This window comes from Nansenia antarctica (assembly GCF_963989245.1).
Source record: "Nansenia antarctica genome assembly, chromosome: 14".
NCBI lineage: Eukaryota > Metazoa > Chordata > Actinopteri > Argentiniformes > Microstomatidae > Nansenia > Nansenia antarctica.
In genome coordinates, this window is record NC_137684.1 from 18,801,167 (window position 1) to 18,862,294 (window position 61,128).

Genomic DNA, 61,128 nt, shown 5'->3' on the forward strand with positions numbered 1-61,128 from the left:
GTTCTATGCAAAGCAGAGAAGGATAGGTAGGGCGGGTGGTTTAGATACCATCAGAGCTATACGTGAACCCCCGTGCTAGGAGTAGAAGCGCTTAACGCTTGTTTATTGTTTTCGTTTGTTATTTTTGGTGTGTTGAACGCGGGGGCGCCACCAGGCATTTGCTTGGTGGAAGAGTTGCATGTGAACGCACTGAAGACTAGCTGAGTGGTTAGTCAGTCATTACTGAGTTAGATGCGGGGCAGCTCTTACGAAGTATGTTAGTTACTTTTCTGTTTTGTATGTGTGCACAGTTACTCGCTTTAAATGGGCTGAAGATTATGGCTGATATGGGAGTAGTTTATAGGAGGAGTTTGTAATAGGAGGGGAGATTCCCGTTTGTTAGGGTTGGTTAATATTGGTTATTTGATTATATTGAGTTATGGATGTTTTTGAGGAGTTTGTGGCAGCTCCGTCGGTCGATGGATTGTTACAGTTAACGAAGGAACAACTGTGGAAGGTTGTGGAACATTATGAGGTTAAGCTTGAGGTGGTGAAAGGCCGAGCAAAGAAACAGGACGTAGTGGAGGCTTTACAGAATACATTAATTCAAAGGGGCATACTAAAGGGTAAAATGTCTGTCCCTAAAATATCCGTTGGGGTTGCATCTGGGTCCACTGAGTTAACATTTGATCAACAGAAAGAATTGTTAGCATTACAGATGGAATTTCAGATGCAAGAGCGTGAATTTCAGACGCGAGAGCAGACGCGAGAGCGTGAGTTTCAGGCACAAGAGCGTGCGAGGGACAGGGAATTGGAGTTGGATAAATTAGCTCTTGAACGGGAGCGCCTTAGGTTGATTGCTGAGGGAAAGTTATCTGACGGTGGAGGTGGCGATTCGAGTAATTCAAAGAGGGATAATATGTCTGTCATGGTTAGACTGTTGCCAAAGTTTAATGAAAAAGATCCTGATGTATTCTTTTCACTGTTTGAGAGTGTTGCCGACGATAGGGACTGGTCTACTTCAGACCGCACCGCATTACTACAGAGTGTGCTTATTGGCCGAGCTCAGGAAGCTTATATTGCTCTTAATGGTAGAGAGAGGAAAGATTATGATACAGTTAAGGCCGCTATCCTTAGGGCTTATGAACTTGTTCCTGAAGCTTACAGACAGCGGTTTAGACAATGGAAGAAACATGACAAACAAACTCATGTTGAGGTTGTAAGAGAACTAACCAGCCATTTCAATCGTTGGTGCGTGGCGGTAGAGGTGAATACTCTGGAGGATCTGTCAAATTTGATTATTTTGGAACAGTTTAAAACCATTGTCCCTGATCGCATTGCCACTTACGTTAACGAACACAAGGTGAAAACAGCAGGTCAAGCCGCGGTGTTGGCAGATGAATTTGTACTGACTAATAAGAGTCAGTTTGGTGAACATCGTTTTCGTAGCGAGGGGAGCCGTAGACATAATCCGAATGTGACTGACCTATTAGTAAATCGTACACAATTCCCTAACGAAGGTCCTGATTATTCTGTCCCCTTTTCAAAGTCGGAGCATGGCAGTCAGAGTAGAGTAGATCCTAACTCGACATGCAATTATTGCCTTGAGAAGGGTCACTGGAAACAGGAGTGTCCTGTCCTAAAAGGAAAGAAAACCTACAGTGGGAAGGGGGGCTCTGTTAGACCGTTGGCACTTGCAGTGCATGCTTGTGGGGCAGCAGTAAGAGTGTCTGGGGTTGCCGAGAGGTCTCCCTTTAAACCAGGGGTGATGGCATCCTCAGTATCCAGCCCACCCGCGGCTACTGAGTTGGCGGGGGCACTACAGGGCTCTGCCTCCATACAGATTAGCGAGGAGGATCCTGATTTTGGTCCGTTTATTACTACAGGTTTCGTTTCTCTGGTGGGTAGCCCACAGAAAGTGCCTGTCCAGATACTTCGTGATACGGGGGCTTCAGAATCTTTTATATTGGAATCGGTTTTAACATTCTCTCAGGAGTCAAGTGTGGGGACCAGCGTTTTGATTAGAGGGATGGGGATGCAGACTTTGTCTGTCCCCTTGCATGAAATTGAGCTTTGCTCTGATCTGGTCCAGGGGGTAGTAACTATTGGTGTTCGACCCTCTCTGCCTGTGGTGGGTGTGGCCGTCATCTTGGGAAATAACCTGGCTGGAGGAAGAGTGTGGAGTGATGTGCCCCCACCTCTGGTAGTTAGTTCTGGGTTTACACGACCAACAGGACCCGACCTTAGTGTGAAGGAGTTTCCTGAGGTTTTTACTGCCTGCGCCATGACTCGTACTATGAGTTGCATGGACCCTAAAATTGATGATGGTAAAGAGTCTGATAAGTTCACTCCTGACAATTCTGTTTTTCAGTTACCAGATCTGCCGCCGTCTTTGTCTCGGAGTGAGTTGATTTTAGCCCAACAGGAGGATCCTGAGCTGAAGCTGCTGCTCAGTGGGATTCAGCCTAAGGATGAGCTGGAGAGCTCTGAAAGTGGTTGTTTTCTCTTGGAGGATGTGTTGGTTCGTCAATGGCTTCCTCATAATGATTGTTCTGTGAGTGACCCAGTTTTCCAAGCAAAATTTACTGGTCCCTACTCTGTTGTACGACAGGTGTCCGAACGGAATTATTTGATCGATACTCCTAACCGTAGAAAGTCTACACAACTTTGTCACCTGAGCTTATCAAAATGTTATTATTCTCGTTCACCTAGGTCCGGAGTAGATACGGTCTTGGAGGTGAAGCCGGTTGTGTTGACCACAGTGAACGAGGGGTCTCCATCTCCATCCACTCCTGTGGTGGCAGCAGGGTGGGAGGAGGATGTGAGTGGGCCTGGAGTTTGGTTATGGTTTGGTTATGGTTTGGTTATGGTTTGGTTACTGTTTGGGTTCTGTTTGGCACTGGTTTGGGCTCTGCAGCACTTTGATGTTATGTGGGAGGGGGGTCCCATCCAGTGGTCGTTTGTTAAGATCATAACCCCCTGACCTTTTTGCATTCTTTGCAGAGTCCGAGCCAGCGCCTTTCCAGGTGAATCAATGCTGCCGGTCTGAAACTCTTGTCTCTAATCTCTCTTTCTCTTGCTCCTCCCTCCTTAAATAGAGCTTTTCCAGGTACCAGGAATTGCTGGAGGGTGGGCAGGTTGTAGGGGAGGTTGGGATTTGACGTTTAGGCTGTGTGGCAGAGATCACCGTTTTTTGTTGCCATAAACTATTGTTATTATTTGTATTATTTGTAATCTGGGAAACAAATTAGCAGAGACCTTTTTAGTAGGCCTCTGTTTTAAGGGGGGGGATGTGACGATCCACACTGGTACCACCAGTGGGCACCAAAACATCTATTGTCTTGTTGACCCTCTCTCTTGGTTCCTGATGGGCACAGGTGAAGGTGATCATCCTGATTGTCCCAGGAACTTTAAGAGGGGGTCAAAATTGATGGACTCGCTCTCTTCCTTGTCGACCAGCAGCCATTTTTGGGTTGTTGTTACTATTTACGTTATCATTATTTCAATTCAATATTATATACTTTAATAAATCTCCTATTATTGTTATCCATGTGTCGTCTCCCTTTTTGTCACCTTGTCCTGAGCCAGGCAAGCGTAACACTCACTCACACACTCACACACACACACACACACACACACACACACACACACACACACACACCCACACACACACACACACACACACACACACACACAGAGCTTGACATCTCACATTTACCCTGTTCCTCAGGTCACTACATAAGTGACGTCCGTGAGGCTCATGGCGACGGGTGGCTCTCTCTCAACGATGCCAAGGTGAAGAGAGTGGATGAGGCCACCGTCCTAAAGAAGAGGGCTCACACAGCCTACATCCTGTTCTATGAGTTCAGGTAAGGTTTAGGCACGGACCCTCATGTCTCTATGTGGATCCTTGAGCAAAGAAATCTCAAATATGTTTAAAAATGGACCAAAAGTTTGTAAAAGATGTATCAGCCACACTCTGAGAGATACATGATCAATCTAAGCTAGTAAACCTGAATGTGTTGCTATGCATGTATGTATCTAAGTGCTCTTGTCATTGTCCCACTCTAGTGGAGCAGGTGAAGGGGACCAGACCAGGAGTCCCCAGCTCTCTAGGCCCACATAGAGGCTCAGGGCTGGGGGCCAAACACCAGCAAAGAGAGGCTCAGGGCTGGGGGCCAAACACCAGCAAAGAGAGGCTCAGGGATGGGGGCCAAACACCAGCAAAGAGAGGCCCAGGGCTGGGGGCCAAACACCAGCAAAGAGAGGCTCAGGGCTGGGGGCCAAACACCAGCAAAGAGAGGCTCAGGGCTGGGGGCCAAACACCAGCAAAGAGAGGCTCAGGGCTGGGGGCCAAACACCAGCAAAGAGAGGCCCAGGGCTGGGGGCCAAACACCAGCAAAGAGAGGCTCAGGGCTGGGGGCCAAACACCAGCAAAGAGAGGCCCAGGGCTGGGGGCCAAACACCAGCAAAGAGAGGCTCAGGGCTGGGGGCCAAACACCAGCAAAGAGAGGCCCAGGGCTGGGGGCCAAACACCAGCAAAGAGAGGCTCAGGGCTGGGGGCCAAACACCAGCAAAGAGAGGCTCAGGGCTGGGGGCCAAACACCAGCAAAGAGAGGCCCAGGGCTGGGGGCCAAACACCAGCAAAGAGAGGCCCAGGGCTGGGGGCCAAACACCACGTTGGTGGTCTGCCCAGGATGACCGCTTGACACCTGACGATCATCATGCCAAGTTGAAAAAGAAGACAACGCACACCACAGAAAACTTGGTCGAGGTGCTGGCGACGGAGCAGAATACTATAGAATGAAGTAGAAGCCGCACACTCTAGTTCCAGTGAAGATTTTAATTGACAATGGTTTCGGCCGTAGCCTTTGTCATGTCTTGCCAAGACCACCATGTGAGCCCACCTCCATGTGAAGATGTTCCTGGCTGCTGATAAGCAAATAATATATGACTGAATATCCCATTATGTCAAAAAACTAAGAAACATTTTGTGCATTTTGGGGGGATACTTTAGGCAATAAAAAAACATGTCAAACACAATATACAATTATCCATATCATTAATTCAAAAGTTTAAACACTTAAATATGTACTGTTCACATAAAAGTAACATTTAATAAAAGCAACATACATATTAACATGTAATGCAATTTGGTACATTAATACCAATCAATAATTTCTTTAATGCCACAGTGTGAGTATTGTTGCTGACCGTGTCCATCTGTTCATGGCCACAATGTACTGATCCAGGGGCCGGTTCTAGGCATAGGCGAAATAAGCGGTCGCCTACGGCGCCAAATGCCTGGCCAAGGAACACCCCCCCCCCCACACACACACACACACACTCACACACACAAAATCAATTATTTCATTTCGTAATAGACACCCCATCAACAACAACAAGCACAACTCTACAGCCTGCAGACACCCCATCAACATCAACTGGAACATGTCCTGAGGTACGTGAGTCTATCAAGGCAGCACCTACAGATCCTGCTGCTACAGACCCTGTCATTTTAATTCATAAAAATACATATTTTTGTCTTGAAACCATTGTTGTCCATATTTTTACTGTTGAATGTGTGGGTGGTGATGAGGCAGTACTGGTGGGTTAATGTGGTGGTGGTGGTGGTACTCTCGCCTAGGGCACCTAATTGTCTAGAGCCGGCCCTGTACTGATCTTTTAATGGCTACTTCCAGCAAGATAATGCACCACGTCACCAAGTCGTCTCAACCTGGTTTCATGAACATGGCAATGAGTTCAGTGTTCTTCAGTGGCCTTCCCAGTCACTGGATATGAATCCAATAGAACACCTTTGGGATGTGGTAGAATGGGAGATTCACAGCTTGAAAGTGCACATGACAAATCTGCAGGAATCTCAAAAGAATGTTGTGGACATCATGTGATGTGGAATCAATGCCACAAAGAATTTAGGCTGTTTCGAGAGCAAAGGGAGGCCTCTACCGTAGATTCAGATGAAAAACAAACAAGTGAATGCAATGCATTTCTGCTCAAAACCAGTAGTCAAGAAAATGAATGACAGCCAGAGTATAATTCTTAGAAAACCTAGTTTATTTTCTTTAAGTGGTAGTGTCTCTTACAGATTGAGAAACTGAGGAGTGTCCGTTGATGGGGGATGGTGAGTAATATTATATGGGTCCAAGGGAAAGGATGGGGAACTGTATGTCTGGAGTCCATTAATACAGGTGATTGGCCAGTCTGGGGTCTCGTCTCAGTGTCTCATCCAGAGCCAGGTATTGCTGAGGGGCTCGGTCCTTATGCCTGGAATACAACCACACCAACACCATGAACATCAACACAACCACTGTCTAATCAGGCATTTTAGTAGCCTGGTCCCAACGAGGATTGGCTTTAGTAAACTGCTATGACTATCGTTACCATGTTTCCTATGACCATTGTTGTCATGTTTGTAGCTACATTACAATAATCGTCATCATAGGAGTTGGCTAAAAAAGCACATACAGATCTGGAACCAGGCTATAGCTTCTCATTGCTTACCTGCTGAGGCGCAGTTTGAGGACGTGGATCCTGAACATGGCGTCAGAGCTGTAAGCCAGGTACTCGTCTTCGTCCTCCTTGGTCATGGTGAGCTGGTTCTTCTGGTACCACTGCTGTCTTTCCTGCAGCTCCTGGGTCTCCTGCACATATTAATAACATTACTGTAGGCCTACTTTACAGCCACATGGAGAGATCTTCAAAAAGATACAGAGAGAAGCCCCCCAAAAAACAGATGAACTGAGCATTTCCCTACCCTTGAACTAACTGCCCTTAAGTCTTTGTCAAATGTTTCGGACCTACCCTCTCAAAGCGAGCCTGTATGAGGTTGGCCTTGTCTATGAGGCGCTGCTTGAGGTCAGCCAGACAGTCAGTCCTCAGCTGTAGAGCCATCTGTCTGGTCAGGTTCTCTGGGTCACCTAGCCGAACCAAGAACAGAGCCAGGAAGTCCAGCTCCTTCTCCTCCTTCCGGAGACACTCCTCCTGGGCCATCCGCTCCTGGACATGAGGGAGAAGGGAGTCAGGGTGAGGAGGCTCCGTGGGGAGCAGGTAATCACGTGATGGCCATGCTACAAAGGACCCATAGAATGAATGAGCTATTTGTTCTTGATTTAGTGTTATCTTTGGGGGTAAGGGTTCGTGCTAAAGTGGTGAAATCATCATTTCGGAAAGCACTGTAGTTCTGTAATTTGGGGCATGGTAGCATTGTAGGTAGTATGACCCACTGAGGTTGAGCATCAGGTGCATGTAATTCTCACCCGTGCCTCTCGGTGGCAGCGTGCCCTTTCATTCCTGGCTGTGTTGTAGATGGAGATGTGAAGCTCAATACCGCTCTCTTCCTGTTCCCTCAAACGCAGTATGGCCCTCACCTGGAAAAAAATACAAATACAAATATGTATTAGCAGTTTTGAAACTTGAAACATAACACACTGTGCAAATATAGCTCTGAATTTGAGGATATACTGTATAGGTAAAAGTGTAATAATGTAATGTCAAAGTGCACACACACACACACACACACACACACACACACACACACACACATAAATATACACCTCTTTCTCTTCCTCTTTGATTCTGAATGCAACGTTCTCTTCCTCCTTCAGCATGAACATGAACGTCTCATACAGAAAGAGGTTCTTACTGGGCTTCTCAAACGGATCCACCTGGATGCACATACACAAACACAATATGAACAGGTCAGCTATGAGACTACACTAAAACCCATAAACAAAAGAACATTTCATCTCAAATTACTGAGGACACCAAACAGATTGATTTGGCAAACATGTATGTAACATTGTTGGCAGTGGCAAAATCACATTCCTACCAAACCATTGTACGAACAGAAGTGAATTGAACTGAACAGCTGACCCAGATGATGTCTGACCTGAAAAGTGGAGGCCATCTCAGGGTTGAAGGAGTGTGGTTTCAGGGAATCCCCTGAGTCTCTAGGCTTGATGAAGTTCCTCCAGGCAGGGATGATGCGGTCGTCTTCCCGGTGGTAGGTCACCTGGATCCTGTCCTCCGACACCAGGAAGATCCGCTCTGCCACGTCCTCGCTGGCTGGCCGCGACCGGTCCCGATGGAACCGCTCCACCACCTTCTACTCGCACACACACACACACACACACGCATACACACACGCATGCACACACACACACACACACCCACACACACACACACACACACACACACACACACACACACACACACACACACACACACACACCATTGCATTGAATATATTAGATCTACATTATCAAAGCTGCTCTACATTTATAGTGTAACAGTCTCATAAGCTGCGCCATTACACATGTTTTATGCACAACGTAATGATGGTCAGGTGTTAAGGTCTAATCTAATCAAAAAGTTAACGTTATTCATGTAAACATCACCTAAACACACAGTATTACCTGTAAAGGGCGGTGCCCCATGTCAGGGGCCTCTCTGGGAGCAAACACTTTTCCCCGCTTGCCAAAGACGACATGGCGGTGGTACAGGAAGTCTGGTCGGTCCTGGAAGGTCTCGGTCATCTCGCCGGGCATCTCGACCCGTTTGGCCAGGCCGTCAGCCCGGGCATGGCTGTAGAAGTCCATCTCACGCTCTGTCTCTGGGGTCATGGTGATATATCTGTGGGCTGGCAGAGTAAACAACATACATGTAGCTGTCATTCCATTCAGAGTTTCTGCTTCTTCTTTGTGTCTCTCTGTAAAGTATACTGAGGTCCTGACTTGAACTTCATAAGTCATAATATGCAATTAACATTTACATTTACATTTACATTTTGGGCATTTAGAAGATGCCTTATTCCAAAGCAATTTACAATCAATACATTTGACTAATAAAGATAACCATCAATCCACTCGTTGTAGCAGGAAAAGTAATCAAGTTCAGGCCACCGACCATTGGCTATCGTCGTGATAGAAGAAGATTTTTTTCTATTTTTTTGACACTGGAGAAACCCTACATGGGGGTAGTAGAAACAGGAGAAACAGTATGGGGGGGGGGGAGAGAAACAGTATAGGGGGGGGAAGCAGTTGTCTCTGGAGACACAGAGCAGGGGGGTAGTAGATGTCTCAGGAGGAGCAGTTAAGGTGTAGCCTGAAGAGATGGGTATTCAGTTTCTGACAGAATATGGGGAGTGACTCCGATTTAACAACATTCCATTGAGAATTGCCTGACAAGGTCATTAGTGAAAGCTGAATTACTTACAACAGTAAGGTACTTCACTCTCTATTACTCTTTCAGTCACACCATACGCTACGTTCTAACGATTACATTTTAGAGAGTAGCTCCGTCCGGGTCTGAAATGCTCCATGGTGACGTTGCTGGCCTTCTTCAGCTCCCTTTCCACCAGGTGATCATGTCTGTGCTGGTACCACTCCGTCACAATGCTGGCCTTGGTACCTATTGACAACAGAGGGGGCAGGAGAGAAAGAGAGACAGGAAAAGAGGTTGGAGAGTGTGGGAGAGTGTGTATTGATACCAGGGAGGAGACCCCATGCTACATTGAACCAGTGTGGGGGACATGTCTAGTCTATATTAGGGCTTACATTGTCTCATACTTGTTAGGTAATTAAGGCAATTACAGTGAAACTGGCATCCCAAAAGCATGAAGCAACTCACAGTCTAGGTCTGAGAACGTGGTCCGGCGTGTCACAAGACCATCGTTGAGGAGGTAAGGGGCAAACTTCTCCAGTTTGGCCTTGCGGTATTGGATCACCTTCACCCCCCCAGGGCAGCGCATCTCCATGTCTAAACACAGAGTTCCAAAGGTCAGTTAGACGAGACAGGAGAGATATGTAACGTTTAGATAACACGGGATAAGAGACAATGAGACAATGCAGGTCAGAGGGAGTCAGACATTAATGTACATGTAACTGGCTGATTTCAAACCTCGATCTCCAGAACACCCACAAGACCAAGTTCTTAGCCTTTCTTGACAGTAGCCTATAGACATTACCTTGGGGAGCTTAGGACATTCTCCATTACCTATGGTCATGAGGCTGTAGAAAGCAACCACTGAGATGATCTACCTTGTTTTGAGATGTTGATTTGATTCACCCAGGACGGAGGCATCTCAAACACCTTGGGCTCCTCCACCTCTTCCTTCACCGAAAAACAACAATATACAAAGACATGAATAGGTGAATTTATAGCACAGACATAGTGCACATTCACTACCCCTTAGGCTCTCCCACATAGTCTGGTTTTTGTGTGGCAAGGGATGCGGAGGAGGAGAGGAGAGGAGCTAGAGCAGAGCTGAGCAAGAGGGTGATTATGCAAGACTGTGGGGGAGAAAGACATAATAGATATAGGGGGGGGGAGAGAGAGAGAGAGAGAGAGAGAGAGAGAGAGAGAGAGAGAGAGAGAGAGAGAGAGAGAGAGAGAGAAATGGACACATACCTCATCCTCATCCTCTGGCTCTTGCTCTTTCTTCATGTCGGGGATGAGAAGCGGAAACTGGCCTGTTGGGCGATAGAGCAGATACTCCCACCTCACCGCATCTCCAAGGTCATAGTTCATCTCCTGTGAGAACATCCAATTCTCAGTCCAGCATCCAGTTTGTTACTTTTATACAGTAAACATCATGTGAACAAGATATTATACACGCAGAGAAAAACCCAGACTAACCGCACAGCCGAAGCGGCAGTCTTGCGTGTTGACCCAGTAGTTCTGGTGGTTCCAGAGGCTCTCGATACCCAGGAAGGATTCGTTGGTGGTAGAGAAGCTTTTCCCTGTGAGCGGGTCGATGAAGAAGTTCTCAGGCACCTCCCGGTTACCAGACAGTACGAGGACCCAGCAGTGGACCCGCAGGCCCAACAAGTGGTCTGGGGGAGGACGCTCGCGCTCCTATTACACAAAACGGGAGGAGAGTCACATACACGTGCACACATACAATACACACATATACAGCAGCGGGGGAGTAGTGAGGGAGAGATGAGGGTCTTTTTGAATATTTGTTTGCCTATTTGTTCATTTTGGCCTTTTGTTTATTCATTCAGGTTTTGTTAATAAAGTTGTGGATAATAAAGTTAGTGAAGTAAGTGACTGAACAAAGCCAGTTTTTTTTGCCAAGATAGCACTGTCCCCTCACCCGCCTCTTCTATACATGATATATATATATAAGATATAGATGATTACTCATGTAGGGGACAAGATGATGTTTCACATCCTTAACCTCCACACATACAACATGGAGATACGTATGTAAGCATTATGGTGAAATTTCCACCCGGCCTAACAGAAGCATGATGGATCTCCTGAATGCATCCACTCCTCTCAGATCGATAGGAATGCCAAGTAGATAGGGGATAGGGATCATTTTGGAGCTCAGAAATAAACATGGGTTCTTAGCTTCACAAGAAGTGTTGCCTCACCTCTTGTAGTCTCTCTGCCTCCTGTTGTTTCTTGTGGAGGGCAGCCTGTGCGTCCGCCTGTCGTCTCTCCTCCTGGTGCTGTTCAAAGCCACTACGGAGGTCCCTGGGAGGCTTCACGGAGTACTTCTGCACCTGCTGCTTCTGCTCAGCTGCCTTGCCCTGAAAACACACAGTAAAACCATCAAAGTGACGCTGCTATGTACAATATGAAACAATTAAATGATACTCCTCTTCATCCTCTTGGGCGGCTGTGGCGCAGGAGGTAGAGCCGCCGTCTAATGATCGCAAGGTTGGCAGATCGGCGGTTCGAGCCCCGGCTGGCCACATGTCGAAGTGTCCTTGGGCAAGACACTGAACCCCAAATTGCTCCCAGTGAGCAGGCCGGCGCCTTGCATGGTAGCTTGCCGCCATTGGTGTGTGAATGTGTGTGTGAATGGGTGAATGAGAGGCCGTTGTAAAGCGCTTTGGATAAAGGCGTTATATAAGTGCAGTCCATTTACCATTTACCATCCTCCTCGGAACATATTGGGCATGGCCTTAAACGAAATTGTAATAACAGACATCCACAGTGAATCCCTTCAACATGCAGTGAAAACAGACAAAAATAACCAGCAGCACTGGAGTGACATGTTTAGTAGTATGTAGCAAGGCAGTAGGTGTCTCTCTCACCTTGCCTTGTGTGACCAGTATGGGACTTTGCTGGAGAGAATGGTTGAGGAGACACATCACTCACCTTGGCTTGTGTGACCAGTATAGGACACTCCTGGAGAGACTGGTTGAGGAGACACATCTGCTTCACAGCATAGCCACTGACACAGTAGGCATTGTATCCCGCCCCCAGCAACAGACTACATAGCAGTGTGGAAAAATCAAAGCAGCTGCCTCTCTGAGTCTGCAGCATCCACGTCGGAGAGTAGAGGCATCTAGGCTACAGAGATAAAGTGGAAAATCACAAGTGAATCCATTAAACAATGTTATAATCATATGACAAGCGCAACATCTTAAATGAGTATGATGCTGTGTGAGTGTTCAAGACATGAATTGGGCCGGCTGTGGCGCAGGAGGTAGAGCAGGTGTCTAATGATCGCAAGGTTGGCAGATCGGCGGTTCAAACCCGGGCTGGCCACATGTCGAGGTGTCCTTGGGCAAGACACTGAACCCCAAATTGCTCCCAATGAGCGGGCCGGCACCTTGCATTGGTGTGTAAATGTGTGTGTGAATGAGAGGCCATTGTAAAGCGCTTTGGAATAAGCCGCTATAAGTCAGTCCATTTACCATTTGGATGTTTTAATGTGTACTGTAGCCAATACTCTATTAGATGTATTTTGTGTACATCCCTGTGGCCTTGTATCATAAATTCATATTCCTTTGTTCCAATATCCACACTGGAATATCCAAACTTAGAATGAAGAAATGTGAGCATTATTGGCTATGCATTCTAAATGATATGCGAGTGTGGATAACGGAATCTAGCCACAGTCTCATTTCATATCCTGTTAAACTGATGAATTAAGAGAGATACTGTGGTCTCTTACCGGGTCAATGGGGGGTTCCAGTGGTTCCAGTGACAGATAGTTGGACACAAAGCTGGCACATCCCTCCCAGCTGTACAGCTCAGGGTAGGAGAGCAGGGTGGGCCGCAGGGTGGTACTCACAAATTTCTGTTCAGGCAGTAGGAAGGGCAGCGAGAGACACAGAAGCACAATGAGACAGCGTGTGCCCATGGTGGAAGGACATACTGTAGATAATTAGCTGCTTTTCATACAGTGCAGCAAACACGTGTGTCAGGGTGCAGAACATACCGTACACGTCATGACATCAAGAAAACAGGTGATCGTAGGCCACATACGTGAAATACTGTCCTGTTACTCTGTGTGTGTGTGTTTACCTGGACTCCACATTCATTGAGTGGGCACAACAGGAGGGGTTTTCGGTCGGGGTAAAGGTCGGCGTACTGGCAACGGAAGATGTCTGCTATGGCCAGAAGCAGCTTCTCCTGCTGGGAGTTCTCTTTGTAAGAGGCTGGGCATTGAGACAGGTCCACCTCTTGTGCCCGCACTGGCCTGGTAGGATTGGATTGGACAGTGTGTGTTGATGGGGCAACACAGGCATAAATGTAACTGTATGGTGACATTGCATGTGAGCTTTGTTCTGTGGCAGGACAGAGGCAACTTAAATGTTCCATAAAGTACAATGCAAATAGTTGAATGCTCATGAATAACGATTGTATTATGGATGATCTTCTCAGAAACTGGAAAAAGTATGATGTAATGTGCTGTGTTTAAACATGTAAAGTCGTGTATGAATGTGTACAGTATGTTTGCAGAAGATCTATCATGTAGGTAATCATTATATTGAACGTAAACATCCCCCTTTGTTTATCATGTCTGTGTACAAAGCCATATGAAGCAATAACCATATGGCCTACTTAAAACATGGCCAAAAGTGTAACAAAAGTGAATGCTCTCTGGTGACCTGGTGACCTTACATGGAGCACGTTGTTGGGGTTATTTGTATGTTGCGGAGGGTCTCCTCTAGCCCATCCAGGGCTTCATTGGCATCATCACATCCATCCTCTTCATCTCCTTCAACCTCAGATTGAGACTCTATTTCAGACAATGACTCCATCTAGAAAAAGCTGTTTATTCGGGCATTTGTCAAGAGCACGATCCAGTGCACATTTAAAATATATTTAGTTGGGTGATATTATACTGATATTGCTATTATGTTAGCTATGAAGCTAGCTCTATTTTGCAGGATACCACTTGCCTGGCGACCCATTTTATAAGATATGCAAAAATTATACACTGTATATGTAATCTAATATTTATTATATATTATATGTTTACAATATTTAACATTCCATCTAAAAAGATAAACTACTCTCTTTGTTTTGGTTTTTGACCGGTTTACCTTGCGCGGATGGATGTGGGAGACGTTTGTTGTTGTCAGTTGGTCTCCATGGTAACGGGACTAGTTTGATGACGTTTTGTGGTTCCAACGTTCCACACGGGCCGGTGACGTAATCACCTTTAGTTTAGTTTGAAGTTTCCGCAGAACATGAAAAAACTGCCCCAAAACGTTTAGTGTGCTATTAAAAAGTAACTAAATAAGAAGATGTTTCCTTATCCTGACTGTTTTGTTGTTGTTGTTTTTACAAAATATATAGGCTATAATAGAATAGTTAACCTTTAGTAACCTTTTTCCAGAGAGGGAACAGTGCATTGCCATTATTACTGGTAAACGTCAAACAACTATTGAGAGCTCTCTTGGTCCTGAGAGTTTTTTGTTGTTGTTGTTGAGTGACATCTATGTCAAGAAGACAGAACACAAGATTGGTAGATATCTACTGATCATAGCCTACTATAACGAATTACATTTAGTCTTGCATTCTAGAAATAAGTTTGTCAATCATTCACTGTACCATAGTGCAACAGCCCTTGGCGTAGCGAAACTGACTGAAATCAATAGGGCAATGGGTAACGTTTTATTTGTCCTTCTCAGTGTGTGTGTGTGTGTGTGTGTGTGTGTGTGTGTGTGTGTGTGTGTGTGTGTGTGTGTGTGCGTGCGTGCGTGTGCGTGTGTGTGTGTGCGTGCGTGTGTGTGTGTGTGTGTGTGTGCGCGTGTGTGCGTGTGTGAGCGTGTGTGTGTGTGTGTGTGTGTGTGTGTGTGTGTGTGTGTGTGTGTGTGTGTGTGTGCGTGTGTGCGTGTGTGCGTGCGTGTGTGTGTGTGTGTGTGTGTGTGTGTGTGTGTGTGTGTGTGTGTGTGTGTGTGTGTGTCTGATCGAATCCAATAGGCGACAGAAAGCAAAAACCGAGATGCGCCTCTGAAAACCTCTGAGCGGTGAAGTGCGCTTTTGGAAAAGTGCGGACCAACGATGAATAACTGACCTCTCGTTTTCCCTCATTGCCGTCCCACCTCTCTCTCCCTCCTTCACAACACTATTAGCCCAGTTCCTCTCCTGACCTAGAGAGACAAAAGACCATTTCAACTTTGAGAAAGATTTGGCAAAAAAACAGAAATGGGACGCTCACACTCCTACACTGCGATTGTGGTGCTGTTACTCCTGGTCCTGCAGCAATCCGCGGGATTCTGGCTCTTGAACATGGTCTTCCCACCGCCTCCCAAACCTCAGAAAATGGCAAGCAATAGCACTCCACCGGTTATCATAGGTGAGATGGTTTTTATTTAATTAGAGTGCTGTTATGAATGAATGAATGAATGAATGAATGAATGAATGGTCTTTATTGTCATTAATATAGTACAGGTACCATACAACGAAATTTGGGAGGGGGGGCTCCCCTGGTGCTAGGAAAAAAATACTAAAAACAAGAAGGGAAAAGAGCTGGTTTACATAAATAAAGGCTATATACACTATCCACTTGTTATGTTATGTTGAATGGTGAATAGCCCTACCGTTGCTTTTTGTTTATTCCCACTGTGATGTTGTATTCAACAGTTGTCTAATGTTACTAAATGTACACAATCTATATATCTCACATGACATCAGGTGATTTCCCCATTTTGAAAGCCAGTATCAGGCAGTTGGTATAGTGTCTATTTGTCAGAAATTATTCAGAGAATGCTGTTATTAAATGATGTAGGGTTGGTGATGGTTGAGGTTTTACAGGGATTAGGAAACCATTTTTTACTTGACTAAATCAGGATTTGAGGTGGACAATGAGGAAATCTTGAAAGACAGGATGTCCTGGTGTGATGGGGAAAGTTATGTTGACAGACAGGATGTCCTGGTGTGAGGATACATTGGTAGTACTTGGATATGGGTTGGGACTGGGAATAGTTGTGTATGTGCCACCAGTGACGTCGTTAGGCCTGGGCACGGGTCCCGAATGTTTTCTGAATAGCGCCGGATCTCCGGTTCCTGGGGGTGGACAGGTTGATGTCAGTGGCTGACTTATAATGACAATGCACAAGTATTATTGGATAACACAAAGCACTATTTATAGTTTGGTGATGCATTAGCCTTGAAGAGATACAGCATAATGCTTTGTGATGTGTTAGCACTGTATGGTGTAGCAAATCATTATGTTGTATGAAAACATCCTGTATGTTAATGAAAACATGTCCTATACATGACCAAAAGGAGTACCAGATGTTCATGCTCTATACTATAGCAACCTTACAGTTGTAACACTGTACATGTTGTCTGTACATTGCACTCTTCGTTGTACGGTACCATTGTATCCACAGAATGAGTTTCTGCCCATTGTTGATGACCTGCCCTCATAAATCAAGGGTTGAGTTCCAATTCTATACCCTTCTCTCCCTAAGTGTTGTTAGATATTAGTGTATTTCTTCACAATATAATCTAGTACAGGGGTCACGCTGCTCTGCGGTTGTCTGTCATGTTTAGACATGACGAGCCCTTATCTGGCTCCCAGGGGGGACCGACCTTGGGTGTCTTGCGTGAGCTGAGGCGCCAGGGCTGGTCAGAGGGAGATGTGTGATTGTTTCATATATAACAACTGTGATGTAATGAGCATTTAAACCATCCTGGTTAGGTGTGTGATTGTCTAATGCTGATGCTCAGATGAGAGAAGACGTTCATTCTGTATGCAGTCTCTTCTATTGAATAAAGTATGCGCCCCGGGCCGATGTAAAAGTTGGATGGGGGGCGCATTATAAATAAAATTAACATTAACATTAACATTAACATTAACATTAAAGTAATCCTGAGTAAATCTTTACCACCTGTGTTGAATATCCTCATTGTCGCTTCGTGTTTGCTGCACACCTAATCTATTCAAGAGATTACGACTATCCTCTATAGATTGATTCATAACATCAGTATCGACAAGAAGATCCTTCAGTGTACACCATACTGTATGGTGTAAGCATTTAGCCAAAGGGAATTTCCACTAAATCCATTAATCCACTAATTCCAGTCCATTGAAATCCATGTGTGGTAGTGAATGAATCAGTGAACTCTTGAGGAATAAGAGTACATCATTGAATTTGAGATAGGAAATGTTAGGATATTTATAGCATAGCATAGAGTACAGCACAGTGTTTTATTTGTATAGTATAGTAGTATAGTATAGTGGATAGTGTACATAGCCTTTATTTATGTAAACCAGCTCTTTTCCCTTCTTGTTTTTAGTATTTTTTTCCTAGCACCAGGGGAGCCCCCCCTCCTAAATTTCGTTGTATGGTACCTGTACTGTATTAATGACAATAAAGACCATTCATCCATTCATTCATTCATTGACCACTGTGTCCTGTTTATCAATATGGTGTTTAACCTCTCACCGCTTCCTCTGGTACAGTCCCGGGGAACCTGGGAAACCGAATGGAGGCCAAGATTGACAAGCCTTCCCTGGTGCACTGGATGTGCTACAAAAAGACTGATGACTTTTTTACACTTTGGATCGACCTCAATATGTTCATGCCAATTGGGATTGACTGTTGGATTGACAACATCAGGTGAGGGGGAGAATACATTTGGTGGATTTCCGTCATGGATGTCTGTTATTTATTGGAACTCATCATTACACATGTGAAGATTTGCTTCATCCTGGTACATGGTTAAACATGTGAATGTGCCAGAATTAACATCATAGTCATTATAAATGAAGAGAAACATGTTATAATCTCTTAAATACCTCTACACATACATTTGATTGAGTGCTGAACATTTACTTACAGGGATTATTTCCTGGTCTTTATATACAATAAATAACATACTGCATGTTTTCCTGCAACAGAATAGTATACAACAGGACAACTCACAAGACCACCAATGCCCCTGGGGTGACGGTGAGAGTGCCTGGTTTTGGACAGACACATACAATCGAGTTCTTGGACCTCAACAAGCTGTCTGGTGAGAACAACAGTGATGTTCCTTCATCTCTACCCATGGTCATTATTTGATTAAGAAGTCTGTTAATGAGATCTGTCCTTTTCCAGGTTATTTACATACTATGGTTCAACACTTGGTCAACATAGGATATGTCCGCAATGAAACAGTCAGAGGAGCACCATATGATTGGAGAGTAGCACCAAGTAAGTCATGACCATGCATACTGTACAACACATACACATACACACACACACACACACTGCAAAGGTACAAGACCTGCTCAGACGCTTACACATATCTTTGATAAAGTCTCTTTGATCCTCTCCCACTACCAGACGAACAGGAGGAGTATTTTTCACAGCTGAAAAGCCTGGTTGAGGAGATGTATGAGGAGTACCAGCAGCCGGTGTTCCTCCTGGGCCACAGCATGGGAAACAATTACATCCTTGTCTTCCTGAATCAGCAGACCCAGGCGTGGAAAGACTATTACATCAAAGGCTTCATCTCGCTCGGGGCACCCTGGGGTGGGGCGGTCAAACCCCTCAGAGTGATGGCATCAGGTACTGCATGTCACTAAAGTGGACAGGTCGAAACATGCTTCATAGAAAATGTTTTAGGCTATCTGAATTGTGAAGAGTCTAGAGTACTACTCCAGGATAAAACCTTTCTTATTGGTACATAGACCAACATTGAGAGTAATCACTATTACTGTATTAGCAACATTGTAACATGGTCAACTTAGTTATTGCTTTATAAATACATAATAAGTACATAGTAATTACATAGCAATAGCATTGAGCACATATTACACAGCATTGAGCACATATTGGTTACGTGCTGCTACTATTAGAACAAAGTTAGAACAAAGACTACACGTAAACCATACGTTTCCTTTTGTCGCGGCCTGCAGGTGAGAACGATGGTATCCCATTGGTGTCCAACATCAAGATCAGGGAGGAGCAGAGGATGACCACCACCAATCCCTGGATGATCCCATCTGAGGAAGCGTGGCCCGAGGACCACGCCTTCATCCATACGCCCACCTTCAACTACACTAACCGCGACTACCAGCGCTTCTTCAAAGACATTAACTTTGAGGACGGCTGGTACATGTATGAAGACACAAAGAATCTGACAGCGGGTCTACCAACCCCTGGTGTTGAGATATGGTGCTTCTACGGCGTGGGGCTGCCCACACCAGTAACTTACGTCTATGACGACGAGTTCCCAAACGCAGACCCCATAGACATGCTGTATGACGACGGAGACGATACAGTGGACAGCCGTAGCATGAGCCTGTGTAAGCGCTGGATAGGGCAACAGGAGAAGCCCGTCCATGTCACTGAGTTCAGGGGTTTGCCCCACTTGGACATTGTGTTCGATCCCAAGGTGCTCAACTTGATCCAGAGGATCCTGGAGGGCCGTTCAGGAGAACCACTAGAAGAGGATGAGGAGGATTCCTTCTTCAATGTCACGAGTGAATCATCTCCTCCCATTGACTCCTCAGCTACACAACAGCCCCTTTCTGATCAACCTCCAACCTCTACTACACCTTAGTTTGTATACACCAATGCACCTTGGCTGTTGGTGCGACAGTAACAGCGTTTCACTCTCCAAATGTATAGGCCTACGCACAAGAGTTGATGAAGTAGCTGATGGAGTGAACTGATTTCATGTGTGCACACACTTTATCTGTTAGTATCAGGATGTGTGATATAGTGTGATGATATACAGTACCAGTCAAAAGTTTGTAGTGTGTGTAGTAGGCCTATGTATGCCCATATCCCATTATGATGGTCAAATGTACCTTTCAGTATTATAGGGAATTCAGAAACCATTGTGTCGTGAGATCACAAACTGACAGGACTGTGCGCCTTCCTTCCATCAGTTTCCATCATCAACCCTCACCTGATTTATCGTTTAGTCTATATTGCTGAATGTGTTTTGTTTTTACATTTGATTTGTAACAAATCACAAATGCAATATTCCTTTCGCCACACAAAGCAATAAGAAGTGATTATGGCCCTTTAGACCCCAATAATTGGCTTTTTTCATCCAGAAGCCAGAGGCATAACTGGTTTTGATTCCTGGTGGCAAATATGTTTTTGTTAATTGTTTTGAGACAAAACTGCCTCTGAAATAAAGTTGTTTCAGACAGCTGCTGTTGGACATTTATTATTACACTCACCACTTTATTAGGAACAACTGTCCAACTGTCTCATTCATTCAGGTGGCGTAATGGGCTGTGTTCGAAATGGCATAATGGCATACTAGCATACTAGCATACTCAATGAGTATATACTGCATACTTAATTCATAATAAGTATGCCAATACCAGCCGACCGTTCACACTGTAGTATACCCCATCTCAGTATCCCAGAATGCCTTTCGGTGGGGATTTTAAATCCCCCATATTTTCTTTTACCTCCATGGGCTAAAAGCTGTTGTAATTTTCGCTCTACAAGTGTTAACATGTCATTTTATTAAGTTTTAATATGTTTTCAGGCGAGAAAGTAACCATGTATATTCCCAAAATGTGGCCAGTTTATCAAAATAACCCGTTTATATATCTGATCTGACGTTCTACGTTACCATAGATACCTTTACTACTTCGTCAGAAACGTTGGACCGTAATAGCTGAACAAGTTGTAATATGATTTGGGGGGCAATATCTTTAGCTAGCTAAAGTAATTAGCTTACTATATTGTTGTCTTAGCAGTTGGTAAAAGAACAGGATTAAAATAAATATATATGAGCAATAACATTGTGGGCTTGCTACAGGGACTGGGCTACAGGCAGTCAAATACTAGGCGAACGTGTGTGTAAGACACAAATAAACCTGGATTTTATGCATTTCAAGTGGCTTTCAATCTTTGTAATCATGACGACATATTCATGTCTAAGAATGCATTTCACCACGTAAATTCCCCAAATAGTGAAAATACCACCGCTCAACTTAGCTGAGGTGCAAGAAACTATGTTTATTGCGAGCTTTCGGTCTCCAGGCTCTCAGATCATGTAAACAACAGCTGTATGACGAGTTTGTATGACGCAGTTTGAAGAGACTGAAGAGACGCGAAATGCATTTTGGGGAAGTTGAGTAGGAATAGTGTGGTGTCATGGCATACTCAAAGATTTGGGAAAATCTAGTATACATAGATTTCTCGCATACTCAGATTTCACATACTATACAGTGTGAACACACTGCATACTCAACATCTACCACTCCATTTGCCATTCCGAACACAGCCATGGTGTGGGGAATGTTTTCTTGGCACACTTTGGGCCCATTAAAAATAATCAATCATGGCTTGAATGCTACAGCCTATTTTGGGTATTGTTCCTGACCATGTGCATCCCTTCATGACCACAATGTACCATCTTCTAATGGCTACTTCCAGCATGAAAATGCACCATGTCACTAATCTCAACCTGGTTTCATGAACATGACAATGAGTTCAGTGGATCTTTATCCAATATGTGCAACAACACTATGTGCAATATGACAACCCTTGTGTACATAAGGTTCAGAGATAGGAAATGTTAGGATATTTATAGCATAGCATAGAGTACAGCACAGTGTTTTATTGTATAGTATAGTAGTATAGTATAGTAGATAGTGTACATAGCCCTTATTTATGTAAACCATCTCTTTTCCCTTTTTTTATTTTACCCTTGGCTCTCTTGTTTTTAGTCTTTTTCCAAGCACCAGGGGAGCCCCCCCTACTAAATTCCGTTGTATGGTACCTGTACTGTATTAATGACAATAAGGACCATTCATTCATTCATTCATTAGAACACCTTTGGGATGTGGTAGAACTGGAGATTCACAGCTTGAAAGTGCACCTGAAAAACACAGGAATTGCGTGATGCAATCATGTCGTACGTGGACCATAATCTCATCAATGCCACGAAGAATTTAGGTTGTTTTGAGCAAGGAGGGGCCCTACCCAGTAATTAGTATAGAGTGCATGGAAAATGTCTCGTACCCAGAACTGTTCAAAAGCGTGCTGACGCGAGCTGATCGGAGCCGAGCCGGGCCCTGTAGTGGAAAAGCGCCATTAGAATGTTCCTCTAAAAAAAAAAAAACGTCATGCCACTGAGCCACTCCCACCCAACCTGTTCGATTGCATCGGACGTTGTCTACTTCGGACTGATTTGTGAGTTGCGTGTTTAACCATGTGATGTGATGGTCGATCGGTTGGTTGATTCAGTCATCTTTTGCACCCCAGTGCCCTCGGCATCTTCTGAGAATTGTTGTTGTGGAAACGTGTTTTTTTTAGAAACAGCAACTTTTTTTTCACGTCTATGCATGGACTCCCACGTTTCCGAATGACAACAACGTTATGACCTATCGGGAGAAATGGTGTCCTGCCATGGGTTGACTCTCCTCCTGGGTTTGTTGTTGATCTCGGTACCGCGCAACAACGGCGGGACATGTCTCCCCGGCGAACCGTGCCAATCGGACAGACCTCCTGTGATCTTAAGTAGGTACTATGGGTCATTGTTTGGAAAAGAACTAGCTAAACATGATCTGCATGCTTTATGTGGATTGTTGTGCAACTGAATTGGGGTCTGTCTGACTGCGAAAACGCTCCATGAAGTAGTAGGATCAGATAAAAACTCTGGCTTTGCATGCATTTTTTATTTAATTTTTATTTAATTCCATAGCCTACAATGAATATTAATTAGCTAATGTTTTGGTTTGTGTAGTTTTTTTGTGTGTAGTTTTTTCTGATTATCTTTTCTTTTGCACGTTACAATGTACGTCAATCTTTTAGCTCGCGACTTGTATAGGCGAAATGGACAGACACAGATATAGAGATAGAGATATAGATATAGATAGACTGTTTGTCTTCCAGCCTCGCGAGCCTCTGGTCATATGACAGCCACATGGAGCAGAATAATGTGACCTGTTCAGAGTTGGCCAATCTCATTCCCCATGCAATGTTATCCAGTCTTGGAACTTATTCTCCACCCATGTAGCGTTTACAGTGTGTTACATTTCATGAGGATGTTTGTTTGCATCATTTCTAGATCTTTAGGTACTTTAACAGTTGTATTAACTGTGTTTACAGTTTGAATTAATACAGCTAACATTCATAGTCTCTGCTCATGTCTGTTTCAACGAAATTCATTTCACTAAGTACCTTATCTTCCGTTTTGGCCTGTTACATACAACCCCTGGGCCAGTTTGTATGATTGCATGTGTGTTTGTGTGTTTGTGATAGCTCAGTCTGCCCTTCAGGGCTTCTAACATGTGGTTAACTCAGGTCAACTCTCCATTCACTAGACTCCACAATCATGTTGTCCACTTGTCACACACAGTAGCCTACATGGGGGTTTACAAAAGGAAAGGCTAATAGGATATAAAAGGAAGGCAAACACACAAATAGCTGCAAATCAACCGTTTACACAGAGAATTAGGGTATTATACCCTGTATCTCACTGTAAGACCAGGTCCTAACCATGTTCTTCGGCCTTTGTTCAGTCTTTGATTCACTGGCTAGGCTAGCCCATATTTTGATGAACGCCTTCATCATATTGTCTTGTTTATCGCACAGTTCCAGGAGATCTGGGGAATCAGCTGGAGGCTAAGCTAGACAAGCCCAGTGTGGTCCACTACATCTGTTACAAGAAGACGGATGACTACTTCACACTATGGCTCAACCTGGAGCTGCTGGTGCCGGTGGCCATCGACTGCTGGATCGATAACATCAGGTTTATATTTGTTATTAACAAAGAGGGTTGTCAGGGGGATAAAGGGATGAGGAGCAGGAGATGGGTGATTAATCAGAACTTAATCAGAACTTCTCTTCTGGGAAGTCTTTTGATTAGGCCTACCTTAGGACAGTCGCTATATAGAGCGTAGAGAGTAGGCAGAGATTGAGATTACTCCATGTTCATCCATTGGTCAGAAAGGTTATCTTCTGACCATTGTACAAACGGACCTTTGAGCCCTCTACTTTGTAAGCAAAAACAGTAACCAATCCCTCAAACCCCTCTCAAGACCTCATCCTTTGTCCAAATACATTCCTGGGAATGCATGTTTTGGCATCAAAGTATGTGAAAGCAGTTCAACAGTTACATATAGACAGTCTCACAGCAATAGCATTAACTTTGCTATAAGTTTGTGGTTTACTGAACAGTGAAGCCATGTGACTTGTTGGTTGTAGTTTTTCCTAGTTATTTTATGGTTCTTGCATGCCATTCTTAGATGCAGAAATGCTACAGAGAAGGATTCAAACTGTTGTTTAGAGAATTACCAGTGACCACCTGTGGTGGCTTTCCCCTGGAGGAAGTGAAACGTTCCTATTTGATCCTACTTTATAATGAAATGCCGTTGTGATTCACTTTTATGATAATTGTACTCACAATTTTGTGTTTGTGCGTGCCTGCCTTCCTTGTGCATCAGACTGATCTACAACCGTACAACAAGGAGCACAGAGGCACCTCCGGGGGTAGATGTCAGAGTGCCTGGGTTTGGACAGACATACCCTCTGGAATACCTGGACCCCAGCAAGCGCAGTGTTGGTGAGTGGGTCTAGACTGTGTTCCACAGTCTGTCTGTGTTTCAGTCTTAAGCTGTGAGTGGCTTTGACTAATCTATTATTGTGCGCGTTGCAGGTATGTATTTCTTCACCATAGTGCAGGCGTTGGTGGAGTGGGGGTACACGAGAGATGACAATGTTCGAGGGGCTCCCTACGACTGGCGTAAGGCTCCGAGTAAGTACACCCCTCCTTACAATTCCCTTTACTCCCCCAACACACACTCTCACTCACTCACTCCCTGTCTGTTCAACACAGCCATGTGTAGTCTGATGGAAAGAGGCTGTTTTTATATCTGTGGTTGCTACTGATGTTTATCGTCTTGGCAGGAGACTTGTTTTTAGCCTACAATATTTATTCTACTTATATTCTACTTCATCTATTGTCTCAGGTCGTTGCAATTACAGTATGATTGTCATTTAAATGTTGTTTTACCCTAAATTGCTTTTCAGAGTAAAAGCGCAACCGGTTTGGTGTCGTTTTATTTGATTGTGCCATATTTCCTCAGATGAGAACAAGGCCTACTTCATGGGCCTGCAGCGGATGGTTGAGGAGATGGCAGAGAAGTTTGGGGGTCCAGTGGTGCTGATAGCTCACAGCATGGGGAACATGTACACTCTATACTTCTTGAACCAGCAGCCTCAGGCCTGGAAGGACCGCTACATCAAGGCCTTCGTGTCCCTAGGGCCACCGTGGGCGGGCGTGGCTAAAACCCTCAGAGTTGTGACCTCTGGTAAGAGTGGTGTTTGTGTAGTTTCTGTGCATGAAGTACCTAAGGGTATATAATTGTGTGAGTGACTGCGAACACCTGAAAGAACATTGTGTGTGTACACACACGTGAGTGAGTGAGTGAGTGTGTGTGTGTGTGTGTATGAGTGTGAGTGTGAATGATGTTTTTCACTATAGTCTTCTAAAGTAATGCCTCTTTCCCTGTAGGTGATAATAATCGTATCCCCGTCATCAGCCCTCTTAAGATCCGCACCCAGCAACGCACTGCTGTCTCTACCATATGGCTGCTCCCCTACGCTCACTCCTGGCCTGCTGACCAGGTCCTAGTCGAAACCCCCACCGCTAACTACACTGTGAAGGACTACCAGAAATTCTTCACTGACCTCGACCTCGAGGATGGCTGGGCCATGAGGCAGGACACTGAGCCACTGGTGAGGGACTTGAAGCCTCCCGGGGTGGCCGTCCACTGTCTGTACGGGAGCGGCATTCCCACACAGGAGAGGTTCAAGTACGCAACATTCCCCGACGCGGAGCCTACGGTGGAGATGGGGGACGGTGACGGCACAGTGAACCTGGTGAGTGCGACCCAGTGCAAGCGCTGGGTGGGCAAGCAGAAACAGCCTGTCCGTCTACTAGAGCTACCTGGGAACGAACACGTGAACATGCTGCTCAACTTCACAACAGTCGCCTACATCAAGACTGTGATCTTCTCTCCCTGACTGTCCTCACATTCTGAGTACCGAATTGCCCCCTAGTCCTCAGTCCTCTTGCTACTCTTTTAGATCTGAAAGGACCTGGATAGGATTAAGCAACATAGTTATTGCTCCACCTTGCCTTCTGGTGGGCTAGATGGAATTGAGCTGTCTACTAGTCTGTCACCTTCCCTCTCATCCTCAGTGACGGTCACCTAGATGGACTGCTGTAGGAAGGTGATGGTTCTCTGTGTTTGGACAGATCAAGCCCGCAGAACTTGATGGCTACACTCTAAATATCCTCCTAATCTTTGTTTGATTATTAATTGACCCCACTCGAAGACTGACAGTACAGTAGTTTTACTATGTTTAATGGTCTTATTTTAGATTCTAAACATTTTATATGTACGTTTACACATGTTTTTTAATATATTACCAAATTCAGACTCAGACAATATCGGGTTGTTTCGTATATAGGTAAAGTCTGTATTTAACAGGAATCTCATATTTAAAGTTGTGTCTATTTGACCTTTATATAAGGGGAGTCATTAAACTAAAATGTCAGGGATATTTGTGCCATCTAAATCAGCCATCAGAGAAATAATGATCATATTAGGAAATAACCAAAAATGTGTTCCTTTTATTCTATATTCTATTATGTTTTTCTGTTTGCAGATTATCAAGCACAGTGAGATCGATCTGTTCTTGTGTTTGCCATGCTTATACTAATGTGTATATTATATCTGTATAACATTATAAGCTAATGAAATGTTTCTGCCTGTAATTTTTCCACTTACAAAATGTCTGCTATTCCTAACTTTTGTAACGCCTTTACTGCTCTTGATTTTGCATGGAGCTGGTTGCCATCTGATCCTATGTGATTTTCCTGTCCAATGTAGAGTTGTGATGAGTGGTGAAATCAGGGGCCTTTTTTATCGGGGCTGGCTAGCTTGTTTACTGAGAGAGCGGGAAGCCCTGTGATCAGCTTGATTGTAACTGTGCCATTGACCTAATGTTGGGCCAAAAGACCAAGATGTTATTGCTAAAACTATCATGATTGTGTGTTGTGCACATGTCCTTCTGACTATAAAAGTAAATGCGATGTGAAACGTTGCATTCAATCTGGCTTCCGTGTGAGATGTTTGTTGGTAATTAAGTAAGCAGATTTGAAACAGTGGGGGGCAGGAAACTCTGTTTCAATATCGGTATGGTCTAATCCACACAAGTTCCTCTTCCTCATAGAGGTTGTATCACTTTTACATCAAACACACTAGTGGCTACATGAATGTACACATATCCGTTCATCAGTCTTGGAGTAGTTCCACTACATGTAACTACATCTTGCAGTAAAAAGTAGTTGAACTCAAATCAAATATTGTATTTTCAGTAGTTAATTACTTATATAATATAATGAGCAACTGTCACTACTCACTAAATGTTTGAAATGTCACTTCTATTTCTTCCCTAACTGCTTCTTGTCTTCCTGCTTTACTCTACCGCTCCTGTTTTTTTATTTTCTTCAGAAATAGATACTGGCCATGATTAAGAATGCTAAATCAAGTTACAATTTAAAAATTCTCTCTGACTCTAGTGGTGACTCAACTACATTTTGGAAAGAAGTTAAATCCCTGAAACGCAAAAGTTCCTCTCCAATTCTAACATAAGTACAGATAAATAAAGAATGTGCTGCCTTTTAACCAACATTTTATCTCTACAGGCTACCTGTTTGAAAACAATGATTTAACTGTCCCAGATCACACTGATAGCCTGGCGAGGTTTCCTGGTCAGACTGATGGCTGGCCCACTGGCTAAGAATGACCTTATAGTCTCCATCTGTTGTGTTTCTACCTATAGTGTTTGATGATTTGTGTAAAATTGATGTTCAAAAGTCTACAGGAGTTGACATGCTTCAGATCTCTGCCCTTTTAATAGCTGAACCTCTGCCTCATATTTTTACCCTGACAATTCTCTCTATCATTCCCAAAGTGGGGGTGATCCCAGCGACCCAGCAAGTTCCTGAGCAATTTTCAGATGAGGTCTTTTACAAATAAATAGCATTTTTATGGGCACCACCATCTCTGCTACTTCCCTAGTTATAAATGACATTGTGATCTCTATAGAAAAGATTGCTGCATTGTGCAGCCCTCTATATTTATATGTCTATATTCTATAGACCTTTCTAAGGTTTTTGATTCTAGTGATCATGCCCTCCTATTACAGAGGTTATCTGCCATTGGTTTGGATCAGTCGGCCTGTAATTTGTTTCAAAATTACCTGCAGGATAGGACTCAAAGTATTTCAGTAGATGGTTAGTTTTTTCAATATTAATAAAGGTGTTCCCCATGGTTAAATTCTAGGTCCACTACTGTTTATCATTTACAGAAATTAAATTGGTCCTTGAACAGTTGTAAATGGCATCTTTACGCTGATGATACTTTTGTCTACTCCTGTGCCCCCTCAGTTCAGTAGGCTATTCCTGATCTGCTCTGCTGTTCACTTCTCTAGTTTCTGCACCCACCATTGTCACCATTCATTGAATTTTATTTGTATATAAAGCAGTTCTTTCAAAACTCCCAATTTACTGTACGCCAAGTTTTTGGTAAGGGACACAAAGTAGTTTGTGCTGTCTTAATTGAGGTGTTCTTGTAAAATATGTACTGTTTAAAACTGGTTCTTTGTGCACAGGGCTGCAAATGAAGCTCTGGTTTCAGTCAGGTCTCCCTGTATAAATAAAGTTTAAATAAAAAATAAAAATGTCAGTATAGCTTCCCCAACACTGCCATTCATAATCATAAGCTGATCTCATCAATCTGGACCACTCATAATCATCATTCTCTAATAATGCGAAAATGAACCCTGATCAATAGTGGCACCCAAAGTAATTAGGTCATATTGTCTGATCTGTTGAACTTTGTCCTTAAGCACTGTTATGTGGCCTCTTTGATCAAACATTCAATTTGTGGGTCTACAGAATTCTCGATGATCAAAGATTACTTGAAGTACTCAACATTTGACATTCTTCAGTGTGCCAGCTAGAACCATAAGTGAGAGTCATAATGGAAAAATGAAATAGTCAGTATAAAACAAACTTTATTTACAGTACAACATGAATCAAAAAGTCAGAAACGGCATTGGAGTTGCTCACCACAGGCTGACAGCACTCAAAGAGAGGTGGATATGTTGAGGTATCGTGATAAGATTGGTATACCATTATTGATGTGATTCCTGAGATGTTTAACACTCTTCCTGGCGTTGTTAGATCTGATAATCCTAGCGTGACAATGGTAAGACAGGCTGGAACACAACAAGTGACTCATGCTGAGTGAAGGAGTGAATCAGTGCAGTGGAAAGGAGAAGGTCTTGTTCCCACACTTGCAGCGGAGCTCCTGGCAGCTCAGCTTCAACAGGAAGGGTCCATCTTCATGGGAGTCGACCAGATTCTATCAGCGGTGGAAAAAACATTAGGCAGAGACATTATAGTTGCATTTAATACCGGGAAGCTCTAAATGTGCATTATCTCTTCTCCCCAAAGTGTGCACTCACACACTCCCCCTCATGGATTTAAATAGCATTGTAATGTAAGAAATATTGTAGGAATTCCTTATAGGCCATGCTTACACCAACCCAATGCGTACATGCTGAGGAGGGAACAAGTGCACACTTTGGGGAGAAGGGTAGGGAATCAGAATTCAATGGTGTATTGTACATAGCCATTGCTTGCACCTACAGTATACAGGGAGAGGACACTTTTTTTTAACGAATCACAGCCACGGGCCACATCTGATGACCAATTAACAGATCGATGGACAACAGAGTGAACAACTAGCAAGAGAATTCCTACCTGCAGCTCCTGCAAACATTTTTTGTGCATGTGCTCAGTAAAGTCACCAACACACCAGGCCAGACTGATATGGAAAGAAGGATTCTAGTGGAGAAGAGAAGGTACAGTAGTATTACAGATTTGTCAAATACATTACTATTTGACTGTTTGTAATCCATTCCTTGATACAGTGCCACTGGAAATAAAGACAAAATGGAAATAAAGACAAAGTAGCACCGGAGATAGTTGGGCTGGGGGGATGGAGAGATAATTATTCTGAAACGATTGGGAATAAACAGAAACCAGAGGATACTAGAAATACAAAAACAACACTCTAGGCTATTTATTAGAATACTTTGTTAAACTCCCATAAGATGGAAGAATCCATCATTTCCTCCAGTATTCATAAAATAGATTCATTCATTAAACATTGGTTTGAAAGCATGCTTTAAGCATGTATTCCATAATGGAAATATAAAATTATGCACATTTGCACTCTTGCTCTTATAATCTAAGACAATAAAATGCTGAAATTCAAGATATCCATACAACATTATTGCAAGTTACAATCCAAAAGGCAACTTTTGATTTGACTTTGACAGCATTGAGCGCCTGAGGCAACCCAATGGACCGTTTAGTGTAGAGAGCACAAAATATCTACTTGCGCATTTGTCAGGACCGAACAGAACATGATATTTGGAAACCAAAACAGACATATTGCAAAGTTGAGTGTTTCAGTATTATGAATTTTCTTTTTAAATATGTCTATTCCAACAGAAATTACGATAATCTAAATATACAACCAATGCACGTAAAAACTACCTGGGGTGACTATACTTTGAATTCTAGTGCTACACAACATTATGTTGTAATTAGAGTGGAAAACCCTTTCCCAGTGATGGGTAGGGAGGGACTAGAGGTGTTACAGACATGTTATAGAAGTGTAATTAATGTGTAATATGTGTTCCGGACCTGATAGAAGGTGTCAAGGGTGAACTCCTCCATTGTTGTGTCCACTGCTTTCACTAGCTCTAGCAGCTGAGCATGCCCAGTGGAGACCTCCATGGCCAGGAAGGTCCTGTAGGTGAGAGCATAAAGACTCGCTGTAACTGTGAAGCATGGTTTAATGCATATCAATCAGAGACAGGTGCATCTGAGATATCCTACAGTACCTGGTTTTCTCACTGTTACAGTAGACCTTCAGTTTCTCTGCTGAACACATCAACCTATAAACAAGAATACAATCACTTTACCTCCATGTTTTTATAGCAAAGGCCAATTAGCTTGACACACAGACTAGGTAACACAGTTTAAATCTGTATCGTCATCCTGCACACTTCTCGTGACATGTATGTCTCCTCTTATGTAGGAATAGAGTGCAGTAAACAACGTAAACAAGTGAATTCAAGTGATGAATAGCAGACCTTCTGCTCTTTGCCAAGCCATTTCTGAGGGACTGTACAAAAGGCTGGATCCAATGATGTGGCAGCACCACGGTCTGAGACAGACTGAGGTGAAGCTCGTCAGCTTGGGTGAGGGAGACACCATGGGATGCTGCTACAGTAGTCATCTCATCCAGCAGCTCCAATAACTCCTCCTCTGGCTCATCTAAAGAGAAGTAGGTGAATGAGGAAAGGTAGTCAAATGTAAACACTGAGTGCATTTTGTGCTTGTGTGTATATGTTATGTATGTGTTACGGTACATGTGGGAATACGGTACATGTGGGAAAACTAGGGTTAGGGTTAGGTGCTAGGGTGCTACGGTTAGTGTTAGGGTTAGGGTTAGGGTTAGGGTTAGACATGCCAGCATGTACCAAGTCGACATAGCACCTAACCCTAACCCTAGTTTTCCCACATGTACCGTATTCCCACATGTACCGTAACATATGTATCTTTCTCTCTGAAGCCAAGACATTTACATACGTGGCAGGTACACATAAGTGGCCCAGTTTCCCCTCTCGTGTTTGAAGGAGCGGACCCGTCCGCCGTGTTGCAAGCTGTCTTCTTCCTGAGGGTCCTCCTCCTCAGTGAACATGTCCAGCACACAGCCGGGGAGTGGCAATCTGGACGAGACCTGGTCATCCTCCTTGTTTTGACCAGAGCTATTCGCTGAGATGGACTCGTCCTCACAGATGTGCCTGAAGAGGGAGATGTAGGGAAAACATTGAGACATGATCATACTCTAGAGAGGTTTAATAGAATTGCATTATGCTTTCATATCATGCTGCCAGTACATGCTGCCAGCTGGGCCAAGTTTAGTAGGCTATGACCACTTTATTTACATTGGAATACCTCTAAATGAAGTGTTATATCCATGCGTGGACACTAAACCAGAAAAAACTATTTATGAATAATAATTGTAACAATGCATGAGGTCATTTGGGCAAACGTACCCTGCTTTTGAGTGCTGCTGACCCTCTGATTTGAGCCTCTTCCTCAATGAGCTGCTGTCATCGCTGGGCCAACTCGGGCATCTTTTGGTTCCACTGTCAGTTTCCTCTTCAGAGCTGCTACTGTAATTGACTAACATGCTCCTCTGTGCAAATGCCAATGACATAAAACAGACATCAACTTGTTGTGTTTCTCATGCATGGATTTAAAAAGAAAATAAACCATGCAACATGACTAGAAGGTGAGAAAATAAACCATGCAATATTACTAGAAGGTAACCAAGTGCTTCCGACATAAACAGTTGTGGGGATAATGTATGCCCCCAGTGAAACAAGCGCACACATGTCAATTGGTTCCATATTCATATTGAAATCCAGTTTGCTTCATCACAAATCACAATCATTATTGGTTCATCTTTTAGCCACCTAACTGTATGGATAACGGCATACTTGTTAAATAAATGGTATCGTTTTACTGGTTATTTAGTCAAGACGTGTTATTCAAACACACAGCCTTTTATTCACAAATCATCATGCCAATGAGATTATTATGCCAGTAATCTGTCACCTGGCTAATATAAGCAAAATAACACCAATCCGTTTTTTATTAAAACAACGTTATCCACGAAGGGACACAGACTTGTTGCAGTTACACTAATACGCTAATATTCATTAAAGGAAATAGTGATAAAAGCTTTTTCATTGCTTGTTCCGGGTTTGTGTTGTGAGCGGTGCCAATTAAACCCCTGGATTATTCATGTTCCCGTGCCTGGGGAAGGATCTCTGAGGCTAGCCAGGATAAGCTAGCTAACGTTTTAGACCAAAATCTCTCGATTTTAACCGGCAGAAAATTGCCAAAATGGATTAAGTCATCACACTTTTTTAAGGCAATAACTAGGTCATTTAGTAAGGGCGTACTTGGGCATAAATAATTTTTTGGTTCGTGTATTTTGGTTCCCGATTTTTTTTAAGCGTACGGAAAAAAGCCCTGAATTGTTTGAGTTTGGCCCTGGCGAGGCTCCGTCCGTCTGAACCAGAGAGCGTTTCGAGCCTGCGGATGTGAGCAGCGCAGCGGGTTTTCGGGGCCTACTAACGAAACCAAGACGTCTTTCTTTTATTCGTGAGGTAAAATCGTCGGACACTGCAAACGCCTGAATGAATTAAGACGTTACGGTATGTTACCCAGTGGCTAATATCATCTTTCACCGTGTCATGTTCCCCTTTTTGTCAACCAGCTCAGTTCAATACAAACATATTAACATAAGCTAATGCTAATGCTAATGCTAACCTGGGCTGGCTGCAATCTGCTCGAGCGACTGCCGCCCAATATGACGGATGATGCGCGAGACTGTTGCTGCTTTTCTCTCCAGGATGCAATGGCGATGCAAGGAGCTTAGTAGTACATGTTGTGATTTTAAATGATCAAAGGCTTATTTTCTTTCGGGGGCTCGAAAAATTATGAATGCGCGATACAGAAAAGCACGGAAACAGACACGTTATTGATTGTGCACGCCGCGCATGATTAGGATATGCATGCTGCCAATACTGTAATCAAAGGGGGGTTGGGTGGATTTGGTTCTTCAAATAAGATTGCAGAGAATCGGAACGGGGGGGGGAAATGCTCGTCACCCACCAAAAAAAAGCTTGTTAATACACGCGCAGATTGGCGTTAATAACACAGAGATGGTTATTTATAAATGCTCTTTATAGTGTTGTGGGTGATCATGATCGACACTTTCTAGGCTAATGTTCAACAGAAGAATGGCAATCCACCGACCGGGAGAATGAATGTCTTTCTTTTACTGTCTACTGGGTAACTCAGTAAAAACGACTTTTACACTGTATCCCTTTGCTTTTATGTGGTGCATCCTGTAGTATGTGTGATAGTGGTTGTGGATCAGGAGAGTCAATGGTGTTGTAGCCCCACAGATGGTAGGGGTTCTCTGGTAGCCCACATATCTGTAGCTGTTTGAAATCCGATGGTAATAGTAACAGTAGCTATTGTTTTGGTCACTCCCTGATGAGTATGTTGTCTCAGTGGACGTGTCTCTGCTACTGAGGTTTGACACTTGTTCTCTGGGCTGTTGCTACTACAGTATGCCTGTGTAATAGCCTAATAATTGTTCCCTCTTTTGCAGCTGTGCTGAATACTGAAAGAGAACTGAAGACATCAGTGGTGCCCCGTGGATTTCGATTTTCTCCAATTGAAGCACAGTGTTTTTGTTTCGCCAATGCTTTTTTGGTCCTCTGAAATGGCAGAATAAACTCAGTCCTGTCCATCCATCCCACACACCTGTCCACCAGTCAGTGGTGGCCCCTCGATTATCTCCCTGAAAGGTTCCTGTACGCTGCCAAAATGAACCCCTACACCAGAGCTCGTATGACGGAGGCGTGGCAGCAGCATGCTGTTGCCCCGCCACCGGTCGTCCATACCATTCCGCCGGGGGCAGAGAACGCCCTGGGCTGTGCCGTCTACGGCATCGTCCTGCAGCCCGACCCGCCCTCTCTCCAGCAACAGGCCCAACAGCACAGCCATGGGGGCCAGCAACACGGCCAACAGCAACACCCCGCCCAGGCCCAGCAGCCCACCTTGCAGGTAACCCTAATTCACATAATGCTGAATTCAAAATCGGGCACCCGCCCCCCTCTGTCACCACCATAATTACAATTACCATACTGCTTACACCTATCCAAATCCTTTCAGATTATATATCGGGGTAATGTGGCTATTTGAGAACTGCTCAGAACTGCTATACCTATTGTTAAAAAGCTGATGATATAGCATTGATATCTATATATATATTAGGGATGCACGATATGCATTTTTTCCTACCGATAACCGATGTTTACCCGCTTCTCGTGGCCGATAACCGATATGATCCGATAAGCGAGTCACGACCCGTCCCACAGGATGGATGAAAAAGGGATACATGCAAAACGACATTTATTCATAAATAAAGATGAACGAACAAATGATTGTGTGCAAAACAAAAGAAACAAATGCAAAATCAAATGACTGCTCTTTAAGCATGAAAGTCTGTCAGACTCCTTTAAACACAATGAAATCAACTGATCTCTTTAAGCACTGCTCTGTTCTGTATACACTGAAATCAACTTTTCAACAAAAAGTTACAGCCTAAGCATTTATTTATACTACAAGCTTAATCATCATCATCACTGCTCTCTTGACTGCTGTAAATTATCACTGTCCTCAATTTCAACCATGGTAGAGGATGTTTTTTTTGTGATCAAATATTTATTTATTTTTTTGGTGCGCAAAAGCGCCCTCATGCGGCTGATCTGCCGCGCAGCATGCATTTTGGCGACGCATGCGCACTGGCGCACCAGTTATGTGCACCCCTGTATATAACAAGCATAACCAAAAAATCGCTATTATGACGATGTACTGTGCCTATGGTGTTCCTCAGTCCAGCGCGCTTCATCATCCCCCTTCTAGAACTGCCATCTCCCCTTTCCATCCCTTATGTAATTGTATCAATGAACATTGTATTACTGTTATTTCAACATTTAAGCCTCTTTCACACATAGTTCCCTGTAACTTCAATGGAATCCCAAGCTGTGCCGTCCAGCCATTTTCGCCGTTCACTCATATGAGTCATATGCCGGTAGATTCACGTCTTGCTCCCTTTAACACATGTCGGCGTTTCCCTGGTTGCGAGATCTAAACTACTAGAACTGAAAGCGGCAGGTAACAGGCACGTAACATCCATATGCTGTATATCTAAGTAAATATATTTGACTACCAGCAAGACACCGGAGCACTCTTATCTATAACAAACGCGGAGATTGTATGAGCCCCGAGTCAGTCAGCCTTTCCGTAGAAATACATCGATATATCTAACGTTACATGTTTTAAGGCTGATCTGTGCATGATAGTGCTGCATTATGTTGATCTATTTATATCGATCTATTCTTGCCAATTCCTTATTACCAGTGGAAAGGGGGAAGGCTAAAACACTTTGAATGGAATAGATAGGACTTTCCGTTCAATGGAGGAAGCATGATACTCGCGAGTTCATCTCGCTTTCACCCCCGTTGATGTATTAAACAATCTAAGCAATTTAATCAGAGCAGTTGTTATTATGTAATATTATTGATGGATGTGCCATTTTTGATGGAGAGCAGTGAGCGGATGACTGGATGTGAGCATGTATTTGACTAATGCCGATAGATTCGCGTCGCAGGCGCAGCATCATGAGCGCGACAACCGGAACCGGAAATATTTCCGGCTTCATATTATCGGCTCTATATCAGCTAAAATTTAATAAAACCGATAAATATTTAATAACATTAATTTCCCAATATCGGGCCGATAATATCGTGCATCCCTAATATATATATATATATAATATAATGATATAATTTTTAGAAGCCAAATGATAAAATAGTTTTAATATGAATTGTTCTCCCTGCAGGTTGGGGCGGAGGGAGGCCACAAGTGCGGGGCGTGTGGCCACGACATCTCCCACCTGGCCAACCCCCACGAGCACCAGTGCATGGTGAGCCAGGACCGTTCCTTCCAGTGTACCCAGTGTATGAAGATCTTCCACCAGGCCACTGACCTGCTGGAGCACCAGTGTGTCCAGGTAATGTCTACTAAACGTGTCCTTGTAACAGATTAATTATTCATGTTGTAATTAAATATCTCCTGTGCTATCCATCCCTGTGGGATCAAATATACCTATATCTGTTGATGTTTTTATAATTGTTAACCCAGTACAAATTCTCTGGGATCGAATATACCTTAATGTCTTCATTTCCCCCCCAAAATCCAATCCAATCCAGGTGGAGCAGAAGCCGTTTGTGTGCGGCGTTTGTAAGATGGGCTTCTCCCTGCTCACCTCCCTGGCTCAGCACCACACCTCCCACAACAGCACCAACCCTATGAAGTGCTCCATCTGTGAGAAGACCTACCGCCCAGGCTCCTCGGGCAACGCCACGCCCACCTCCTCCTCCGCCACCAACCCAGGGCAGGCGTCCGAGGCAGGCAGCTCCAGCGGGAGCGCGGCAGTGGGCTCCTCGTCCTCCATGTTCCCCTCGGCCCGCGACCGGCCCTACAAGTGCTCGATCTGTCAGAAGGGCTTCAAACACCTGTCGGAGCTGGCCCGCCACGAGCGCGTGCACACCGGGGAGAAGCCCTTCAAGTGCGACACGTGCGACAAGAGCTTCAGCCAGTCCTCCCACCTGGCCCACCACCAGCGCACCCACAGCTCGGAGCGCCCCTACAAGTGCGCCGTGTGCGAGAAGAGCTTCAAGCACCGCTCGCACCTGGTCCGTCACATGTACGCCCACTCCGGGGAGCACCTGTTCAAGTGTAACCTGTGCGAGCTGCACTTCAAAGAGTCGTCGGAGCTGCTGCACCACCCGTGCCACCCCCAGGGGGCGCGCCCCTTCCGCTGCGCCACCTGCGGGAAGGGCTTCAAGCGTCCGTCGGACCTGAGGCAGCACGAGCGCACGCACTCCGAGGAGCGTCCCTTCCACTGTGAGGAGTGCCAGATGAGCTTCAAGCAGCAGTACGCCCTGGTGCGCCACCGACGTACCCACAAGAGCCCCGCCGACCGCCCCTTCAAGTGCAACCTGTGCGACAAGGGGTTCCTCCAGCCGTCCCACCTGCTCTATCACCAGCACGTCCACGGCATGGAGAACCTCTTCAAGTGCGCGTCCTGCCAGAAAGAGTTCAGCCAATCGGGAGAGCTGCTGCGCCACAAGTGCGGAGAGTCCTCCTCCAGTTCGAGCAACGCGGACAAGCCGTACAAGTGCGACGTGTGCGGGAAAGGCTACAAGAAGAGCTCCACCCTCCAGCGCCACCAGAACTCCCACTGCCAGGAAAAGCCTCTGAAGTGCTCCCTGTGCGACCGCCGCTTCCTGTCCTCCTCCGAGTTCGTGCAGCATCGCTGTGACCCGTCGCGCGAGAAACCCCTCAAGTGCCCCGACTGCGAGAAGCGCTTCAAGTACTCCTCCGACCTGCATCGCCACCGGCGAGTCCACACAGGGGAGAAACCCTACAAATGCGCCAGCTGTGACAAGGGCTTTAAACAGCGCGAGCACATGGGCAAGCATCAAAGTGTGCATTCCAGAGAGGCTCAGTTCAAATGTGTATGGTGCGGAGAGCGCTTTGGAGACCTGGGGTCTTTGCAGGAGCACACTGTCCAGCACACAGCTGAAGGAGGAGGTTACCCTGTGCCTCCCTGCATATAGGCTAGTGGCCCCACTCCCTCCCTCCTAGTTTATAGTAAAAGTCCCCCCCCCCCCCATGTCTACTCCTTATGCCCCACTCCCCCCAGCTTGACATATAGAGCCCATATCTTCATCTTCCATCTGAACACTGTTACCAATCTACAAAGAAGAAACCGATACACGTTATTATTGTGTCTCATGAAAATAAAGGGGCCACGTAGCTTCTCATCATACTGCCAAGTGTCACTGCTCTAGGGCTACCCTCCCAAGGACTGTTCTGTAAAGAGGCACCGAATCAAAGTTAAGTGAGGCTGGATTTCCTAGCCTAGGTCAATCACCGTATGTATCCTCTTGCCTCCTCTCGGATCAACTTCCCACCCCAAAGAAAGAAAGAAAGAAAAAGAAGAAGAAATGTAAATCACCACACTAGCCTATTCTTCGGTCTGATAAAAGCATAGTGTTTTGTGTTTGTAAATAAAGTTATCTCGTAGATGTGTAAACAGAAAAGGGGATGTGGACCAGTTCCTCTTAGTGACAACCTGTTTAACTGGTCTTGAAGTGTTATGGGTTGCGCCACCGTGGCCCAAAACGATTCTCTTGCCAACAGAGGCTATTGTGACTCAAGAACCCATCTTCGGAGATCCTGCATTGTGTAAGATACCCAACTCTCATCCAGCATACTCAGACTTGAAACAATTGAGACGTTTCATCAGCTTCTCTAGTCTGATGTTGATGCTGATGTCCTCTCTCGCTTTTAAATTTTGGATTCAATAACGCGGCGGAACCACCTCTGATACAAAATGTTTTGTTTGTTAAGTGGTGGGTGGAGATTGTTGTGTATTGGTTACTATCAATCCACAACCTCATATCACTGTAGTAGCAGTGTATAGCTTACATACACTCTGAAATCTGTCACCTCTTCTTGATCCTTTTGTGCATTTGTATTTCTATGCTTTTTATGTATTAATTATCAACTCCACAAATAGAAAGGTATGTGTTAGTTTTTTTTACATAATGAGGGGGGAGGGCAGGGGGAACTATATTGTGCTATTGTGAAATATTACAAATGTTTGTGAATGTATGTACTGTATGTATGTGGATGTATGTGTGGCCATCTCGTATGGTGTGGTTTGTTACTAAAACACACCACATACTCCACTAGATCCCAAAGGTGTGGGTGGAGAGACTAACCAGCCGAAGTATCGTAACCCTTATGGTTGACATCTCACTGCTATATATAGACATTATATAGAAATATATATTTCACACTAATATACAGTTCATACTCCTACGTACAGAGATCAGAGTAGGCTATCTGTGCTGAAAATGTCTGAAACCTGAAAAAAAGCTTCCTTCTTAACTGCGTGTATATAGTACAGTATGTATGTGAGTATGCTTACCCAGTTCCGTTGTAGAAATCGCATTGTCTGTTTCTAAAACTGCGTCGACTGTTTTTGTATGTTGCTACTTTTTAATCATGTGGGGACTTTGATAAAAAAAAAAAAAAATGAAAACGTTTTTCCTTTGTAGTTATGATCGTGATGATGGTATGTTGCAGAATTGAAGGACGACACTCTATCTTTACTTCCTGGCTGGATTCTGACCTCTCTTGCTTCTTAAAGTTTATCTGGAAGAATGATTGTTGAGTCATGGCAGTGTATTGAAAAGATACATACTAGTGCAGAATTTGAGAGGATCTATATGGTTTTTGAGTCAGAGAAACGTGTGCAGTATATTTACGCAGGTCATGTCAGGATAGGGCTTTTATAAATATTTTCTAAGATAGCATCCTTACCAAAATAGGCTGCTGCAAGTCATGTCTGACTGGCTTGATGGCAGAAAGAATGGATGGGCTCTCTTGTGAGATACTGCTCATTTAGACACAAGAATAAGATTTAGAGTCCTAAATCTTATTTGAGGGCGTACTCAATGTGACTTGTGTTTTTCTTAGTGGGAGTGTTTTTTTTTGTTTGTTTTTTTACAGAAAGTGAAACATTTCATGGGAAAATTTAATGGTTTGAGTGCAGTATTGAAAAGTGTTTTATGGTTAGGAGGAGGCAACGTTAACTTTTTAGTAAGGGTCTCTTTTTTTATCAGTTATGTTTCAGTAAATAGAATACTGTTTGGCCTTAAACTGGGGTCAGGGTTACATTGAAACCCCAACTTACTTCAGAATCGGACTGCCTCCATGTTGTTGCTCTGTTCGTCGTACTGTACTGTGTCTTTCTGTCCATCATCTTCATCTGAGGGTGGGCTTACACGTCGTTCATTTCCTTCTCTTGTTTTTTGTTAAATTGTTTTGTTCATTTCTTTCATCCGGCATTAAAACAACATCAAAGAGCAGTTGGGAATTTAATAAAAGAAAAAAAGTACTGTATATGTTTTTTTAATGTTTTCACGTTTGTGTTCATATTAATTTTTTCTATTAATATTCTTTTAAATCTATAAATATCTATATTCTTGGAAGGAGTTAACAGGGGCCATTGGGATTTAATGGGGGTCAAATGTTTGATTGCTAAGGGAGGTCATTAGGACTGTGATTCCTACGAGTTTTGATCTGGTTTATTGAGTGTGTAATGGTTGTTTGCCTCCTAGCTACCAATAGACCCTGGTTTCTCTGTTCTGTGCATGCCTGCTGTGTTAGTTCCTGTTTATCTGTCCCAGGGGTTTGTGCTTCAGATGGCACTTATTCCTCTTATAGCTTTTTCAAATTGTAGTAAGTATGTGAATGATGTAGTTTAGAAAATAAAAAAAACATTACGTGGCAGCGTACAGTATGTGTACATTCATGCTAAGATATCTGTATGTATGTAGCATTCAATACACACAGCACTAACAAATAAACTTTTTCATTTATAAGGGCAGTGTGTGGTCTTTGTTTACTTGTGGAGATGTTATTGTTGACATATTCTCTCAAATTGTATGTGATAAGGTAATAAGGAAACATGACCACTGTCATACATAACATTTGATACACACACACACACAGTGAGTTGTAAATCAATATCATCTCATTTGTAACAAGGTTTGTAATACTTGCCTGAATTCAGATGAGTACACTCATTGATGATGAATGGCATAAAATAAATCAAGATATTACTCATTTTCTGATTCAGTGACCAACCATTCTATAAATCAGTAACCAAAACACATTATCTACATCATACATGTTTTATATTGCTAAAGATCACTAAAGAGTCAAAGAGGATTGTCACAGTATGTCTGGTATGGGCTTCGTTGGATAGATCCACAGGCACGTATGAGGGCAGTTCAGTGGGATAGGACTGAGAATGGGCCTGGCCCTGCTACTCCTGCAGCTGAGCTCAGCTTGTTCCAGGCCTGGGTGTGAGTCTTCAGAGCCATCTGGGAGGAAGACATATACAGTTGAGGCCAAAATGATTATTAATGATTAGCCCCCCTTGTGAAATCAGACAAAACCCTTGATTTCTCCATGGAAATGACCATTAAGAAGAGGTTGTTGATGAGAAGCTGAGGGAAAACCAGGCTGGCAGGGATGCTTGCTCTCTCCCTTCCTCTTCCTCCTCGGCATAGACTGGACTATGAAACAGGTAACCAGCAACAGCCGAACCGGCATACAGAGGAGCCTGACCCAACAGCTAGAAGATCTGGATTTTGCTGATGATTTGGCACTACTAGCACACACCCACCAACAGCTGCGTCACTTGGGCTCAAAATCAACTCCCCAAAAACCAAAGTAATGCGAATCGACAAAAAGAACAACACACCAACAGTCATGGAGCAAAACCAGCTGAGGATCTAGTTAGTTTCACATACCTCGGGAGTATAATTACTGTGGACGGAGGATCGGAGGAGGATGTCAAAGCCAGAATTGGAAAAGCAAGGACAACATTTAACATCTTACACAAAATCTGGAAAACAAAAGAACCTAACCCTAACCCTAACCCCAACCCTATCACTCAAGACCAAACAAAAAATCTTCAACTCAAATGTCAAATCCACTTTACTTAACAGATCTGAAAGCTGGAAGTCAACCACCAACATTACCCTTACAACATTCATTAACTGCTGCCTCCGACGCCTCGTGGGAATGTACTGGCCCAACACCATCTCAAACACCAACCTGTGGTAACTCACCAAACAAGAAACAATAGAAATCCAGATCAGGAGAAGGACATGGAACTGGATAGGCCACACACTCCAAACCAAACAAATCAATCACAGAGCAGCAGGGCTCTAACATGGAGCCCACAAGGCAGGAGGAAAAGAGGAAGACCTAGAACCACCTGGAGAAGATTCACAGAACAGGAGATGAAGGCGGAAGGGCTGTCATGGCAACAACTGGATCGGAGAGCACAAGATCGGAGAGGATGGAGGGGTTTCATCGATGGCCTATGTTCCCTAGAGGATTTAAAGGCCTAAGTAAGTAAGTAAGTAAGTAAGTAAGTAAGTCATCATACAGTAAAACAATTACCCAGAACATACTGCCATAGCAACTAGGTTTTTCAGGGCCAAAAACTGAAACGTTATTGACTGGCCAAGTTAATCTTCAGATCCAATTGAACAATTAGGCCCAAAAAAAGACATCACCAGAGTGTCAGGTCGGGTCAAAGCGTCGCAGACTTCAGGCAGTTATTGCATGCAAAGGATTGCAGACAAAATATTAATCACGAGTGCTTACATGAGTGCTTAATTTGGACATTATACATTGGACAATATGAATCTGTTCCTGTACTCTTGATGCCCTGAAATAGGGTGACTATGTACGTATAATGATGATGAGAACCTACACAAATACCATCAAATAAAAGCTATCATATAAAATAATCTATACTTTTAACATCATTAAATAAGTGTTTGATATCACTATATCTTGTCACAATTTCATCCCCAGTTAATTTGAGCCTGGCCACTCTGAATCTGTAGCCAAATGCTATTACAATCAGTGGCATGACAATGGATGGACCCCTCCTGTCTCTCACCTCAGAGATCTCCACCTTTCTCTCCCAGGCTCGGACATTCTGCTCCAGCTGGCTGTGAGAGGCCTTGGCTGTGATGTACTGCAGCACGTGGGGCACGCGGAAGTCTGCCAGCTGGCCTCTCAGCTTCCTGTTCAGGGTCTCTGCCTTGGCTCTCTCCTGACAGGAGAGGACACAGAGATACAAGGGGTTATTGCCAGCAGCTGATTGACACGTTGGCTTCCAATATCCTGTTCACCTTCTTATTAACCGACATGGATAGAGTAGAAGTGAATTGTGTGGAAGGGTAGGACGGGGTTGGTAAAGGGTGGTGATTAAAGGGATAGTTCAGCCTCATTTAATGTTTAGGTGAAATATCAAACCCAGAGTTGTCCTCATTGGCCTGTAGTGATAGCTACCGCAGCAAGAGTTAACAGTTAGCAGTACCAAAAATGCCAAAAGAATGCTCAGAGAAGTTTCAAACAAAGTTAAGTAGCAGCTATACTGTATACTAGACAAACCTGTACATGCTTTTATTGTAATCGCAAACTACTTCGTTTTGAAATAATATGCAATGTTCTGTGTCATATATACTTACTGGATTCCATTTAGGATACCGGCTACTTTTTGTTCACAGCTAGTAATAACTCCATGGTCGAGTGCCCGTCCAGCAAGGTGAGAACTTTGCTGGTGAAACCAAAACCAGAAAACCAAAACAAAGAGGCTGTGTGTGAGTCTACAAAGAGGATATAGTTCCTCTTCCTGGAATTCCTTGATTTTCAATAGTAGGCACATCCAAAAATCATTTCAAATGGAACTTGCCAAATGGAACTTTGTTTAAAGTTTCTGTGAGGAGATTTTGGCATGTCATTTCATTGGCATGTCATGTAATGCTGTTGGAATCCTGTCTATTGGAGAGGGTACTGCTGCTACACCGTTTTTGTTGCGGTAGCAGAGTGGAGAACAGAGAACATGCACTGGACCTTGAATAACTCTGCACTGCACTTTATATATATATATATATATATATATATATATACAGCACTATCCATGCACTGTCTGTCCTGTGTTGTCCTGTTTTTGCCTGTTTTTGCATTTGTATTTGTATTTGTTTTTGTTCATGTATATGTGAAAAAAGCATAAATGCACCTTCTGTAAATGCCAAAACAAATTCCTATATGTGTCAAGCATAATGGCAATAAACGTTATTATCTGAATCTGAATCTGAATCTGAACTGGAGAAGCTTTCACTACAGGCTGATGAGGACAACTCAGGGTTTGATATTTCACCTAAACATTAAAATCGGCTGAATTATCCCTTTAAAGCGAATATCTGCATTATAATATATATTATATTATTGGTTGTATGATTTGAGCCATGACTGTTAATGAATATTTGCTAATAATTGTTAAAACCCAATATTATATGTATATATAAATACTATAAATATACTTTAAAACAGAAAAGAAGTGAACGTGGATAGTGTCTAATGTATGTACTGTTGTTTCATTGATGCTGTGATTGTGTATGTGTGTTTGAATCAATCAATAAATCAATCAATATGAACTGGACCTCTTCTGCCTGAAGTGTCTCCTCCTCGATCTTCACCAGCATCTCCTTCCTGGAGGCGATGTCACTGCTTAGCAGCTTGGACTCACATGTCATACTCTGGAGCTTCTTCTGCAATGGGAAAAAACACCCATGTTATGATATCATATGGCTGTGTACTTCTGAATGCCGGTATATCAGTTCATTGTATGTTTTAGTATGAGTATGTGTTATTCCCAATTGTGAAATAATATAGCTATACTGAATTGAACTGAAGATTCTTCTATACAAACCAAATAAACAGTAGTATTTTCACTACACACACACACACACACACACACACACACACACACACACACACACACACACACACACACACACACACACACACACACACACACACACACACAGAAGTAGCAGTGTTTGGTTAACCTCGTCCCCAGGCTATTGCAAACCTGGCCTTGGTGATGGGAGTGGGAGTGATTTTATTGAGTAAAGTATTTGTATTTCATCAGAGAATCACACGGCAGAGAGGCTTAGCTCCGAAATGTGTAGTCTGCAAGCGCTGGGTGTGGCAAGTGCTGTGGGAGATCATTGATGCAAGGTAAAGCCAATAGCTATGCATCATCCGTTTTCGACAGTCTTTCTAAGTTTGACGCAGTGGTCCCAAGTGTCTGGGATCGAGACCCATTTTTGGTAGACAATCTAACCTTATAAGAGTTGAGGACCTTCAGGGTGTTGCCTGCGAGCAGTTTGAGGCGCAGCAGGTCCTGGTTCCTCTCGTCGATGCGCTCCAGGTACTGGCTGTTCTCGATCTTCAGCTCTTGGAAGTCCACCTCGTGCAGGGCCTCGCCCATCTCCTCCTTCTGCCTGAGCTGCAGCTGCAGCTTCCTCTTCTGCACCCGCAGCGCTGCGTTCTTCAGCCGCAGCTTCTCCACCAGAGTGTCCTACCAGGGGTGGATGTGGTAGGACGGGTAGCAGGGGAGGGAGAAGAGACAGCGTGGTGGTGAAGGGAGAGCAATAGGTGGAACAGAAAGGGGGGAAGAGAAAGAGACAGATTAGGGGTGAGGAAAGAGGAACAGAGAAACACTATGGCCGCTCGCATTCTTTTTTTAACCCAAGTTGAAAGATGAAACTGGAATTTTATTTGGTACATGGCGGAAAGAACAGTACAGACAGCTTACATTATTGCAAAACTATAACTATAACTGAACATGATGAGAGGATTTTGGGGTCAACCTGCTTGACATGGCACTGCTGACCTTTGCCCTCATCCTGTCCTCAATGTACCGGATGACTTTCTCTGCTCCCATCATGACACCCCTCTTCTCCCTCAATTCCTTGGCGAAATCCCGGTCAAATTCATAGCTGGCTTTCTTCACCTCCACCAGTCGAATGTCTGCCTCCTCCAAAGTGGCCTGGAGTGAAACAGAAATTATGGACGAGGCTTTTGATAACATACGTAACATTCCAGAAAATTAGGAATAGGATCAAATGTATTTCAACACCACAGGATAATCACAAAGCACAGATCCAGGATTGTCTATCTCTGACGGTTTGTTTAGTTTATTTGTTGAATGTACCTTGTAGTTGTGCAGCACTCTCTCGGAGCTCTCGTTGAGTTTCTCCAGGTCCTCCCTGGTTTCATCTAACTCTCTCTGTGCCACATCGCACTTCTGCTCAACTGTCAGATGTAGTGACCGCTCCTGAGTCAAAGTCCTGGCTTTTAACTTTCTCCCACGGCCCTTAGGTCACACAAAGGCCATGCACAATTGCAGTAACACAATAATAACACTGCAATAACACACACCACCAATAACACTCTCTCTCTCTCTCTCTCTCTCTCTCTCTCTTTCTCTCTCTTTCTCTCTCCCTTTCACTCACCCCAACTTCCACCTGTGATGCTCCCATCGCTCCCAGTGTTTCTGAGAGAGGCGGAGGCACCAGGTCCCTGGGATCCAGTCGGCTGATGTAGCGGTCATACATGTCTGTCTCTGCCCGTAGCACTGCATTGCTGCGTCTGGAGGAAACACATCATAGAGGTATAAAAAAACATATAGAGGTATAATTATATTGTCATATAATTGCCACAAAAGTGCATTTGATATTTGTAGTTCATGTTATTTTTGTAGAATTATTCCTAGCGTCCACATTCTGTCACGTGACCTAACACCCTATCATAGGCCTCAATCACACGCTGATGCCAGAGAATTGAACACAGGTTGGGCTAACCAAGAGAGGCTTACCCCTGCTAAAAACATGAGAATAAAGGCAAAACTCTCTACTAAATATATTAAGAGCAAACAAATCATGTTGATACCTTAAATCCTCGACAAGTGCGACGATATCTAATTCAGAGACGACTTCTTCAGGGATCACCTCCACCATGGTTGCTAAGGTAAACAAACTGTCGTGGGGGGCGTGGTCGCGCGGGTCCAAACACAGCTTGCACAGGTCGCTTTAGTTATGAATGAATGAATGAATGAATGAAAGAATGAATGAAAGCTTTATTTCGAACATGTGAAAAAATAAATAGTTATAACAACAAAAAACAAAAAAACAAGAAAAAATAAAACAAAAACAAGAAAACATTATTTACTTAACATGTCCGAAAAGGAGTAGGAAGAAGCATAAATTTATTTAATCCTACCCCTTCTCCAATACTCAGAGATTAATAGTTAATAATCTGCAGTTAACTTCAAAATTAATATAATATTTTTTAAATTAAATCAAATTTATTTACGTATTTACATATTTTACATAATTTCCTCTCATCTCTCATCTCCTCTCCTCTCTTATCTCCTCTCATCTTTCATCAGAAAACACGTTCCATCATCACTAATCCTCTTCATAGAATAACATCTCCTTTACTTAATCTTATTACTCCTTAATTAATTGTTGCTTTACTCAGCAGCAATATTTCTGTTTTGTTTCTTTATCATGATGAGACAAACCATTTCGGGTGCAGCTCTCCTCCACACTAGAGAGCGCTGTGTACGCCGGGCTATGGGGTGAAACTGGGGCCATATGGCACTCCTTCCGACAAGTTGATCCAGAGATGGTGTTCATTTCCGGGGTGTCTCGTCTATCGCAATCCGGTGTTCTCTGCGGTTCGGAATAAGGACCGGGGGGGTTTCCTAAAAGAAAGCCCCAAAACCCCCAAGACCTCCCGCCTGGGCTTTGAAAGGGATTTGGAAGTGGTTTCCACTTACGCTTGCATATGCCACGCACCCCTTGGCCAGGGTGCACCAATGCACCATGCACAACCGGTGGTGCGATTTTGTGCAGAGTTTAGCCTGCGAGCTAACCACATCGATCTCTACTCCACCCCCTCTCTCTCCAACCGGCTGGAGCTGCTACTACTAGTGAATAGCTAGGGGGGGGATCTGTGTCAAAAACCCAACTTCTGTACTTCTGTAATGGACTTTCCCGTTCAGATCCTCCAGCATTTCTCCTCTCCATCCTCCCTCTGGAAGAGTGCTGACTTTGAGAGAGTCACTCCTCCAAGAGTCTTTGCGGTAGGATCTGCCTGCTAAGGCCCATAATAAGGGGGTGGGGGGTTTAAACCCGCTATCATTTGATTCCTAAAACCCCCGTAGCCTGATTTCTCGGTCAGGTTTTTGTAACTGGGCCAGTTCCTGTAACATGTTTTAATCCTTTTATTTATCGCATGCTTTTGGTGATTTTACTTGTGACTTCTACCTCAAACACTCTGATTTCCATATCCCTCTCCCGTCGTTTTAACATGAGCTCTATCTGACGGCCCCTCTCCTCCCCTGATCCATCATCCACCTGGGAGCCCCAGTCGGCTTTAAAAGCTGCGTCTTGACAATCTGGTCATCATCTCTCACTGTGGTGGTCTTCATCATCTCTCACTGTGGTGGTCTTCATCATCTCTCTGTCCGCAGCGCACTGTGGTGGTCTTCATAATAATTAATAATTTTGCCATTTAGCAGACGCTTTTAATCCAAAGCGATTTACAATTACGAATTACAGGGACATTCCCCCTGGAGTAACTGAGGGCTAAGTGCCTTACTCAGGGGCACACTAGTAGTGGTGTGGTTTCAGGCGGGATTTGAACTCACAACCTTCCGATCACAAGTCCAACTCACTATCCACTAGACCACCACTACCCCTCTCACTGTGGTGGTCTTCATCTCTCTCTGTGGTGGTCTTCATCTCTCACTGTGGTGGTCATCATCATCTCTCGCGGGGCAAGATATCGGATAGCACAGTAGGAATCCCCCCCCCCCTCCCCGAACAGCACAAGACCCCGGACTCCCGACACTGAAGACGGTGGTGTGTGTTGTTTCCATTGCTTGCTGCAAAAATAGCTCGGTGGCAATCGGATCGTCCACACAGACCGAGCTCCGGGTCTCGCCATGCCCGGCCCGGCGGCCGGTAGTAAATCTCGGGTGTACGCCGATGTCAACACTCTGAAGAGCAGGGAATACTGGGACTATGAAGCCCACGTGCCTAGCTGGAGGTGAGAGGTTTTTTGGAATTGTGCCTAAAAACATCATGATGCACAATATGCTTGCTATTTCTTTTTTTGCAAATGCTCTAGCAAACTTAAGCTAATCTCTCACTGTTGATATCCCAATTAATGGGTTTTCTATTTTGATTTACTGTACATTACAGTATATTCTATCTTTATGTCCAAACCCCCATAGCCGGTTTGATCCCCACTCAACACGAGCTAAGTTTGTCTTTGATAATGTTCAATTGAGTGGCCATAATAGTGGTCAATTGCATAGGATCTGTGTGGGCGGGTAAAACATTTGAACAATTTAATATGTTAATAACTGGCCATCAACGCGTCATAGTGATCACTGGATTGGGGTCTGGATTGCCCACATGATAGGGAAATATCATGTCAGATATTATCCAGAGATGTTTGGCTTGGTAAACAAGGTTTTTTGTCGGGACCATTCGAGGTTCGCTTATTTGAGTGTGCGCGCAGCGTTTGGCGTGCCACTCTATCGATTAGGATGGGAAAGTCATCAATCTGGGAGCTCCAGCAGGCCTGGATGGGAGCTAACGCGGATGACACACCACCGAATGACGCTTGTGAATAATAGGCCCAACCAGTTTCCCCACATTTCAAAGAGTCACATAGATCGCAGTAATAAGAACAGTAGATTTGTTTTATTACACATATATTATTTAGTTCACTATATAGCCCAGTAGGAGGTCATAATGAATACATGAGACATAGCTAGCTGTTGGTATGGCATCCGAAACAGCAGTGTGTTGAAGATTCAGTCCTTATCCTGAATTTGTCACAGTTACACAGACAACTCTGCTTTATCAGCCTCAAGGACCAAATTCATTATTATAATCAAGGACCGGCTGGTACTTAAAATACCCCCCTCCCTCTCCATCTCTCTCCCCTCTCTCTCTCTCTCTCTCTGTCTCTCTCACACTCTCTCTCACACACACACACACACACACACACACACACACACACACACACTTTCACTCTCTCTCTCTCTCTCACTCTCTGTGGTTGAAATGTCAATTTCACTGACAAGGAAAACAACGGTCTTGTCTAGAGCAGATTCAACCCCCTTCATTTGTTCAAAGCTTTAAATGTGTGGTGAAGGGGGGGACGACGACAAGGGGGTAACCTAGCCTCAATGGAATACAGTACTGACCTCTGTTCCACCCCCCCCCCCCCCCCCCCAGTAACCAGGAGGACTACCAGTTGGTGCGAAAACTGGGCAGGGGGAAGTACAGTGAGGTCTTTGAAGCCATCAACATCAACAACAATGAGAAAGTGGTGGTCAAGATCCTTAAGGTAAGTTGTCTAAGGGCTTGTTTGTACGGACCTTCCTGAAGTGTGCACTTGTCCACTCCGCTTACATGGATTTACATTTTAAGAGCACGCAATTGATATGAGCCCCACACTTAAACCAATCATATGCTTTGTAATCAATGTGGGATACTGGTCAGGTTCACACTCCAGGGAAATGGGTGTAGAATTGGGATATGGTATCAGAGTAATGATCAGCCACAAAAACTCAGAGATAGATGTAGCCATGGTCATATGGACCAACACCTTCCTGAAGCATTCGCTCACATGTAGCCTTAGTAGATGGGTCCTGGTTCGGTCTAACTGGCTGTCTGTCTCTGTTCGGACATCCCTCGGACAGCCTGTCAAGAAAAAGAAAATCAAGCGTGAAATCAAGATCCTGGAGAATCTGCGAGGGGGAACTAACATCATCCGACTGGTGGACACAGTGAAAGACCCTGTGGTATGTCTATCTTGCCTCTCCTTGCCATAGGCTTAGCTCAGGGGTGGGCAGTCTTACCCTGTCAGGGTCGATGTGGGCGTAGGCTTTTGCTCCAACCAAGCAGTAACACAGCTGTATCGACTAATAAATGAATCATGTCCTATGTTTTCAGTCAGAGCCTTGATATGTAGAATCCGATGCACCACTACTTGGTTAGAGCAAAAGCCCAGAACGACTGTACAATAAATACAGTGTTACTACACGTTTTTAGAGCAACATGTCACCCACAAGATTACTTGCTATTCTATGCAGCTCTTTATATCCTAATGTAATGGTGTATAATTTTATTTTGCTGATGCCTATAATGTAACATGGCAAAGTTTGAATCATCCTGATTTATCAAGCACATGATTGCACCTTCCTGGATTGGGATGCCTTGTTATGTCATGTAGTGCTTTATCTGTGTTCATTTGCTTCTGCCTCGTTGTGAGTGTACAGCCACTGTATGCTTTGCCTCTTAACTTACAGTAAATATGGCTCTCATAATAACAACAACAATGCCTCTGTGTCTGTTTGATTTCTCATTGTGATTTGATTATTCCCTCTCTCTGATTTTTCCCTCTTTCTGTCCTCTCTCCGGTCTCTCTGCAGTCCCGAACGCCTGCGCTAGTCTTTGAATGCATCAATAACACAGATTTTAAGGTAGAATTATCTGATGTCTTGGTGTGATGGATTTTCTATGTTTGGGTGATATTGTGTGGGGGGGTGTGTGTCTGTCTGTGTCTGTGTCTGTGTCTGTGTGTGTGTGTGTGTGTGTGTGTGTGTGTGTGTGTGTGTGTGTGTGTCTGTGTCTGTGTCTGTGTGTGTCTGTGTGTGTGTGTGTGTGTGTGTGTGTGTGTGTCAGAAAGAGAGAGAGAAGGTTTGGTGGAATGTGCTTGAATCGTTTTTTTCCTCTCATCAGGAGCTCTACCAGAAGTTAACAGATGTTGATATCCGTTTTTACATGTATGAACTACTAAAGGTGAGCCACGCCGTTTGACCTCCTCTGAGTGCTGTGGTTTTGCATGGCTAAAGCAGTGGTTCTCAAACCTCTCCTCGGGGACCCCCAGCCACTCCACAATATTTGATCTGTTCCACCACCAGCACACCTGATTCAACTTCAAGTCATAATTGCTTTCTACTTGATTAGTTGAATCAGGTGTGCTGGTGGTGGAACAGATCAAATATGTGGAGCGAGGAGAGGTTTGAGAACCACTGGGCTAAAGCACACACAGATGTGGTGGGACCAGGCTAATAATCAGTGTGTCTCTGACATGATAATGATCCTGGTCTCTGTGCTCTCTCAGGCCCTGGACTACTGCCATAGTATGGGCATTATGCACCGTGACGTCAAACCCCATAATGTGATGATCGACCACCAGATGAGGACGGTAGGTGGTGCTCTCCACCTGTCCTATACCCATAGAGATTTAAAACACTAGGGGGAGCTCTACATCTGTCCTGTATGTCTCTCAGGTCATACAAATGGATTACAAACATCATTCTGCTCCTGTAAGACTGATTCAAAGTTTACAGGAAGTCCCTCATTATCTGAAGAGATGCCAAATCAGTTGATGAAGACGTTCTAAGTTAAAACATCCTACACTCTAGAATGCAAGTTGGGTCATTATCAAATAAATAACTAATATTGCCACTAGGGGGAATTAAGGCAACTTTTTTTTTTACATTTTCAATGGCATTATTGTGTTATTATTTTAGTTATTTTTGTCTTTTTTAATTTTTATTTCAATGGGATCACCTATACAGATATAGTATACCTTTTTAAAATAAATGACCATAACAACTTCCCGTGTGTATATTGTCTGCGAGTAGTAATGCTGTTTCTAACACTGTTTTGCCTTGTCTGATTCAGCTGCGTCTTATAGACTGGGGTCTAGCTGAGTTCTACCATCCGGCACAGGAGTACAATGTCAGAGTAGCGTCACGCTACTTTAAAGGCCCAGAGTTGCTTGTGGATTACCAGGTAAATCCCTAGTACAAATGCACACACACGTTCTCACAATCACACCTGGCCTTCCTATGTGCTCCAGTGAAATCTTTCCATATCAGTTTCATCGCAATATTTCATGTCATGTTCTGTTTCCACACGGAATCTTCTTTGTAGCCAACAATGTTATAATAGTAACTCTATTACATGCACCAACGCTATTGGCATTCATTTTTGAAAGCTGTTGTAAGGTGACTTAAGTGAGTTGATAATGATAATAATAATATAACTGATTGAGTCCCTGTGTGTTCCTGTCAGATGTATGACTACAGTCTGGACATGTGGAGCTTGGGCTGCATGCTGGCCAGTATGATCTTCCAGAAAGAGCCTTTCTTCCACGGCCAGGACAATTATGACCAGGTAGCCATACTAGCCTACCGACACGAACAGTCTCCTCTCCTTCCTCAGTCCTCCTTCCTCTCATCTCATTACATTCCCACATATTCCACCCAATCACACCACTTCTTACTACTTACTATGCTACACACGTCATTTCTCTAAAGGCCCATTTGTTCTGGTTTCAGCTGGTCCGGATTGCCAAAGTCCTTGGGACGGACGAGCTGTTTGGATACCTGCGTAAATACCACATTGAACTGGATCCGCGCTTCAAAGACCTGCTAGGACAGTGAGTGCCAGCGTTTGCACATGGTAAAGAGGGTTACTGGGTTTAGCTGTCGTTCCTTTGAGATTCTGGTCCACGGTTGACACGATTGCATCACACTGCTTGGACTGTCTCTCTAGCTCCATAAAAGGATCACTCCCAGGTGAATGATTCGGTTTGACGATGGTGTTTTCTTGAATCGAGCACTAAACCTGCTCTCTGTCTCCCCCTGTAGACAGACGAGGAAACGCTGGGAGCAGTTTGTGCAGACAGAGAACCAGCACCTGGTGAGCCCCGAGGCTATGGACCTACTGGATAAGCTACTTCGCTATGACCATCAGCAGAGACTGACCGCCACAGAGGCCATGGAGCACCCCTACTTCTGTAAGTCATCAAGGAACACTCTCTACTTCGCTTAGGGGGGAAAAAACACTCCACTTCATTCACACTATTCAATCACCCTAGGAATGTCTTGAGAACGATTGACTCAATGCTTTTGCTTGGGGTAGATACGGCATTACTCCACAGGGTACAGGATCAACTCAATGGAAAGTACCACACATCCACGCTGGCTGACAACCCCTTTGATAGGTTGCCATGCCAGTTTATGGTGTTGGGGAAATGTTTAACATAGCGCCCCTTTCCACAGACCCTGTCCTGAAAGAACAGTCTCTCTCCAACACGGACGGCAATATGGTGTCCAGTGGATCTACTACGGCTCGATGAAAGCAGGTAGAAACACACACACACACACACACACACACTCTACATTAAACTCACATTATTTTGTGTTCATGTATGCGAGAAATAAGTAACACTATCTCCTCTCTTCCCTTTTTGTCTTTCAGAAGAACATTTGTTACCTCAACTTTTTACCCCCCCTGTGGCGGAAACCTGTTCAAGTGTACAGTGACAATGGATCAAAGCAATGCCGACCAGGAACACACCTATGTGTGCATATATGGACGCACGCACGCACACATTCACATATACACCCACACACACATACGCACACACACACACACACACACCCTCCTCCTCTGTGTGGTTGGCCGCGTTCCAGTGACATGTGAAGCAGCCAGAGCAATGAGCTTGATGCTGTCTCACTGCTGCCCTTTTATCATTAGGGATGCAGAGGAAGAAGAAAGAAAAAAGACCCCTCCCCCTTCATTAGCCCCACCCCCTTCTCCTCCTCCCCCCCCTCTCCTTCCCCCTCCCTCCTTTAAATAAGCATGGAGAATGAAAAGGAGCGTTGAGCCTGCCCGCCTCCCTCTTTGCGCCCTCCCCTCCCTTCTCCCCCCCTCCCTTCTCGGTCTGTCTGTCTGTCCAGTAATCAGCCCTCCCGCCCTCCCCCCGGCAGACCTGAGCTCTCAGTCTCCACACACTGTAGTACTGAAGAAGCATGATGGACTTTTTCTCTGTTCTAGGTAGAATGATGATAATAATATTAATGAAAATAAATGATTTTTATTTAGATGCATGTGTTTGCGTCATTATCTTTTGTCAAAATGTGTCAACGGTTGTACTGTCGAGTTGAGGCGGTTATACAGAATTGATGTTCGTAATTCCATTATCATCATTTGCAGAATGTCTCTAGAAGAATAGTGGGACGGGGCCGTGTCTCCGTCAAACACCCACACCCTAGTAACAATGTTGTGACAGACACCGCCCAGTCTCACGCAGTTACTGTCAACTATCAAAGAGCACGTTTCCATAGCCCATGTAGTCTGTGTATAGCTTTCGCCAATTAACCTGGAATAATGGACTCTGTGAAACCAGATCCGTCTTATCCCCTCATATGTCGTGCAGTGTTTATGCAACATGATCCTCCCATAACTTCACAGCCAAGTGGGTTGGCTGGAATACACGTGTCTGACTTCCCCTCTCACGACTCCATTGATACGGCTCACAGGGAGCTCAAAGTGGTCGTTACTCATCCTGAATACTTGTCAGTTTGTCAGTAGGACACATGTGGATTGGTTTTTGGTCTGTTGACCCAGTTCTGTAGGTTGCTCTACATGTGTGTGTAGACAGTCTGCCTTATTGGCACTTCTGTCAAATAATGCACAACTTCTTGAAATTGTTGCAATTTTCAAATGCTTTGGTATTCACATGTTTATTTCTTTTGTTTGCATTGGAACAACACAAAAGCAGAGAAAGAAAGCCAAATCTGATTCCACACAGAACTCCAAAAATGGATTGGACAAAATACAACAACTTAATATTTGGTAGCACACTCTCAGGAAAAAATAACTGACGTCAATCGCTTCCTGTAACCATTAATGAGTTTGATCCTCTACTGGAATTTTGGACCACTTTTGGACCACTCCAGGTCTCTCACATTTGAAGGGTGCCTTCTCCCAACTGCTGGGATTTAGATCTAGGCTCATTGCTGGCCACTTCAGAACTGTCAAATATGGTGGAAGTTCACAGATGTTTTGGGTTGCTTTGCTGCTTCTGCCACCAGATGCCTTGACTGTGTGCTCTGGGTCATTGTCCTGTCGGAAGACCCATTTTTCATAGCGACAGTGCCAGGGCTGTAAACGTCTTGATGACATTACACACAGTGGACACAGGAATATTAAGATCTCTGGAGATGGACTTGTAGCCTTGAGATTGTTCATGTTTTTTTCACAGTTTTGGTTCTTAAATCCTGAGACAATTCTTTGCTCTTCTTTCTTTTCTCCGTGCTCAGTCTGGTACACACAGACACACAACACAAAGGTTGAGTCAACTTCTCTCCATTTTAAATGGTTGCAAGTGTGATTTCTATATTGCCAGCACCTGTGACTTGCCACAGGTGAGTTTAAATACAAAAGGAGCATTACATGCTTCTTAGAATTTTGAATTGCCAATAATTGAAAAGCCAATCATTTTGTCCAGTCCATTTTTGGAGTTGTGTGTGATCAGATTTGGCTGCTATTCTCTGCTTTTTGTTTTTGTGTTGTTCCAATGCAAACAAAAGAAATAAACATGTGAATACCAAAGCATTTGTAATTGCAACAATCTTCTGGGAGAAGTAGTGCATTACAGCAGTGCAATATTTTGAAGTGCCAATATTTTTGTCCATGACTGTATGTCCACCCATCTCACCAATGTGTGTGATCCATTTCACAACCACACAGCAAGAATCTTGTTAGTTAGTTATCGAATGAACTCCTAGCCACTACTGTAGAACTGGGCAACTGATTCATCATTCTGTGCTGTGTGGTCATTAAATAGTAATAGGCAAATTGTAGTGGAACGTTTTTTTTTTTGGTCCTCCTCAGCATGCTGTGCCTGTCTGCTTTCACATGTGCTGTGCAGCTCCACGGCTGGCTAACGGAGGAGCAGGTGTGAATGGAATTACTAGCAGAGGAGAAGCAGACAATCTTACAATCTAATAGCGTCCTACAAACCTCTCCAGTGTCTCTGGCCACCTTCGGAGCTGACGCAGTTTCTCCACAACAACTCTCTGTCGATACGTATCAACCGTGGTGCTGCAGCATTGTTATCCAACTGGCCGTATCATTGCTGTCCATGGATGTCAACATATGAACTCATTTGTATCTGCCTGTAGTGTTATTGGCAATCTATATGTGACTAATTGAACCACATGCAGGGAAAACACAAACACAATTGACTAAGTCGTCGATTTGGACTTAGTAAAGCTAATGACCGATGTGTTTTTATACTTTAAGTCATAGTATCATGCATGAGGCATAGAGCTACCTCATCAATCTTTTATTGGTACATTACTGTCTGGTGGAGTTCGAGCCTACTGTGATATACTGTGTGTTTTATTCTTCATTTCTGTACAGTGGTGCTATCATGTTTGCAGTCAGAATGAACCGATCTGTATTATAGTTCAAGTCATTATACTGTAAATATTGAAGTCAGCACAGTACATGAAAACACTTGCATTATAGTCAATGATGTCCTAAACACCCTAGCAGGCATGGTCTTTCCGTAAGTGTATCGGTCGTTGTGTTGCATAACTGGACTTACATAACCAAACCAGGACCATTTGGATAATATGTCGACCCCCTAACCCCCTAACCCCCTAACCCAGGCACCGCAGGTCAATGAGCCTAATCTACAGTAAGTGGTGACGGAGCCTTTGATTGATTGATTGAAAACTTTATTAGAAGATTTGCAGAAGTAGGTACATGAAAGTACATATTACATACAAGGTCAACTAACAGGATAAAAACCCAAGAAAGCCACTGGCTTATTTCAATTGGGGTCCTTGATTCTCAATTCATCGTTACATGTAAGACAGACAAAATAAAACTAGTACTATCTACAAGATAATACAGACAAATAACTAGTACTATCTACAAGATAAACGTGGGAAGAACAATACAACAAAACATTAGGTATGTACAGCGGGTAGGACAGGTGGGGACATACACCACAGGTGGGGGCGGGGGACAAAACACAAAGTATGTACAGTGGGTAGTTCGGGTCTTTTAATCTGATTTTTGATTTAGAGGGTCCAGTCACGGATTGCAGCCTCCTGTAAGTCAAGCAACTAAACAGCCACTCAGCTAAGTAAGTGTATGACAAGAGGGTCAACTGACTGTATCAGTGACATCATGGAGCTCTAGGCCCTTCTCTTCCTCAGACCCCCTGTGGTTTAAATTTCACAAGATTCACTTGTTCACTTGTACGTGGGGGGGAGGTGGCGACAGAAACCATTGAGGTCATTCTGTGGAGGGGCGGTGATGGTATGTATTACTGTATCTGTAAGGAGTGGTGTGAGTATAGACATATTTATTGGATTTTATAGTACAGCTCCCCCACAGTGCTATTCTTTTATGAATGATACTGTATGGCGCTCCACTACAGGAGCTTGTTTTTCATCACAGGTCCCTGCCTGTCAGTCTCCATCAGGGTCACTAAACATGTGCGTGTGTGTATCAGACTTGAGTTTCCGAAGAGTGATTAAATATGTTCGTGAGTAGAGGCGATTGCTATTCAGATGGCGGCTCGTGTGTGTGAGAGCTTGTGTGTGTATGTGAGCTTGTATGTGTGTGTGTGTGTGTGTGTCTGTATATAATACATGTGTACGAGCGTACATGTGCGCATGCATGTGTGAGTGCGTGTGCATGTGCCCCGTATTGAAAGATTAAGTTCCTACTAAGGAGGAAACCAGAGCGCCTTTTTCCTGCCCTGGTCCTACAATCTGACTCTCCTCCCGAGCCTCCCTCACGCTCCGCCAACATCTTTCATGAAACATTTAGGACTGGCCTTGTAAGACCAGCATCAACCGGTGTCGGGTCAGCTTTGGTTAGCGCATACACACACACACACACACACACACACACACACACACACACACACACACATCTGATCTAACAACCCATATTAATAATTTGGAATTTAGATTTGAAGGGATGGAAGTTTTGTTTACAGTAGACCAGATGTGTAGGTATTTGCCTTTGTTTTGAATGTTTGTGACAGAGGGTGCATGTCATCCATATAGCAGTGTTTAGGTTCATATGAATATAATGATAAACATGAGGCATCAACTGTGTGTGTGTGTATGTGTATGTTATATGGGCTTTATTAAGCTTTATGAGTGTGACCCATGGTTATGCATCAACAGCACCATCAGTCCTGTGTGTCTATACAATGGTAAATGGTGTTTATCTCTGTGTTAGTGTGTGCATCTGTCTCAGATTCTTCCCACCAGTTCTTATTTTGACTGTATGATAACCTTCATAAACCCTTTATTAAACGTATTATTTAATACGTCTTTTTTGAAGAATTAGGACACAAGACTATTACTCTTTTGTACACCCTAGCACGATTTGATCCACCCTGCAGAGTCTACACATTATAGGACAGTATTGTGATGCATTTTATTACACATCATCAAACAGACAAGCCTGTAACATCCCAACAACACAAAAACAACAGACGTGAAATGAAGTTTCACAGTGAACAAGTCAGTGATCCTGACCCATTCTGTTTAGTAATGTACACCCATTTCTCACTTCCCCCGAGGTTACAACACACATAAAAACTAAACAAGCCAACACCAAAGCTACACAGGAGGAACATCCGAAAAAAACAAACAAACAGGTGTCTCTCCTTTCCTTCCTCACGGTGACTTTCCACTCGCTTAATTACAGTTGGACAGTCTCACCTGCTGAAATTTCACACAAGACACTGTAGCTGCCTTAGAGATAGTGATAGTCCATCAGAGAGATAAGGTCTGATTTATTCTGTTTCAAGAGCTGGTCATCACTCAGGCTCCTATATCAAGCAGTCTATTCGAGTCATTTCTGGTTCCACTTCTGCCCCCTCCAAATGAAATAATACAGGTGTCCATCTGTAGCCCACTGGGTACTGCTTCCCCCTAAATGAATTGTACCCCCCATTGGCTGGTTGGTAGGATTGGGGGGCGAGGATCGAGGGACGGTCCTTGGTCACATAATCTTCTTAATGGTGCTACTGCGTCTGCGGCGGAAACAGGCAGACAGACACTTCTTCTCTGATTTGGTGACAGGTGAGCTGGGCACTGGTAGGGGAGAGCCTTGCTTCCTGAAACACAGAGAGAGAGAGAGAGAGAGAGAGAGAGAGAGAGAGAGAGAGAGAGAGATAGAGATAGAGAGAGAGAGACTGTTAGTCAGTGTGGTGTATTCTTCAACAACTAGTCATTTAATATCTACAATCGTCCAGGATATTCAGAACATCATTTTTTGGGATGGAATATCAAAATGGACCTGCCAATTACATTGCACTACATTACACTCTGAGATGTATTCGAGGGAGGTTGTCCCATTGAAACATTGTTATTAGAATATAGAAACATTCCAACAGCGTGGTGTCATCTGATATTGTACCTTGTACCTGTTACTGTCCGTCAATAAGTGGTGTGTACCGGACACTACTGTTTAAATATGAATAATACATCAGACAGACATCCTGCATTATGGGGGTCCGGACCTCACCTGACGTTGGCTGCGGTATTGGTGACTTCTCGAGTCTGCACCTGCCTCATCACACGTAGCAAGCGGCAGATCTGGCGGATCGTCATCTTGGGGGTGTGGCGCAGGCGGGGTCGGGACCCCCCCCTTCGGGGGCCGCTGTATGTGATCAGAGACACGTAGCCCCCTCCAGGCTTCCTCCAAAACATCTGCAGGGGCTGCCGCTGGACACTGCTGCTGGCAAAGCAGCATGCATACTGGG

General features: G+C 44.0%; 6 protein-coding genes across 6 annotated transcripts; 3 read left to right on the forward strand and 3 right to left on the reverse strand.

Annotated features, from left to right (window-relative positions):
- Positions 1 to 6,179: 6,179 nt before the first annotated feature.
- On the reverse strand, positions 6,180 to 14,009 carry ccdc135 (coiled-coil domain containing 135; the record flags this gene model as incomplete). Its single annotated transcript, XM_080544657.1, has 17 exons — positions 6,180 to 6,264; positions 6,502 to 6,641; positions 6,802 to 6,996; positions 7,257 to 7,367; positions 7,554 to 7,664; positions 7,889 to 8,104; positions 8,415 to 8,638; positions 9,280 to 9,408; positions 9,628 to 9,756; positions 10,038 to 10,110; positions 10,408 to 10,530; positions 10,636 to 10,854; positions 11,382 to 11,540; positions 12,115 to 12,309; positions 12,917 to 13,042; positions 13,270 to 13,444; positions 13,870 to 14,009. The coding sequence occupies 17 exons, from the start codon at positions 14,007 to 14,009 to the stop codon at positions 6,180 to 6,182; spliced, it is 2,550 nt and encodes an 849-aa protein (XP_080400783.1).
- Positions 14,010 to 15,220: 1,211 nt separating this feature from the next.
- On the forward strand, positions 15,221 to 20,361 carry lcat (lecithin-cholesterol acyltransferase). The gene is made up of 6 exons (XM_080544849.1): positions 15,221 to 15,553; positions 17,669 to 17,825; positions 18,107 to 18,222; positions 18,309 to 18,404; positions 18,537 to 18,761; positions 19,112 to 20,361. Exons 1-6 carry the CDS (start codon positions 15,403 to 15,405, stop codon positions 19,756 to 19,758), a joined length of 1,392 nt encoding a protein of 463 aa, XP_080400975.1. The 5' UTR covers positions 15,221 to 15,402; the 3' UTR covers positions 19,759 to 20,361.
- Positions 20,362 to 22,354: 1,993 nt separating this feature from the next.
- On the forward strand, positions 22,355 to 27,868 carry pla2g15 (phospholipase A2, group XV). The gene is made up of 6 exons (XM_080544850.1): positions 22,355 to 22,688; positions 23,766 to 23,922; positions 24,617 to 24,735; positions 24,829 to 24,927; positions 25,259 to 25,483; positions 25,687 to 27,868. The coding sequence occupies exons 1-6, from the start codon at positions 22,565 to 22,567 to the stop codon at positions 26,196 to 26,198; spliced, it is 1,236 nt and encodes a 411-aa protein (XP_080400976.1). The 5' UTR covers positions 22,355 to 22,564; the 3' UTR covers positions 26,199 to 27,868.
- Positions 27,869 to 29,247: 1,379 nt separating this feature from the next.
- Positions 29,248 to 32,622, reverse strand: usb1 (U6 snRNA biogenesis 1). The gene is made up of 7 exons (XM_080544856.1): positions 32,385 to 32,622; positions 31,915 to 32,129; positions 31,416 to 31,599; positions 31,164 to 31,217; positions 30,964 to 31,069; positions 30,013 to 30,096; positions 29,248 to 29,611 (listed from the first exon to the last, which is right to left on the reverse strand). The coding sequence occupies exons 1-7, from the start codon at positions 32,546 to 32,548 to the stop codon at positions 29,507 to 29,509; spliced, it is 912 nt and encodes a 303-aa protein (XP_080400982.1). The 5' UTR covers positions 32,549 to 32,622; the 3' UTR covers positions 29,248 to 29,506.
- A 9,227-nt stretch (positions 32,623 to 41,849) lies between these two features.
- On the reverse strand, positions 41,850 to 47,453 carry cfap263 (cilia and flagella associated protein 263; the record flags this gene model as incomplete). Its single annotated transcript, XM_080544658.1, has 8 exons — positions 41,850 to 41,942; positions 43,541 to 43,696; positions 45,090 to 45,197; positions 45,776 to 46,012; positions 46,328 to 46,483; positions 46,649 to 46,810; positions 46,950 to 47,085; positions 47,386 to 47,453. 8 exons carry the CDS (start codon positions 47,451 to 47,453, stop codon positions 41,850 to 41,852), a joined length of 1,116 nt encoding a protein of 371 aa, XP_080400784.1.
- Positions 47,454 to 48,797: 1,344 nt separating this feature from the next.
- On the forward strand, positions 48,798 to 55,205 carry csnk2a2b (casein kinase 2, alpha prime polypeptide b). The gene is made up of 12 exons (XM_080544853.1): positions 48,798 to 49,551; positions 50,754 to 50,865; positions 51,221 to 51,322; positions 51,953 to 52,003; positions 52,263 to 52,322; positions 52,648 to 52,731; positions 53,214 to 53,324; positions 53,607 to 53,708; positions 53,873 to 53,973; positions 54,185 to 54,333; positions 54,599 to 54,681; positions 54,798 to 55,205. Exons 1-11 carry the CDS (start codon positions 49,448 to 49,450, stop codon positions 54,673 to 54,675), a joined length of 1,053 nt encoding a protein of 350 aa, XP_080400979.1. The 5' UTR covers positions 48,798 to 49,447; the 3' UTR covers positions 54,676 to 54,681; positions 54,798 to 55,205.
- The last annotated feature ends 5,923 nt before the right edge of the window (positions 55,206 to 61,128 follow it).

Excerpts from the sequence above, each read along its gene's own strand:
- lcat (XM_080544849.1), top strand. The coding sequence starts at position 15,403 with ATGGGACGCTCACACTCCTACACTGCGATTGTGGTGCTGTTACTCCTG. Across the intron at positions 17,826-18,106 it reads TGTTGGATTGACAACATCAG|AATAGTATACAACAGGACAA; the intron begins GTGAGGGGGAGA and ends TTCCTGCAACAG. Across the intron at positions 18,223-18,308 it reads GGACCTCAACAAGCTGTCTG|GTTATTTACATACTATGGTT; the intron begins GTGAGAACAACA and ends GTCCTTTTCCAG.
- pla2g15 (XM_080544850.1), top strand. The coding sequence starts at position 22,565 with ATGGTGTCCTGCCATGGGTTGACTCTCCTCCTGGGTTTGTTGTTGATC. Across the intron at positions 24,736-24,828 it reads CCCCAGCAAGCGCAGTGTTG|GTATGTATTTCTTCACCATA; the intron begins GTGAGTGGGTCT and ends TGCGCGTTGCAG. Across the intron at positions 24,928-25,258 it reads CGACTGGCGTAAGGCTCCGA|ATGAGAACAAGGCCTACTTC; the intron begins GTAAGTACACCC and ends ATATTTCCTCAG.
- usb1 (XM_080544856.1), bottom strand. The coding sequence starts at position 32,548 with ATGTCATTGGCATTTGCACAGAGGAGCATGTTAGTCAATTACAGTAGC. Across the intron at positions 32,130-32,384 it reads CAGCAGCACTCAAAAGCAGG|GCACATCTGTGAGGACGAGT; the intron begins GTACGTTTGCCC and ends CTCCCTCTTCAG. Across the intron at positions 31,070-31,163 it reads TGTAACAGTGAGAAAACCAG|GACCTTCCTGGCCATGGAGG; the intron begins GTACTGTAGGAT and ends TCTCACCTACAG.
- csnk2a2b (XM_080544853.1), top strand. The coding sequence starts at position 49,448 with ATGCCCGGCCCGGCGGCCGGTAGTAAATCTCGGGTGTACGCCGATGTC. Across the intron at positions 51,323-51,952 it reads ACACAGTGAAAGACCCTGTG|TCCCGAACGCCTGCGCTAGT; the intron begins GTATGTCTATCT and ends GTCTCTCTGCAG. Across the intron at positions 53,709-53,872 it reads GCCAGGACAATTATGACCAG|CTGGTCCGGATTGCCAAAGT; the intron begins GTAGCCATACTA and ends TTCTGGTTTCAG.